Source organism: Carex rostrata, chromosome 3 (assembly GCF_964058835.1).
Source record: "Carex rostrata chromosome 3, lpCarRost1.2, whole genome shotgun sequence".
NCBI classification, from domain to species: Eukaryota; Viridiplantae; Streptophyta; class Magnoliopsida; order Poales; family Cyperaceae; genus Carex; species Carex rostrata.
Window position 1 is genome coordinate 12305468 of NC_135920.1, and position 60948 is coordinate 12366415.

The window sequence follows — 60948 nt, forward strand, 5'->3', positions numbered from 1 at the left end:
TGACTACAAGTTTAGATATGAAAGGAACAAAATCAATATATAATACCATTACCAAAGAGATATCTCTTGATCACCATGAGCTTCCTGAATTTGTATTCTCTGCATTAACTCAAAAGGGAATCTTTTCAGTTAATGAATATTGACCATCCGATTTGTTTTAAGATTCGTGCAGACAAGATCTGCACTAATATTAAAGTACCCCCTATGTCATAAGCAAAGGTCAAATTGGCTTTGTTTAAAATTAGACGGTTGAGATTCATTAACTCAAAAGATTTTTTTTTTAAGTTAATGCAGAGGATACGCATTCTAAGCTTCCATCAATGCAAGTTTTGAGAATATGCATCAATTAATCAAAAGAAATGTGAATAACTTGTGCAGTTTTCTCATGAATGTTTGTATGACCCTTAAGGGTGTGCTCCGCAATTGAGGGTGAAAATCTTCATTAATGGAAGGGGAAGGAAGACGCTCACCTCCGAACAGTAATCTTTACACTTCGTTTTAGGGGTGAGGATTGTCGCTAAAAATCACTATGCGTTCACCTCCGCACAATACGCGTTCATCTCCGCTTCCTCTTTGCTTCTTCAGTTCTGGTGCAGGTGAAACCTTCGGGCAGCTGCGGTCTGAGGCATCGTTCACCTCCGCACAGTATATTTTCCTTCCTCTCCCTCCACGTAACCTCAATTAGAGCACACCCTTAGTGTAAATTGACTAACGACCCACTAGCTAGTACCCATAATGATAACGGTGTCTTTTTTTACATCTGCAATCCTAGATAAAGAAAATTCTTATTGCTAGTACAGCCAAGCAATGTGAAACAAAACTTACTGTAAAATTGAAATAAACATCAGAAATGATGCTTGATTCGGTTGGCGGTGTCGACTTGCCACCATCGCCAGGGACGTATAATTTTGGATGTTTACATTGTTCTGTAATATTGGTAGCTAGTCCTTTCTTTTATCCAGGGACGTATTTAATTTGGATGCTTACAGAATTCTGTAATATTGGTAGCTAGTCTTTTCTTTTATCCAGGGACATATATATTTTGGATGCTTACAGAGTTCTGTAATATTGGTAGCTAGTCCTTTCTTTTATCCCAATCAAGGGAACAGCCATCATCCAACAACCTTCAAATTGTAAAAATGTCATTCTAAATTTCATTAATTTGTAATTTTGTCACTCCAAATAATTAATGACTAAAATATCCTCTTTTCTTCTATTTTTCTTCTCCAGCCTCATCTTCTTCTCCTGCCATGGCAAAAGGCCTATTCGATCTAGAAAACCACTTGAACAGTAAAATAATTAATCACTTGAACAGAAGGTTTACGCCTTTTGAAGCCTCGTCATTCATTCAAGCGCTAAATTAATGAACAAAACAAGTAGCAAAATTAAAAACCTTTCAACCAGGAATGTAGGTCTGAATATTTTTCCAGTCAAATTTTGTATTTTTAATTAGTTTTGACTTAAATTAAAAGAAATAACTTGATTTTCTTAATGACAGTCTACCTCAGCTGGCCATTTAAATATTGGCCCATAAAATTGAAGGCAGAGTATGTACCGAGTAGTTGTATATTGTGTTAAATTGTCCAAAATTAGAGGCCCATGACTTAAAGGGGCCTACTGTCTCCGAAGAATAGCAAAAGAGAAAATTGAAGAACATTTCTATTGGAGAAGCTGACTTAGACTTTAAAGGGAGATATGTTGTTTCGCCGTGGCAAGAGAAGAAGAGAAGGCTGAAGAAGAAAAAAAAGGAGGAGGAGAAGAGGGAGGGTATTTTAGTTATTAATTATTAGGAGTGGTCAAATTATAAATTAATAAAGCTTAAGAGTGGCATTTTTACAATTTAAAGGTTTTGGAGTGGCAAATAATTAATTTTTCCAAAAATATATATATATATATATATATATTTTTTTTTTGAAACCAACATGATTATTTTTTTTTACAAAAGTTATACGAACTGAAATGCCATTTCGGTTCAAAATTTTTTTTTTTTCTGAAACTAAAATAGCAATTCGGTCCGATATATTTTCATAATTTTTCAACGTATTTTTTTCTAAAATCTATGAAAACGACTCGGACTGAATTGTCATTTCGGTCAGAAAAAAAATGAGATCTCGGACCGAACTGGCATCTCGGTTCTTATGGCTTTTGTAAAAAACAAAGCAATCAAGTTGGTTTGGTAAAATTTATTTTTTTTATGTATGGTTTCTAAAAAAAAAAATTCAGAAAAGGGTATAAAGAATCAATAAAGAATAATCAAATGTCATTCAGTCAATAACTGATTTTAGGAAAAACAAGAGTCAAGTCTTCATCTCATTGATGATAAACCGTTACAAGAGTTTTATAACAGAAAAATTACTATTAAAAAAAAGTAGTCTCAAAACAATTGAGACCTAAGTAGAAAAGAAAAGTAGATAAAATATAAATGGAATGTAAACAACAATGAAAGTAAATTTTGTTGCGAACTGCGAATGACAAAGGGTCTGTCTTCCATTTAGTCCTAACAGTGTGCTATCTTCGGAAAATGGTTATATATACTGTATACATAGAGTAAAGCTAGGGTGTGATGTGCTCACCAAGAGGGTTTGGTGAGCACAACTCCAAAAGTATATCGGATCGATTTCAAATATCGAATCAAAACCGTTGAAATCCATATGCTTCATGAGTGATGCATGTATATGCAAAATTTTAAAAGTTTCGAGTTTATTTGCTACAAGGTCAAGCGATCAAATAAATGATAAAAATTGAATATATAAAACAACTTATAAATTAACCTATAAAATGTTCATTCCTTTGACCGCTTGACCTTGTAGCAAATAAACTTAAAACTTTTAAAATTTTGCGTGTACATGCATCACTTATGAAGTACATGGATTTCAACGGTTTAAATTCGATATTTGAAGTCGATCCGATATACTTTTGTAGTTGTGCTCACCAAATCCTTTTGGTGAGCGCATCACACCTTAGCTTTACTCGTATACATATTCTATTCTTGTTTGAATTTTTTCTATATCCATCGATGGTTATTTTATTCAGTTAACAGCGCAAAATAGGCGGTTTTTTTACAGATCCTTTGTCCCTTTATGACAGAATATATATATTGAGCTTGGGCCTTATTTGTTTATAAGGGGGAGTTCACTCAACGGGCCGAGCCCATGTACTTTTGAGAAAAATGACATTGGTGTTATACAGTGACTCCAAAATTCATTAAATAGACTTCAAACAACAAATTCAAATCATTCAAACCAGTCTACCTTACGAATGATGCATTTACACACAAAATTTATAAATTTGGGAATTCATTTTGCATGAAGTCCAGTGGTTATGAGATATGTAAATTTCCCAGTTTTAATGTCAAAGGTTTAATTTTTTTATGTTACAGAAAAAAAAAAAAATTCGGGAACGAAACAGACACCTTTGTGTACATTATGAATTTCATATGAAGATAGAACACTTAAATAAATTTCTGTGAATTAATTATAGCTATCTGGCAAAGATCTAATGGAGATCAGGTTCAGTGTTCAAATCTCAAGACGACCTATTAGTAAGTGTTTCTAATCGTGTAATAATCTGGGCAAACAAAATATAAATCTTAGCATCTATGAGCAAATTGTTGCAATGCAATTGATCCTGCAATTGATCATGCAAAAGGGAGATATACCCAACCCAAGGATGGCAAAAAAGCTCGTGGCTCGATCGTGACTTGCTCGTTACTGAATTGAGCTTTTAACGAGCCAACTTGTCACTAGCTCGGTCCAAAATTAACGAGTTCAAACTGAGGCCTAACTTGCTCACCAGCTCTGCAAGGCATTAATTTGTGAATTTGTATGCATTTTATATTGTCTAGCTTAGTTCAGTTCGATCAAAAAAATTTGTAGAATTTACTTTCTTCTTAAAACAAGATCCAGCCAGACTCAACGAGCCAACTCAGGTTGGCTTGTCACGATTTCAAGCTGAGATTTTAGCTCGAATGTCCTAGGTTAAACTCAGTTCATAATTAACAAGCTGAGTTAGGACCTAACTCCGACTCACCTAACTCCGACCAAGCCAGCTCGTTGACACCCCTATCCCAACCCATTCGACCCACTACAACCAAGTGTCTGCGTGCCTCAAGCTGTAATGCCAGCAGCTAAGGCTATGAATCCGTGAATCCGTTTTACGGCTCTATTAGCTGGAACTTTGTGAAAATTTAGTTAAGTTTACCAGATGTATAGCCACTAAATCATTTGCATTGCTCTCAATCCGCTGACCGATTATGATAACAAAAGAAAAAAAAAGCAAATAAAAAGGCTAGCAATCATAGAAAACAAATATTGCTAGCTGTTGGCAAGAAAAGCTTATTAAGGGAGAAGTATGAATAAAAATGTATTATGGCTGTAGCAAAACAAATCAAGCTTGAATGATGTTCATGCTGAAATCCCATAACTTCTTTGCCAATTCATGATCCAAAGCCTGGGAGCTTGGTGTGCATACATTACTGTCTTTAAAGAACTTTCCAGTTACGCCCTTAACTTCTGGATTCATCGCAACGTAGCATGTCGTCGCAGCACCCTGCAAATACAAATAATAAAGTTACAGATATCACAAGAACATTACTAAAAGAGGAAAAAAAAATCAGACTGACCTCTTTTTTCTTCCTCGACATCTAATTAATGTTTTAGCAAATCATATATCATGGGCTAATAGAGAATTTACCATCAGTTGCAACCCCCCGACCAAAAAAAATAAATAAAAAATCCTAAACAACCACTACCACCACCAAAAATACAGGAAAACTTATGTTATATCAGTACAGGTTGGATCAAGCCCCGATAAAAAAAATTCCTATAATGCAACACATAAGGCTGTTATGCAATCATTATGTGTTGCTATTACAATATTTCTCAAAAGAATCGTAAGTTAGAGATGCCCTACTTGCTGGATTGTCTTAGCAGCCAGCTTTGCAACTGCACCTAAAGCAGCTACAAAAAAAGCAGTTATCGATATTAAAATCATCTTCCTGGATTATATAAACCTGATTACTTCCAAGCCAGGCTTGAAAACACAAGGAGTAATATGTAGTACCTTCAAACAAGAAAATCTCACATTACACGTACTAAAATGGAAAATATCATCACTAGCCACCCTGTCTCAAATTATAAACTTCTTCAAGAGCATCTAAACCAACCTAAAATTCCTGTCTTGTTGTTTTATTTTACCCACAAACAGATAGGACAAACATGTAGTTTATTTATGGAAGAATATAGCTAAAGGTGATCAATAGTGTGTTTTTTGGATTCAATATTTTGAGGTTCTTCAAAGGGCACAGTACTACTTGATAAGGGTGGGTTAATCAGCACCCAATTACTTTTAAGTTGTTTAGTTGAAGTACTAAAAATGAAAAATGAAAAAGTTAAAGCAACAAATTACCATTAATAATAGAAGTTTGGTGGCGGAAAATACTAGTCATAATGAGTCCAGGATGAAGTGAATTAGCTGTTACATTAGCTCCCTCCTCCTGCTTAGTATAGTACTTGTGGGTATCAAATGCATTCTCCAAAATATAATTAAGAACATACTTCCTAGATATTGTGCACAAAGTGCTAAGATCAAAGCTTATCAAACATTTTGTCTGGAATACTCGAAAGATGTACCTTTAAGCGTCTTGCAAGCTCATTAGCATGCAAAATGTTAGCAAGTTTAGACTGCCCATAAGCTAGGTACCTTTGGTACCTGCAAAATTAAAAGCCATTTCAATCACTAAAATTAAAATTGTTTAGATATGATAATAACTTGAGAAAAAATCATTCTTCATCATGCATTACTTAGCTCCGTTGTTTATCTTATTGAAACGAATTCCATCCCAATAAGTCAGCCTATGTCCCTCAGAAGAAACAATGACGATGCGGCCTTCAATACCACTTTTATGAGATGTGGATTTCATTTTTTCCAACAAGAGACTCGTTAAAAGAAAGTGCCCTACAAAAACAGACTTCTCGGAATGTATAAAGCACAAACAAAACAAAAATTAGCTGTACTTTAAATCCTCGATCCAATTTGACCCCAATTAAAGTCAGTGCTGGATTCAGTGCAACTTTTGGAACAACTTGCAATTTGAATCAACAAAAACAGAAAAACAGTATACCTATGTGGTTAGTCCCAAATTGGAGCTCCCATCCATCTTGAGAAAGTGAAAATGTAGTTGCCAGTACTCCTGCATTGTTTCTTGAACAAAAGAAAGAAACATGTTAGTATTATTTTTTAATATCTTCCAATATATTTTGTTAATATTCCTTTCAAACCATATGGAAGCCAGGAAAGAGAATTACCAGATCAGATTTTGATTCATTACCTCTCAAGCCCTCCATGCAGTACATTACCAGGATATACTGCCATGTCTGGCCATGCTGGTATCCTAATTCAATTGTTCTTGGCTCATTTACGGTCCATTTGATGTTTTATGCATGAAACTACAGATTCTAATTCCAACCAAACCAACTCAGATGATAGAATACCCTATGATACTCAAAGGCTTTTATTTATTCAATCTCTTTTTTTCTCAATCTCCGCCTGTGTAATTTCTACACAGCACACCTGTCCCAAGCCAGGAAAAAGGAGGAGGGTTCGAGCCGGCTGTCAAAAAACATCCTCTTTATGGAAATGAAACCCTCATGAATTGGGGGATGGATGACCTCCTGGGAAGTGTTGCTTATTCTGGTTGGGTTTCATTTCTAGCCTATCCAACTTGTTTGGAAATAAAGGGTTTGAAGAAGAAAAAGAAGAAGGTAGCCCAGCTAATCCCAACAATTAAATTATGTTGAACTTTTACCATAAATAAAAGAGAGCTTACATCAGGATATTAAGAGGAAGATTCAATGCATCAAACTCTGAAGCAAATTTTCGTACAGATGCCATTGAGCTAAGATCCAACTCTAGAACATCAATTCTTGCAGTAGGAGTTTCTTTCACTATAGCTTCCTTCACGACATTGCCACTAGAGACATTGCGTACAGCCATCACCACATGTACACCTCTAAGTGCAAGTGCTCGAGCCGTTTCAATGCCAATACCACTTGATGCACCTAAAAAAAGTATCTTGTTGGAATTAGAGGGAAATTTAAATGGTAAAGACAGGCAGGCATAAACTAAGAGTAGAACTAGGGTGTTCTTAAGCTCACCAAGCCCTTTGGTGAGATCAACACCAAAACCTATCGGATTGACTTCATACGATGAATCAAAACTGATGTACTTCACAAGTAATGCATTTACATGTCAAATTTGTAAAAATTCAAATCAATTTAGTATGAAGTCAAGCTCTAGAAAATGATGTTTTTTTTTTACTGCTTGCCTTCATACTAAATTAATTCAAAAATTTATAAATTTGAAATGAAAATGCATCACTCGTGAAGTAGATCGGTTTCAACCGTTTAGAATCTCCTACAAAATAATTTAACTCATTTTTGCAGTTCAAGGTTCTAACTGAGACCACCGATATTTTTCAATTGTCAACACCACAAAAAACCTGGTGGCTGGTGCTACACGTGGCATCGTTGACTAACAAACAAAAGGGTCCAAGCAGGTACTACGATTCACCCCTTTTCAAATTTCGTTTATCGATTAACTAGCAAAAACATAGAAAATGAAAATAATACCTGAATCAGACGAGAGACCTTCAATATAATGATCTAAACCACAGAAGAATACCTGTAATAATGGCAGTGAGGCCTGTCCCATCTATTCCTTGAGTAACTTCCTCGGCTGTGGAAGAAGAGGAGAACCCAGACGGTATTTTCCTAACGAACGGCCACATCTCTGTTACAGCATAACACGAGCTTGTGACTGAGATTGATGAATTTGGAATTTTTGTATGTTTTTGATATAATTTTTAATGTAAATGTATTGAATATGAAAAAGGAATAACTAGAAGGTTCTATTTCCATTCCTTTTCTTCGTAGCTTACGTAAGAAGGAATAGCATATATATAGTTAATCTGGCAATTCTGACATCTCCAGTTGTATCTAACATCTCCATTACTACTACTCTTAAATCACCCATTTAGTCTAAACTAGCAGCCCATGAACACTTAAAACTTAAGCTAAATAAAATTCTAAAATAGGCCCAGCAGCCCAAAATCTATATTTCTTTCACACAGTACGTCTATTCAACTTCTTCTTCTCTTAAAAATCAATCACCTGACAATCTCTCTCTCTCTTTGAAAGTTTGGCAGAGGCTGCCAATTTGTATCACATCCCTCTCTCTCTCACACACACAGTGCGTGCCTTGTCGGAATCCGCTAGCAACTAGTCCGAGAAAGAACCATATCTCGGCCGTTTTTCAGTTAATGTATCTCGGCCGTCTGATTATAAATGGAGTTCATTCGCCTCATGTCTATGATGCAGATGGTTTCTAATATTAGCGCGGATCTATTCTTCACGAATTTTAAAGCTATTTGGATGGTTCAGATACATTAACTCGAACGATTCATTTTTGAGTTAATGCAGAGGATACGAATTCGTGATACAGAAAGATATTTATAACCTCAAAAAAAGGGGGAATTTCACGTATACCCCTCAAATACTTCAAAATTACGTATTCCCCCCTCTAAAGTTCAAAAACTCACATATTTACCCATTTCATTGTCTTTTATATTAAAACTCATTCTAAATATATAAAATACCTATTTTACCCTTCATTAAAAGTATAAAATGCCCCATCGAACTCAAATTTGAATCTGAAAGGTTTCTCTACCGTCCGATCCGCACGCATCGCAATAAGATTATTGCGTGTTCAATTCTATTTATTTTCAGATTTTCAGATTACTACACCACTCTCTCTTGATTAGTCACATTGATTTTCAGATTTATTTTTTTTGCGGGTTCAATTCTATTTATAGGACAAGTTCAAATTCCAAAACCTTTAATCCCAAGAATATCATAACTTATCAAACCTTAACTTCTATCGTGGTTTCCAATTTCATTCACCGTGGTTAGTTTAGAAATGGTTGATCAATATCCCTTGTTACTTTCCCTTATTCCCAAACAAGATCAATTCCATTGAAATTTTTTCTCAAAATTTTTCAGATTTTTCAAAATTATCCACCAAAACATAAAAGAAAATAAAAGAAAACAAATAGAAGTCATGCAAACCCTACGTGCAAATGCAGATACAATCTCAAAAGAAAATAAAAGAAAACAAATAGAAGTCATGCAAACCCTACGTGCAAATGCAGATACAATCTCAATTTCCCTCCCCTAAACTTAAACTGAGCATTGCCCTCAATGCTCCAATTCTAGTCATAAAGAAAAAGAAATGAGACATGATAATCTTACAATGGGTGATGGTAATATTTCGGGGGTTGACTCAATCTGACCCCTCATGTGGGTCCTGCTGTTGAGTGCGGTTACAATGTCGAGGCGGCTGAACGGGCATCTCCTCCTCCTCGTAGTCACCTCGTTCCAAATGCCAAGCATGCATGCGGCAGGTGAGGGACCACGTCTCGTACAAGAGCCGGTCCTGTGTTTCATTGTACTCCTGCATTTGAGTGTAATCATCGTGGAGCTGACACAACTTGGCATAAATCATGGCGTTGCTAGGATCACCCGTTGGTTGGTCGTGTTTGTGTATGGGATGAGGTGTCGGCTGCCACTGGATTTTGTGTTAGGTGGTCTGTCTCGGATGCTACGGCTCCGTGCACGAGCCAGGTGAATAGGTCATTGGGTCGAATTGTGTTGGCAATGGTAATTGTGCCTTGTGGTGTAACCTCAACTCTTGAAGGAGTTCTTCGGTTTGGTCTTAGTCAAGGTTTGCATTGACAATCACAGGATAAGTTTCATTCAGTCTGAGGTATTCGTAGCGGAGAGTATGTGGGAGGGGTTTCAATTTGACCTTTGGTGTTTCGAAATTCGGCTTAGATGGTTTAGTTTTTGCTTGAAAACTCACTTTTTGCGACCCGCAATCTTCAGCGACTGAATGTATGCTCTGTTCCTTTGAAGTGACCTCTTCTTGCATCCCGCAATAATTTAATTATGACTCACAATCTTCATGTTGTGGTTGGTTTTCATCATTTCTTGGAGCCAAAAAGTCCTCCAACAATGCAGCAGTTCTTCCAAGGTAGTGATTTATCTTTCTTCCTCAAGATTAGCTATCGCGTGACACAATAAAAGAAAAATGTCTAGTCTTAATTACTAAAGCTACAATCAATATTTACCATTGTCCCCGGCAACGGCACCAAAAGCTTGTTCGTATTTTTCTATAGCTAATTATGAACCCTAATACACCTAATTTGGTTGCAAGTATACAACCTTGTCTAGTAGTAGTTCGGGTGTCGAATCCACAGGGACAACTCGTAAAGTTCTAGTTCTCGCCAATTCACTAAGCTAGACCGTCGGAGTTTGGGTTGGTTTCTAAATCTAATTAAATCGAAAGAAGCAAATGATAAATGTCTTGGGTCTGATTCAGGTGTAGGAGTTCCAGTGGCTTTGGCATTCCTATCCACTAGAGTCTCAATCTACTCGATTCGCATTTCTAAAGGATGCGTGGGCATCCTATCTAAGGTGATAATAGCGTGCACTTCATGGTTAAGTACTTCGCGGGCTAATATCGTACCTTTAGGTCACCTCGAACTTCTCGGTTAAGTACTTCGTCCTAATAACCTATTCTTTACTCTTTTGTTCGGGGAATTAACACAAGTGATTTTTAGTCATTGAATAAATCCCTAAATCCATGTATTGGAGGAGTAAGGTTAAACCACCCAATCCATGTATAAATCAAGCATTAAAAGAGTAAACCGCTAATAGTCAATAAAAACCACAAATCGAGTAAGATAGAGTGTACCTAGTTTCAAGTTTTACATGTCATCGCCTCTAGAGAGGAGATTAGCCTCTCATATGGGGGCGAATAGTTACAAATGAGATAAATAATTTGTTACCAAAGTCTAGAGAAAGGAAAATAGAGTGGATAACACAAATCTAAGCACAAATCTCTTCTCCCTCAAGCTTCTCCTTCTCCAAATCGCCCTAGATCTGAAACCCTCGCTCTTGAGATCGTTCCCAGCTGGAGAGAAGTGTGTAGTGTCGGCCTCCTCTCCTTTTGGAAGGAGATCCGGGCTATACATATGATTATGGGCCTATAGCAACCCAAAAATCAGAAACTGTGAAGAAATTGCAGGTCGCAATAATGGTGCAAAATTGTGGCAGTGAGCTGCTCCAAGTAGTTTTGTCTTTGCAGGTCGCAATACCATCATTGCAGGTCGCAATTTTCCTCTAATTCTTGTCTCTATGTGCCGTCTAGGTTCCGATCGCGTCCGGACTTGCTCCAAATTGTTTTCATTTGCTTATAATACCTGAAAACACATCAAAATATAGCAGTATCTCGAACTTGGTGCGATATCTAAACAAAATGGCTTTAAACTAATAAAAGGGGATAGTTTTAGAGACCAAATCCTACCAAAAATATATATGAAATTTGGGCTTATCAATTGGTAATGGGAGGTTCCTTCTCTGAGCAGCCCAAAACCGTATCCACTTTACACAGTATTTCTGGTGAGAGATTAAAGGGGACAAAATATCTCTTCTCTCTCTTTTTGAGAACCTCTCTCTCTCTCTCTCTCTCTTTCTCACAACAATTGTCGCACCCCATCCCTATAACTTCACATATATTCAATTTTAACTATTTATAGCAATACATATTTGATGGTTTATATATTGTTGTCTAAAGTTGTCAAAAAGTAAATTGTCAATATATCATTTTCCTTTAAATTTTATAATTCTAATTACTTTTTAAAAAAAATGTAATTCTAATTACAATATAAAAAGAACCAGTTTTTTATCTAGTGACAAAGACAATGTTTTATATATAGAAAGTTGCAAGTTTGAAAAAAAAAATTTATGAATATTAAATAGTTGAGTGATTTGACCTCTAACTTTTATTAAAATAATAATAAGATAAAACTAAAAATTAATTAATAAAAAAATATTTGTCTAAATACAAAAAATATTGTTAAAATATAACATTGTACATTATAAAATTTAAACAGAGTTCAAATATTTTTTGCGTCTGCAATATACCTTCGAATCTAGAACATATATGTCTATGCCCTATGGGCAATTTGAACACAACAACAACAACAACAACAATAAAAAAAACCAGACTCCATATCGACTATTGGAAAGCAACAACTCAATTTTTTTCTCTTAATAGTGTGTTCATTTGTTACGAGATTGTACCTGATAAAATTTTATGGATTTAGAAACAAACTAATTAGTTTATGGGAACTCGTACTCATGAGTGTGTGTGTGTCTATATATATATATATATATATATATAAAATTATATATATAATGATCATGAGAACGTGTTGAAATCAATGTTTGGATATGCTGTGAGATTTAGTTGTAGAAAATCCTAATGTGAAAAAGATATTCATAGAAAATAATATTTTTTTTCCTTTTTAAAGGCTTGTTGTCATTTGTCAATAATAATTTTTTGATTAATATTTTTTGATAAATTCTGATCTATTATAATAATCTCAAGTTTAATAATTAAAATATGATATTATTGAGAAAAATAAAATGAAATTATAAATAAAAGTTCCATTAAAAAATAACAAATTAATGGCGTGAAAATAGTAAAAGTAATGGTGCAAAAAAATATTTATAGTTAAATAATATAAATAAATCAAACAAAATGCACTGTCATAAATATAAATATATTAATAAGATGTAAAAGTTGATAATGAGTGAACAAATAAAAGAGATGAGAGAGCTAACAATGAATGCGCAAATAAAATATTTTGGTTCGACTCGGTGAATTTTTTTTCCATCATTTTATGAAGAGTTGAGATACCATTATATTTTCAAAATTTAGAATCATAACTCAACCGCTGGCAATGCGAGCGGTATCATTTCCTCGCACCGTTAGTATTGTCAGTAATAAGAGATTATTTTAGGAAGTGTAATTTGTATCGATGCTTTATTGATATTTTTTTTTATTACGAAATATCAATGTTTCAAACATTAATAAAATATCGATGCACTGTTGCTGGAAATTAACCGGAGTATTAAACATTTGCGCATCATTGATATTTTTGTCGATGTATTGTTTTCAAATTTTAAATGACCATAATTTTTAGTAGGAAATTTCGATTTGAATGTTCGACCCTAATTCAGAGAACTCGCAAAGAAATAGAGGGGCGTGGTGTTCGAGGCATTAGCCCCGGCAGATCGATAGAATCATAATTGCAAAAAAATGTCATTTAATATCTTAAAACTTCAGTTGAAGTTTCTGATTCTACCGTTCATTAATTATTCATTAGAAAATTTTATTTTACAATAATTAATATTCTAAAATTGAGTATCAATATTACAAAAAATTACAAAGTCAACAAGTTGTTTTCATATAGTATTAAAATTATTAACCATGAATACTTCAATTAGATTTTTAAATATGCTTGAGAAGTTATAAATTTTTTTTTCCTAAAGCTAGCAATGTTAACAGTATGAGAGAAAATGTACCGCTCACATCACCAGCGATAGGAGAGAAATGGTACTTACCAAGGTTCTAAATAGAGCGCTATAGTTCCGTTATAGCGTTTTCAGACCATAAAAGCTATGGCGCTATAGTGCGCTATTCCGCGCTATAGCGGCGCTATTTGAGCATAGCAGTGCTATTTGAGCATAACGCTGTTTTTTTAATTAGTCCGCTATGACACGATAAACGCTATTTAAACCTTTGATACTTGCTAGCAGTTAAAACTTAAAATATGATTCGAAAATTTTAAAATATGATGTTATGTTAGGATTTTTTATTTTTTTATGTGGTATAGATTTCGGTTGTTTCGATCTACAATGTTTTATTGTCGAAAACAAATGAAATTATTAAATGACTAATGACTAACTGATTAAGAATGTGTCACATAATTAATTTATTAATTTTATATGGCATCAATGAGACTATTAACAATATCAAAGGGCAAAAGATTTTAACAAATCAGTTTTAGATTTATGTAGCACACATACTATAAAATCAACAGAACTGTTTCACTTCCTTGTTTTTAAAAAAAGTAAATAAATAACAAACTATGAAGAGTAAATTTTTTTAACAAAACAATTTTGGTTTTACACATTATAAAAATCAAAGCACTGCTGTATCATGTATGTTGATCTGTGTACTGCATGAAGTAAAACCTACTCTATTAAAATCTTTACCCCCTATGAAAAGAAATCTTGATCTAATTGTTTGCATAAATGAGAGTTAATCAATAGATATTCAAGGAACTTGGAGCGCATCTGCGCATGTAATATGAAGCGTCGGATCTTGATCCATACAAATGGACAGTAGCTCAAATAAGTGAATAACCCAACATTCATCCCCGCCTGGACCTATTTAGCCGATCTACTCTGGTTTTCGCACTACAGCCCTAATGGATCCGTGTTATGACCTTGTTAGCTGGCCGACTCTGCGAAAAATTAAGATTACTTTATTTGGGTAGATTTGGTTCACCTTTCTCCGGCCCCACCTGCATTTCGCTTTAATACTATCTGCGGTACCATAATAACTCCCAGCCTGGCTGGTTTGCTTTATGATTCGTGGCAGAATAAAATGGACGATAAAGATCTCACTCTACAGAGTATGGTACCGCATTGGAAAGAACGCCACACCTACAGTGACCCCATTCAGTGACTCATGTCCGTAAGAACAATGAAGACCAGGTTCATTCAAATTGCTTCTGTAGGGCATGGCGCAAGATAGAGAGGAGCTCTCCAGGAGAGCCTCCAATTTCTCCCAAATCTGTTCTCTCTTTCTGACCGTCGCTCTCCCTGCTCTCTCTCGCCTCGCAAAATTAAGATAAACCTCAGTGACTACCTCTGAAACCCCTAGAGATTCTCAGCTGCCCCAATTCGCTGCTCTTAGCTTTCTCCTATTCGCACCTCCTCTGTGTTGCAATCGAGCATTCTAGCTGCTTGAGCGTACCTACCAGGTAACATTTCTGTACCTTGCCACGCATATGTATTTCCTTCTAGCAATTTGTAGAGAAAATAAGCCCGAAATCGGTTTGAAGGAGAGTCCAGATCAGAATCAGATAGTTGCTGGTGGTCTCTTAGTTTCATGTGATTTTCTGAATTGTAGCCCTTTTTATTTATTTACTTATTTATTTGCAAGGGGGGATTCTGTGAATTTCTATTAAATTTTCCGTGTTCTCTTAATTTAATGAGCTCTTGGGGCGACATTCTTGATCCTTAAAAAATACTGTGGAAGTAGCTCAGTTATGGGTAGGTTTTGTCTCATGTTTTAAAAAGATTGCAATTTAGCCACTCTAATTTGTGAATTAATTGAATTTGAGTTGTCCAATTCTTCTTACAGTTCCATCATGTAATGCCTAATTCTTTTATAAGATGTTAAGTTTGCAAATATTTACTATAATTGTAACGTGCTTAAATTCTAGCTACACTGAAAGAAATTCTTTATACCTTTCTCCAAATTAGGTCATAACTCTTACAATTGGAAAATACCCATAGCAATATAGTGTATCAGTAGAAACTAAAGAAGGTTTCTTTTTAGTAATATGTGGGCACCAAAATAGTGGGCAGGGCATAATTAGTCCCAATAAATAATAGATAAAAAGCACCGATGGATGTTATCGACTGTGATGCTAATCAATACTTATTAGTTTTGCGCATTGAATTTTTGTTTGGTGTTAGCTGCCCTCTGTATTGTATTGTTGTGGGATGATAATGTTTATACAGGAAAAAAAATTAGAAACATGCAAGAGATGAACTGAAATTAAATTTCAACAAGAGTGAAGCATTTCCTCAAAGTTCAAATTTATTCGGTTGGCCTTTTTTCTTTTATTTTTTCTGTCAATTTGTATTGCATTTAGATCTTTGTTGTTGGTTATGAAATTGTCTTGTTATCGTACATGCTTCTAATGTTTGTGAATCTAACCTCTTCCAGGAGTGCTGTATTTAGCATTTTGATGATCAAGGAGGTGATCAATCTTTGACAAGAATAAAGAGAGGAACTTTTTCAAGATGTATGTTGGTTTATCTGTTGTTCCTCGAATAAATCTCTTTCAACTTTTCTAGAGTTGTTTTACAGTGGAAAAGAACCCTACTTGATCGAGGTTTTAAATGCCAACTTATTGTTATCACAGATGATCAGAGGTTCTCAGCAAATGCCAGAGAGCGAGACAGCAATCATTAAACCAGAGGTAGTTCCTTCAATATGGGCCTTTAGTTTATATCGCCTCATGATAGTACTGCAAAAAAGTAGTTTATAATAGAATTAATCTGCTTGTTAGGCGATGAAGTCTTACATTTGGCTTCAATGCGCTGATGGTTCAATACAACAAGTGGAGGAAGAAGTGGCAATGTTCTGCCCGACAATATGCCGAGAGATACTCAAGACAGGATCTGGTTCTTCTAAAAACTATGCCATCTCTTTACCTGAGAAAGTCAGCCCAGCTACTTTGAGTTTGATACTTGACTATTGCCGGTTTCATCAAGTTGCTGGCCGCTCAAACAAGGTCAGTAGTTCTTCCTTTCTGACTCGTCCTTTTATATGAAGTTGCTTGTGTATTTAGAAATGAACACCTAATTATACACTGTTGTGTGCTTCTATCTCTCTCTATAAACTATCTCTCTCGGGTGGAGTTATTTTTTGGGGTTTAGTAAGAACTGGGGATCCCTATCTCCTTCTCTGGATATTGCGAAGGCCTAGTCTCTTGTTTATTGGTACGCATCTATGGTAGGAGAACATCTGTAAACTTAACGAAGTCATCTAGGATCACAAAGTATTTGGTTGGATCTTTTTTAACTACATGAAAATGCTTATACTCAGTAAAAGCGCAATAGCTAATTGTTCAAAAGGTATTGAGCTTCTCTCAATGGTGTTAGCATCTTTCTTATACAATTTAATATATGCACTTTTGAAATCAGTTTATATTTGAAAATGTCCTGTATCTTGAGGATTTATCAAATTTACGGTTTTATATGAGATTTTGGATATTTGTTTTTTCTTTTAGGACTAGTTGACTAGTTGCAAGACAATACCTGATAGAAGTCAGATTTAAGATACACGTTAGGTAGAAAGGATCTTACTACTGAGTATGGGGTATATATCAGTATTTTTTACCGGTACTGTTTTCTTATTTCATATTTTAGGACATCACACGAGTTTTATATCCATCTTCTTTATTTGTTTTTGTTGATTTAGTGTGTTGACTTTCCATAGGCTGATTCTTATGCTGTACATGTTGTCCTTGGCTAGATGATATTGGAGTCTGTATTTGCACACTGGTTATCTTTTCCTTTTGCTTATTTTCATTTTTCTTCTTTGTTGTCTAGGAACGGAAGTCATTTGATGAGAAGTTTGTCAAGGTCGACACAGACCAACTATGTGAATTAATCTCAGCCGCTGATAGTCTAGGGTTAAAGCCATTGGTTGATCTGACAAGCAGAGCAATTGCGCGGATGATAGAAGGGAGAACGCCCGAGGAAATTCGTGAGATCTTTCATTTGCCAGATGATCTTACTGAGGTACTAATTTTGTTATTTTTATTTTCTAGGTGTTCTTTTCTTTACATATTACACCCAATGTTATACTGTATCATGGGAACTCTTGTATTGCAACTAATGACCAATATAAAGTTTTGGTTCTTTAAACAACCACCAACTTATTAAGAAGAAATTTAAATTACAGTGACAAATTTGCCCCTGAAAGCCTGGTATTGCCTGTAATTTAGCCAAGGGATCTATCACCCTAATTAATTTTAGTTCCAGTCTGGATCACATATGTAAATAAGAAAGAATTAGGAGCACATTCAATTTTTGATGAGGGTATAATTTTCCATCACCTTTACTGAATGGCTCATTGTTGTTCCAAATATGAGAATCTTGAATATTTGCTGCCGTGAGCTAATATGTTGGCTGTCATTGTGCCAAAAACAAAAAAAATTCTCTTGAACTTCAAATTCCTTGCTAATACCGTGTTTTATATGAATCAAGGAAGAAAAATTGGAGCCCTTGAAGAATGTAAATGACGATCCAAGAATACGCCTGTTGAACAGATTATATGCTAGAAAAAGAAAAGAGCTAAAGGAGCGGCAGAAGCAAAAGGTAGTGAAAAGCTTTCTTTATCTGGTTGCAGTCTCCTTGCTTTTGAACTTTACATCTAAATAGAGGCCTGTTTGCTTACACATTATTGTACTTTGAATTATCCTAGGAAGCTAAGGTGATTGAAGAAAGGAAGGATGAGCGGTCGGTAGATGAGCTTCTGTCTTATATAAATGGAGAAGGTATTTCCTTAGCGGAAAATATAACCAATTGCAAGTGTGCTGTAGATGATGATGTAGACAATGAAATTTTAAGGAGCTCGAAATAGATAGTATTTTGACTCAATAATACTTAAGGAAGCCTGGTGTGTCTTAAATTTTTGGCCAGTTGCTCTAGATCATAAAGGGCTTCGTTTTATACAAACAGACTGGCTGCTTTGCAAAATTATTTTTTAAGCCTTGAACTTCTCAAAAACCAATGTATTCATTGGATTTGAAATATCCAACAATACTTTCTTAACTCCTCTATTCAACTGATTGCAGGTTCGGGAAACAACAAAGCAACAAAAGGCAAGAAAAAGAACAGACGACGAAAAGAACAGAACAAAGACTCTAGTACAGCAGATGCATACCAAACAGAACGGAAGGTTATTATCCAATGATCTTTTAAATGCCGTGGAGAATTATTTTCACCTTATGAATTTGTAAATGATTGTGAAGTGACTCTTTTAATAAAACCGTAGTATGAATTCAGACTCTATTTAATGGGCAGCAATGTGACTCTTTTAGGTCACTCCTTTTTGTTTGATAGCTTAATATAAATATGAACACCTTTTTTGTGTAGTATTTGTTTGATAACTTAATATAAATTATGAAAACTTTTTGTGTAGTATTTGTTTGACAGCTTAATATAAATATGGGACCTTTTTTGCTTGTCAGATCTATACATACTTAATACATGTTGTTATACTTTTTAGGAAAGAGCAAGTATGTCATCTGCATGCACCTCTAGTGGCAATGTATCTTCTTCACCCAGGCGAAATCAAGGTTTGCGGGAAGGTGCACAAGATCCATTTTCTATGAAGCTTGGCGAAGATGATTACACTGATGATGAGTTAGACCCTGCCATGCAAGAAGAACTTGATAGGTGACATTTCAAACATAATTGTTTCAATTTACTTTTGCAAATAATTATCTGATTTTTACTGTCTTTGCAAAGGGCTACGAAAGCAATCTGAATTGTGACACAGTTTAAATTTGTATTTAGCTTAACTCAGTTTAGAGAAAATAAACCTGCTATAGTATGACAGATGTCAAACATTGAAGAGAGATGGACCTTTACCTTTTCCATCACTCTGACATTAATGTCCTTGCTCTTTCCATGTATCTGAACAGTGGGGTCTTTCTAAATACCACAGGGTGTTTCTAAATAATCTGATAAACCTTACAGTGCTATTTGTCGGTTAGCCTGAATCAGGTTTCACTTGTGATTTGTCAGAATATCTGTGATGCAACCTGCCTACTTTAGATTCATTTTTGAAATGTTTCATCTGGAAAATCTGCATCTGCGATGCATCTAGGATTTTTTTTTTTTTATACTATCTTCCCTTTCGGATGCATACATGAAGTACAAATATCTGGATTGGTCACACTTAGATTTCTCACCTTCTTTCTGTTGGTTTTGGTAAATCTCTCTTGTAAGTACTAAGTAGATCTTTTTGGTTATATTCAGAGAAGTTGAGGATTTTGCCCGAAGACTGAACTCAATGTGGCCAGATAGAGTACAGGAGATATTATCATTAGGCCAAGAGAGAAGGCGAAATTCTAGTTTTGTGGGGCACTTCTGAAGGTTAGTGTTTCTTCTTTCATGATGCTTCAAAATAATTTCAAGGTTGCATGCTCACTTTTTCAGCCTGGTACTAAAAACCATATAGAGAAAGTTGTTTGCATGCACACTGCATGACATAGAGATGACTATTTCTTTTTGCATTCAATTTACTTTTGAATAGAGAGGACTTCACTTTATTGTTCTTTACCTTTTGAGTTCTGAGAAGCATTTCAGTTGTTATGTGTACTAACTTTCTGATATTTCATTATTATCTCATATATTATTCAGGGTAGGAAGATAACTGAAGGGTCTTAATGTCTGTAATGTTAAAAGAGGAGCGTTTCTGATTTTTTATTCTTCTGAGAAGCTCAACTCATAAAGGGGAGTTCTAAATTAGCGGCGTGCCCATTTTTCATAGTAGAGCTCGTCAAGTGGATAATATCTAGCCCCAACAAAAATGTTAGTAATGTTGGTACTGTAACTCTATTTTGATGATGCGATGCTTAATGACAGTTTGTCATGTGGTTTTTTTGGGTTCATGTCATTGGCTTGTTTAAACTGTTTATTCGTTAGTATCCAACTGTTGTGAAAAGTAGCTGTTTTTCTGATATCAGGAGATGGTAGAGGTAGTATAAATGCGAACTCTCATTGTTTTCATTACAAACAGAAAACAAATCGTCTCAGATTAACAACTTGTAGCTCTACATTCTCCATGGTGTTTTTTTGCGTGACATGAGAGCAGTAAAAGTACATATATAAACGTAAAGCGGCATCAGTTGATTTTTTTTTTTTTGTTTAAATAGAACGAGGCAACGAGGAAAATAATTATTAATGTCTTTGAATCTTTTAAAGTTAATTTTTCATTGCATTGAGCTGTGATACACAAGATGAGTGTTATATTCGGCGTTTTAGAATGGGAAGTAGGGCTAAGAGTTCTCTATCTTTTACTTATGATCCAACATGATACAATCTGTATTAAGAATTCTTAAAGTCGGGCAAACCGGGCCCCACAATTTGCCAAGATTCTAGTGGGCTGAAACGGGACTGCGCCTCTGAGATATCTCAACTTTCGCGTGACCGACGTGTCCGGTGCCTATTCGTTGTGCTCTGATATTCGTGCTGAACGTATTTGAATGGTTGAAATTTTCCAAAATAACAACTCGAAGTTTGAGATATCTCAGAGAATGCGAATTCCTGAAAAAGGTGGTTTGTCTGATATTAGTCAGCAAATTGATTAATATTCATTAGAGATCTTTAATTAGGTCCGATAGGCATCAGAGCTAGTGTATTGAGAAAACCCAGGGGTCCAGGTCCGAACCGGCCGAATTGTGGACCGGATTAACTCAAGGGATGAGTCTAGAAAGAATTTGGGCTGAACTTTTTCATTAGACCTGTCCAAACCCGACCCGCACTAATTTGAGACCCACATAGATCCGGATTGGACCAAACCCGACCAGACCTTGAAGAATCGGACCCGGACCAAACTAAACCCGCACAATCCAGTTTTAGCTAAAATTAGTCCACTGTTTTAAAAAATAAAATAAAAACAGATTCGGTCCGAATCCGACCCAAACCGGACTCTGGACCGGATCGGACTGTGAATTTGGGCCATGGGTATAGCATGGGTTTGGGGCTTTGGGCCAACTCCTCCAAATTAAACCTACCGAACTCGAACCGTGCTAACCCATAGACCTGTTGGACCGCTGGACCGGACCTACTCGACCCGACCCGTTTGCAATTCACTAATCGGAGCCAAGCTGCTCACATGAATAATATTGTTTCTTTCCCACTAAATTATAAACTAGCTTTTACTTCAGTAACAGATTGTTAATGTTGGAGGGATGTGTTACGATTCAAATCATCGGTCCAGACGGAGGTGATATTCTCAATCGATTATCAAATATTATTTATTTTGTTGTTTCATTTTCAATGAACTACATTTCGGAGAATTATTTTCAAATTTTTGCTATCCTAATTTAACACATTTTACTCAAATTGCTCTAATACTACGCCGTGACTTGCTCGATTCCCCCTTTCTTACATAGAAGTGACCATTATTCGAACCCACGTACTTTCAAGGAAAACTATTTGTAAAAAGAAGCTTTTTTGATATAGTTGCAAAGTTAATATCCTTTATTAAATGGCTGTTACTCCAACTTCACTGAAACCAAAGAAAGCTACTTGCGTATTAAACTTGTTTGATGATTTTGATACAAGAAACTATGTTCATGTGAGTGAACGCACAGATACCTGCAATTTAAGTAATGCTTTAATACTGTAGAAAGGAGTATTATAATAATTACCAGTACACATGTCTAAATTGTTTAGGAAGTACTAGTCTCCTACACAAAATCTCAGCAAATTTAATATACATAATAGATAATACCATTATATTTGAGTTTCTTAAAAAATATTTGGATATGATTACAATATAGTTGAGCTTAATAGAAAAGATTACAGCATAGTTGATGTAAACTAAATTTTACTGTTTGTCACTCAAACATTAGTTCAAAGCTAGATAGAGGGAAAGAAATAGCAAGCGTGCACACCAAGTCTTAACAAACTTCAGTACAACTTGAACCGTATCATAGATTAAGATTGTGGGTGCTGCTGAAGCCATTCCTGAATGGCAGATCGAAGCACATGATTTTGAATCAGATTGCGATGTGGAAGAGGCAAGTTGGTCATTGGAGATGTGTTGTGCCCTCCAGTGAGCCACTGTCTTATTGCGTCTGATTCATATGTGAACCCGTCTGCTGCAATACAGGGATTCTGCATCACTTCCTGAAACCAAAGTAACAAATTAGATTTAATTACAAATTCTATATTTTAAGTAAAAGCTATTGAGATAAAAAACTACAAACTGGAGAGGGGGAGGGATGTGGTTGAGTTAGGGCTTGCTCCAGAAGGAGGGATGCGGAGGGAAGGAACGGCAGCAGAGGTGAAAACCCTGAAAATCTGGTCAGCCCATATCAAGTCCCCTGCTCCAGAAGAGGAGAATCGGAGAGGGAGCGAAGGGGAATGAGAGGGATCGCACACTGTTCGGAGGGGAGAGACAACACAGTTTTGGACAAAATCTATCACCCTGATTCGGGGTAAGATTTCACTGTTACGAGGGTAGCCTCCTCCTTTGTCCCCTTCCCTCCCTTCCCTTTAATGAGGCAATACTGGAGCACAGCCTTAGTGAATGGACTGGAATTTACTGGGTGGAAGGACTCGAGAATTGTTGACACTAAAAAACAAAAGCTGCACGGGATGGTTTACATCGAGAATAAACTTATTTGATAACCACAAAAATCTATCAAATGTTTATCAAAATGGAAAAAGAGTACAAAATAGATATTTTTTATATAATTCAGGTAATCGGGTATCAAATATGGTGCAATTTGAAAAATCATTGGAAAATCCTAGGTGGCTTGAAAAATTAATGGTTTAGATTTATTGACGTGTGACAATGACCAAATGAATTCCAAACTGAATTAAATTTGTTTTGGAGGAAAAAAAAAAGAACTGTAGCACCCAAGCAAAGCCATAACGAACTCTTTGTTCAAATTTATACACAACATATATAAAATTATAGAAAACATCACTACAATTTTACCTTATATATTGTGATAATCCTTTTAAGGTTGTTGTGGTTAAATAATTGATATGACCGTCAATATACCGCTTCCCATATATAAGTTGAGGAGGGATCCAAGAACATCAACTTTTGGAGCTCCATCATGACCACAACATTTTTTTTTTCATTAATAAATCAAAATTTAAATTTCAAATGCAAATGTGAACCTTTGAATTTGTAATTTCTTAAGAGTAATGCATTTAAGTTGAAAATATATTGAGTTCATTTTGCACAAAATGAACACGTGGAAAAATCAATGCTGCAAAATGATCACAATAGATCCGTCTTTCAAAATTTCTTGTTTGGAATTAAAATTTTAAATTATTGATGCAAATATGAGTTGTGGTCATGATAGGGCATCAAAGTTGGGGTAATATAAATTAACTTAAACAGACTCTTATTTCTTCATTAAACACCTAACGAGCTTCTAAAAAATAAAAACATAATAATTATGGTATACACATACTATTGTGATTGGGTGCCAATTATATATTTCAAAACTATTACCTGATTTATTGGACAGATGAAGTGTGATGGTATGCTCTCTTCTCCAAGCTCAGATCCACGACTCTGTGGTTCCATGTAAGTAGAAGCAGCCTTCATTAAGGGTTCTACAACTGCCCACACCTCATTAACAAGATCAGGCCGTATGCTTCTAGACAACTCCGCACATCTTAGGGATATCTTTGCCAACTCCTTAGCTTGCTCAAAGGGCCATGTCCCAGCTGACTCATCAATTACTGACAAAAGGATCCCGTTTCTCATAGCATTTTCAACTTGTCCGGCAATATTCGTTGGAGGCTTTCCTGTTAGAAGACGAAGAATAATGATGCCCAAAGAATAAATGTCTGATTTTGGTGTCAGAATCCCAGTTGATAAATACTCAGGGTCCATGTATGAAAATGTTCCAGCTGGATTCATTGTTTGGAAGAAAGCCGTGGCATTGGTATCCGGTTGTTTCAGGAGGCGAGAAATGCCAAAGTCGCTGAGTTTACTCACCAAATTGGTGTCAAGGAGAATGTTTTCGGGCTTGAGATCTCCATGGACTACTAGGTGGGGCTTGTTTGAGTGGAGGAAAATGAGAGCAAGACAGATCTCACCAATGATGCGGGTGCGGGCCTGCCATGTCAAAGGTGGGGTGTTGTTGGCACAGGTCAGACGGTCCTCAAGGCTGCCATTAGATAAGTACTCATATACAAGTGCCGATACTTCTGAGCAGGATCCCATGAGGGTAACTAGGTTTGGGTGCCTCACTTTAGTGAGGATGGTAATCTGTAATTAATTAAGGAAAAAATCTTAAAAATATTTTAACTAAAATTAACAAGGTTATAATTTAATATATAATTAGGGTATATCAAGGATCACCATTGTAGATGCTACCCTAGAATAGCATCCCATGTATTTTTCTGCACTTAAGTGGATAACTTAATTCAGCCATACTCAGTGACAGGTTCTCTCTGAACCTTAATTTCTATTTCTGTACATAAAATTTACCTCTTGTTGGAATTGTGATTTGCCTTGTATGCTTTGGGAACGCAACAACTTAATTGCTACTGTGGTTCGACGAAGAGAACCTTTGTAAACAGGTCCAAATGCACCTTCTCCGATCTTCAATGATTCGCTAAAATTCTGGGTTCCTTGCCGCAGTTCTTGCAAGGAAAACTCAGAGTTCACTGACGTGGAGGAGGAGCCATAATGCATATTTTCTTTTTGTATGCATAATTCTTCGACTTTTCTTATCAAATTATCATTTTCTTGTTGCAGATTGTATAAATCATCCTGTAAAGAGTCAATGCGGTCCCCACCTGATCCTGAAATAACTTTCAAATCCTTGATAACGAGTTCAAAATTAGAAACTTGTTCTTCCAATGCAAGCCTCCTTACATTTGCCACCTGAATCTGGTTGAAATATTCATCTCTCTGGCTTCTGAGGAGGTCATTCTCTTCCATGATTTGTTCAATTGTTTCGCGTAGGAGTTCATCATGCCCGTTCTCTTCAATTTCTCGTCTTAATTGATCCTTTTCTTGCTTTTCCCTCTTAAAAATATCCTTAAGCTCTCTCATTTCTTGCTCTTTTTGCTGCAAATTCTTTGCTAGCTTGTTCTGTAAAGTTCAAGTCTTATATTAAGCAGTAATTTACAATTAAAAGTAGAAATATTAGGAGGAAAGTCTTGAGGTCATTACTACTAGGTGGGCCATTTCCTTGTGGGCCCCAAAAATGTCTTCAGCTATCTTTTCAAAGTTTTCAGCTTTTATGGTTGCCTCCTGCAGCATCTAAATGAAAGAAGCATCTACATCAATATCTCACAAAGAAAGGAAACCTCAATCAAAATAGCAAAAAACATATCTTAATGAGAACGTTTTATAACAAAAACATACAGAAAGATCAGGTTTATTTCAGGTAGTTCAATGCTTGGTGTGAAACTCAAGAAGGGCACCATGCTCGTGATCTTATTCTTAACATTTTACTGTCTATATTTTCAGAAAATACAAATAAAAAGGTTCCCTCTTATGGTTCAGAATACTGTCACAGTTGGATTGCAAAGGTGAGACCTCAAATGAATCGACAGACATTTTCTAAACAATGAGTAATATGAAACATAAAAAATGATAGTATCACCTCTTCAGTTGTGGACTCACTATTTGATCTGGTAGATCTGCTTGATGATGCCTCAGCTCCTCCATTCCTATGGAACCTCACTTCAGATGTTGGAGCTGGTGTCAAGTTATGTGAGTTCATCTCCCTATAAGAAAGCCAATTCAAAATTCAGATAAAAACAAATTTAGTCTGCAAAAGAGTATAAAGAGCAGAAGCAGATTGAAAAGATACTAAGAACTAAATGATTAACAAAACAACAAGTTATACCATACCGCCCATGTATTTGAACATACTGACCGATATAGAATATGTAGATGTTTGGTGAAACTAGCACCAGATCCAAGCTGGCGAACTTTTCTATTTCCTTCTTGGCTGCTGGTGGTGGACTTTTCCTTTCATTTTTATTGAGACGAAAGGGGAGGGTGTGGGAGGCTATATGTTTAAACCTTAAATAAGCTTGATTGATGCATAAATCCTCATTTTGATTTGAATTGCACAGTAAAGCATCATCTTGAGCATGTTGATTTGAATCAAACAATTTACAACTATCAAATCAAAATACAGAAGAAATTAATTTAAAGGTTAATTATACCTAGTGAATATAAGCTTTCTGCCCGAGACAAACCAAAGCTTGCATGAAAGATTTGCTTCTTGCATCACTCTGTTTGCTGTCTCAGATGCAAGATTCATCATATCACTACAATTTTAGACGACATTTGTAGTTCAGATTATTTTACGGGTCAACTCAATACTACCTAACTCATCCCCTTTACTAACAGAGATATATATCTTCAATTTCGTGTCAGTACCTATCTGCAGCTGATCTCATGACAAGGTTCTTGGTTCCATGCTGCGCAATGACTTGTACAATTCCTTCAGCAATATCGTCTGCCATGTGGACCAATTTCTCAGCTCGAAACTGTAAACAAAAGGAAAAACAAAATGTCTATTGCTATTATTCTGCTTCTCAAATCTCTCTTTTGATGAAAAACAAAAGAGGACAAAAAGTTGTACACGAGTTGAAATGAAAGCAATTTCGTCTAGTAGAGGACAGAATTTAAAAAGAAAAATCATGGAAAACAAAGTAAAAAGGTACAATGCACCTTGTATGCAGCACAGTGTGAAAGGTACTTGTTCAGAACTGATTCTACCTTGTCCCTCTCATTTATCCAAGACCTAGGGTCATATAATCCTGTTTGACGTAGTTTCGTACACAATCAGCATTGGAAGTATACAACAATTTGAAATCTCTTTGCCTCTGATATGATTACTTCAAATGAAAATAGTCTATACAGGGCAAAGTTTAACGAATATAACTTCGTTACTAAAGTTACAATTGGAAAACACTAAAACAATTATGAAAAGATAATTAAAGTAAATTATAATGCTCAGCAGGGAGATCCAAGGTACTAACCTTCTTTGAAAGGTGAAACCATGACATTAGTGATGATGATTTTTGTTTTATCCTGAGGAAAATAACTTATAACCCAAGACAAAGCAGATAACCCATCCTCATATGTCTCAGGCAATGCAACAAACACCTTATCTGCACTACTCTGTACTGCCATCAAAACTCAACTAGCTGCAACCTGATCAGAAGCATTAAAAAGGACAAGAAATTGTTACGTTCATAGAGCCAATTCTTTTCAATTTTTTTTTCTCAAACATATAAATGCCAGAGTATATAACTGGAGGTTCAATTTTTTAAATTTTTTTTTTTTCATTGTTGAGAAAAACGTTATAAATCTGTTAAGTTCAATAAATTTAATTGATCAACCTGTTCTAATTTTGCTATTAGGCATTTATCCCTTGTCACAAGGAGTCTCAGACTGACAAACGACTAATAGAATAGCATACTGAGAAAAAGAAAACTGGTTCTAAACAGATCGCACAAATCAACTCACCTTAATCTCTAATTCTCTATAACATCTCTACGTGGTCAACGGAGCTTCTGGTGAGGTCAACTGCTGCCAATGCTAACTCTTATGGATAGACACCTCTTATTATAGCTCTCAGACCTTGACAAACCTCTTAGTGGGTAATAATTGGAGCGAGAGAGGGGGCAAGAAAAGGTTCCATTCATCATTGGGTACTAACCTTCTTTGAAAAAAGGTGAAACCCGATAATAGTGCGCTGTTCTTTGATTTGATTGGGGCCTCTTCTATTTGATAATTGATTAGAATCTTTTAAAGTGGAAGGAAAAGATCTACAATAATAAGTAGTCTGTCAGAAAGGTAACCCGATCATGCCCGTTTACATTAGATCTAACGGGTCACATTTAATAGTAGAAGTGTATTATTACTGAGGAATAACAGAAGAAATGGACTATAAAAGAGAGAGGGTCGGAGGAGGAAAGACGAGACGACGACTCGAGTCTCCCCAAAGTCAAGCAGAAGTCGTCATGGAGACGCTATCGTTGGCACCCAAAATTCCAAAAGCCGAGGTAACATTCTCATTCTTTGGTACAGGCCTAGAATGTATTCATCTACATTTGGGCCTCCATAAATTTTAGTTTGGGTTAATCGCTACTGTACCCATCAAATTAACTTTTTTTTTTTTTTTTTTGGATTGTATCATATCTCCTTTGTCGTTCTCAAAGACTTGCCTCATTTTCGACTGTAGATCTTCAACCCTCGCAAAACTGAGTCCGCATCGTTGAATTCACATTCTCTCCAAATCTTTTATAATTATTAGATCTGGACCGTTCTTTTTAACCTGGCACGAATCTCAAAACCCAATATACTGCCCCCGGCTGCAAATGAATCGAACCGAATCGAACTTATCCTAATTTGAGTTTGGTTTGATCTAATTTCGAACAAAGTTTGGTTTAAATTAATTTCGAATCGATTTTTTTACAAACTCAATTTAGAATATTTTACGAATTTTTTTACAACAAGGAAGAGTGATCGTAGTTACGACTTACAAGTTATGACTTACGGCTGGACGGCCTTATATTTTAACTTTTAAGTCATCAACGAATATAAGTTGCAAATCAACGGTTCATGCTACTTTGAGATTCGAACTAGAATAGTTCGTGAACCTATTTCGAACTAACCAGGTTCAGTTTGAATTTTGTTTGAATTAATTTCGAGCTATTTCGAATCAATTTTTTTACGAACTTTTTCGAATCAAACGCAATCGAATCACGAACTACGAATTTTTTGTGCAGCCCTACAATGCCCCTATGGTGATCCGAATTCCAAACCGGTTAACATTTAATCTCAAACCGTAAAATGAGGGTAATCCTCCGTAATATCTGAGAGGATACGAACTACGATCGTCTGCCTTAACTCAAAAGAACATCTTTTGAGTTAACGCATTCATAAGTTCTTTAATATTAATGTGAATCTAATTCACACGAATTTTAAAATAAATCAGATGGTGAATGCATTAACTCAAAAAATTATTTTTTGAATTAATGCAATTCCGCAAAACTACCCTCCGTCAAACAAAAAAAAATCGTTCTACAGTCTCTTTTGAGCATTTTGAGTTTTTGACGACGATCAAGAGGGTACAGAGGAGTAATTGACGGCGCTGTTGTTTATTTCTACTAAAGTTGTTCATTTTGAAAAGTGTTTAGGTATCTAAATTTTTTAATGAATCGAGAGATTTTGTTCAACCAACTTTTGTGATTTTGTAGAAAGAGAGGTAGTTTTCTTTAGATTTTGTTAAGCTAGTGTTAGATCAGCGATTTTACGATTTTTGAAGTGATTTAATAAATAGTAAAAAAATTCAAAAAATATAAAATTTGATATTCAAGCACATTTTAATATAGATATCACATTTAATGTTTGTGTCAACTTTTTAAACTTTAAAAATTGAAAAATGACTTAGTTGTACAGTATATCAGAAATAATCAATTTGTTATTAGCCAACTATATATATTGTGAAACGTCTAAATTGTTTATGAATGCTGCACAAAATCTCACCATAATATGCATGACACACATATATAAAGTCTAAATTGTTTATGCTAAATGCTGCACAAAAACTTACCATAATATGCATGATACACATGTATAATAACATTTTGGAGCGGTTATTTACAAAAAATGCCAAAATTATCATGTCAAATATTGTTACTTCAAATCTTTGAATAAAATTACAATATAGTTGAGCTTAATAGAAAGATTACAGTATAGTTGATTGAAATTGAATTTTCTTGTTTGCAAGTAATAATACTTGCATACTTGGCTTTATTTATCAAAAATTGTCACACAAACACAAGTTCAAAACAAGATCCACTGGCATAATTAACAAGTGTGCGCCAAATCTTAACAAACTTCAAAAACTAGAAACCGTATGAAAGATTGATTGTGGGTGCTTCTGAAGCCATTCCTGAATGGCAGAATGAAGCACACGATTTGGAATCAGATCATGATGTGGAAGAGGCAAGTTGGTCATTGGAGATGTGTTGTGCCCCCTACTGAGCCATTTTTTTATTGCGTCTGCTTCATATGTGAACCCGTCTGCTGCAATATGAGGATTCTTCATCACTTCCTGAAACCAAAGTAACAAATTAATATAGTTAATTATATATACCTACCATATTTTTCAACAGTCAACTAATTTCATAAAGTATAAGCTATATTACATTGAGGTCAGAAACGCCATAAATTGGAGAAGGGAAGGGAAGCAGTACATGAGTTAGTGAATGGAAGTACAGGAATTTACTGGGTATATGGATTCAAGAATTGTTGACCATAAAAAACAAAGGTTGGGTTATCAAATGGAGGAGTGCAAATTAATATAGATATTTTAACTTATAATTCGGATAAGTTGTGTCTCAATATGGTGCAATTTGAAAAAAAAAATATCATTGGGCATCCTAAGTGGCTTTAAAAAATTAACGGTTTAGATTATCGACACACGACAATGACCAAATGATTCAGCAAATGAGCTTTTATATAAAAAAGAAAAAAAATATTATAATTATGGTTTAGATATACTATTGTGATTGGGTGCCAATAAAATATTTTAAAACTACTAATTACCTGATTTATTGGACAGATAAAGTGTGATGGTATGCACTCTTCTCCAAGCTCAGATCCACGACTCTGTGGTTCCACGCAAGTAGAAGCAGCCTTCATCAAGGGTTCGACCACTGCCCACACCTCATTAACAAGATCAGGCCGCAAGCTTCTAGACAACTCAGCACATCGTAGTGCTATCTTTGCCAACTCCGTAGCTTGCTCAAAGGGCCATGTCCCAGCTTTCTCATCAATCACCGACAAAAGGATCCCATTTCTCATTGCATCTTGCACTTGTTTTGCTATGTACATTGGAGACTTTCCTGTTAGGAGTTGAAGGATAATGATGCCGAAGGAGTAGATGTCTGATTTGGGTGTCAGCATCCCAGTTTGTAAATACTCAGGGTCAATGTATGCAAATGTTCCAGCTGGATGGTAAGTCTGGAAGAAAGCAGTTGAGTTGGTGTCCGGTTGTTTCAGGAGGCGGGAAATGCCAAAGTCGCTGAGTTTACTCACCAAATTGGTGTCAAGGAGAATGTTTCCAGGCTTGAGATCTCCATGGACTACTAGTTCAGGCTTGTTTGAGTGGAGGAAAATGAGAGCAAGGCAAATCTCACCGATGATGCGGGTGCGCACCTGCCATGTCAGAGGTGGGGTGTTGTTGGCACAGGTTAAACGGTCCTCAAGGCTTCCATTAGATAAGTACTCGTATACAAGTGCCGATACATCTGAGCAGGCTCCGATAAGGGTTACTAGGTTTGGGTGCCTCACTTTAGTGAGGATGGTAATCTGTAATTAATAAAGGACAATCTTTAAAACATTTTCACTAAAATTAATTAGCAAGTTTATAATGTGATATAAGGTTAAACAAATCACCACCACAGGTTCCACGCTAGAATGCATCCAACGTACTTTGTTGCACTTAATTGTACAACTTCATTTGGTCATACACTCATACTCTGGTTCTCTCTGAACCATATTTTTTATTAGGAGACATTAAATTTACCTCCCGTTTAAATTGTGCTATGCCCTGTAGGCTCTGGGAATTCAACAACTTAATTGCTACTGTGGTTTGACGAAGAGAACCTTTGAATACACGTCCAAATCCACCTTCTCCAATCTTCAATGTTTCACTAAAATTCCGGGTTCCTTGCTGCAGTTCTTGCAAGGAAAACTCAGAATTCAATGAAATAGATGAGGAGCTGCTTAGTGCTTCAACTTTCCTCACTAAATTATCTTTTTCCTTCTGTAAATAGTCGTTGTGTTCCACGTTTAATGCTGAGAATTTTTTCAAATCCTTGATAACGATTTCTGAATTAGAAACTTGTTTTTCCAATGCAAGCCTCCTCTCATTTGACACCTGAATCTGGTTTAAATATTCATCTCTTTGCCGTTTGAGGATGTCATTCTCTTCCTTTACTTGTTGAATTTCTCATTTTAATTTATCCTTTTCTTGCTTTTCCATCTGCAAATTCTTTGATAGTTTTTTCTGCAATGTTTAATTAAGTCTTAAATTTAGCACTAATATACAATTACAGGACAAATGGATTAATATCGTAAAAGTTAAAATTGTTTTTTTTGAAAGCAATATGAGGAGATCAGAAGTCTTGGATGAAAGTCATTACTACTAGGTTGGCCATTTTCTTGTGGGCCGCAACAATTTCTGGAGCCATCTTCTCGAAGTTGTCAGCTTCTTTTGATGCCTCCTGAAGCATCTAAATTAAAGAAGCATCTACATCAATATCTAACTAGAGAATGCTTAAAGAAAGCTTATATTTATTTTAGTTCAATGCTCCGTGTGAGACTCAAGCTGGGCACCATGCATGTGATATTATTGTCAACTCTTTATTGTCGATCTTTTCACAGAACACAGAAAAAACTTATCTTATGGCGTCAGAATATCATTGTGGTTGGATTGCAAAAGTGAAATCTCAAGTGAACTAACAGTCATTTTCTAAAAAAATTGATAATATCACCTCTTCTGTTGTGGGCTCATTATTTGATCTGGCAGATGTGCTTGATGATGCTTCAGTTGGTCGTCCATTCCTATTGGACCTCGCTTCAGATGCTGGAGCTGGTGTTAAGTTACCCGAGTTCACCTCTCTATAAAGTCATTCAAAATTCCGAGCAAAACAAATTTAGTTTGCAAAATAGAATAAAGATCAGAGACAGATAGACTGTTTTGTATAAAATACAAGAACTAAATGATAACAAATCAACAAGTTATATCATACCACCCATGTATTTGTATATACTGCCCGATATAGTATACGTAGATGCTTGATGAAACCAGTGTCAAATCCTAGCTTGGACTGTTTCGAATGCTTGTATTGGTGAACTTATTAATTTCTCAGCTTTTTTGGGTGCTGATGGTGTACCTTTTTTTTATTGAAACAGTAGGGGGGACACAGGGCGTATGTTTAAACCTTAAATAAGCTCTGATAGATGCATAAATCAAAATTTGTTTTTAATTGAATTAAAGACCTTGACCATGTTGATTTAATTTGAATTACACAATTTACAACTATCAAATCAAAGTACATAAAGAAATTAAAATGATGGACGTTAAAAAAATTAATATACCTTGTGAATACAAGTTTTCCGGCAGAATCAAACCAAAGCTTGCATGACCGATTTGCTTTTTGCATCACTTTGTTTGCAGTCTCATCCATCATATCACTGCAATTTTAGATGACATTTGTTGTTCAGATTTTTTTTTTTTGGATCAATCTCAATACTAGCTAATTCATCCCCTTTTCCTATATACATATTGAGGTATATCTATGGTTTCATGTCAGTACCGATCTGCAGCTGATCTCATTACTAAATTGTTGGCTCCATGCTGCGCAATGACTTGCACAATTCCTTCAGCAATATTGTCGGCCATGTGGACCAATTTCTCAACTTGAAACTGTGAACCAAGAAGAAAAACAAAATATGTATATTATTATTTTGCTTCTCAAATCCCTTTTATCATGGAAAACAAAATAGCTTACAGAAGTTGTACATAAGTTAAGCAATATGTCTAGTAGAGGACATAAGTTGAAAAGAAAAATCATGGAAAATACAAGTAAAAATGTACAGTGCACCTTGTATGTAGCACAGTGTGAAATGTACTTGTTGAGAACCAAATATATCAAAACCCTCTCAAATAGCAAAAATTTGGGGTCAAACGCTCCTGTTGGACATAAAAAGCACAATCAGAATGGCAAAGTTCAATCAATTTAGCTACTTTACTAAAGTCCAAATGGGAAAAACTAAAACAATTATAAAAAGATAATTAATTACCCCCTCCAATATTTCGATTTGATCCAATCTGAACTGAACAGGAGGAGTTTGTGAATCTGGTCACTAAATGGTGGCTTGAAACACCAATTAAATTATCTGATATAGCCAAAAGTTGGTCCAATAAGTTGAAAAAACTTAGGAAAAAAATAAAAGGGTGGGCAAAAAATTTTTATGGACAAAGAAAAAGAGAAAAAAGCCTCCTTCAACATAGATTACATGATCTCCAAAAAATAAAAGAAAAAAGAGAATACACCCCTCAAGAGGAAGAAATTTGGGTTCACAGTAATAATAGACTAGAGGAACTGTTACAAGAAGAGGAGGACCATTGGAGATTGAGATCTAAACAGTTATGGTTGGAAGGGGGTGATGCCAATACTAAATACTTTCATAAAATTGCATCCCATAGATCTAAAAAAAACCAAATCAGTAGTTTAATGATAGACAATACTCTTACTCATAATATGGTTGAAATTAGAAAGCATATAGTTGAGTACTATAAAGATTTATTAGGGTCTTCTGGTCTTAAGTATGGATATTTAGAGGCAAACTTTTGGGACGAGAGAGACAAACTTACTAATTTAGAACAATGGGAGTTAGAACAGCCTTTTAGCGAATCTGATCTTAAAAATGCTGTATTTGCATCTGATCCTAATGGGGCACCTGGCCCTGATGGTTTCACATTTAAATTCTATCAATTTTTTTGGACCTTAGTTAAGAATGATCTTATGACTCTCACTCATTTTTTCTATGAAAACAAATTAAATCTGCATAGCATTAATAAGTCCTGTATATGTCTCATACCTAAGGAAAAAGATGCCAATAATGTTAAGAAATTTAGACCCATTAGTCTAGTTAATTGTAGTTTTAAGATTCTATCTAAATTACTCACAAATAGGCTAGAAATAGTTATGGATAGATTAATAGATCATAGTCAATCTGCCTTTATTAAGAATAGATACATCCTAGACAATGTCATCCTGAGTCAGGAAATCTTGCATTCTTGTCATACTAATAAGCAAGCTGTGGTAGTTATTAAAATAGACTTTGAAAAAGCTTATGATAAGATCAATTGGGAATATCTGTTAGAAATACTATATGGTAGGAATTTTGGTAATAGATGGATCCAATGGATTACCCAATGGCTTCATAGCTCTCAATCATGTCTGACTATTAATGGGGAACTTAGTCAATATTTCTATTGCAAAAGAGGAGTTAGACAAGGGGATCATTTATCTCCCTTTTTATATATCTTAGCTGCAGATACATTGAGTAAAATATTCTCTAAAGGTAGAATTGCTAATGTTATACAAGGTTTAGGACCCCAATGTATAGAAGGTAGAGCCATTACTAACTGCCACTATGCAGATGACACAATTCTCTTTCTGACAGCTCAAGAAGCTAATGTGGAAGCTGCATGGTGGGCCATGCTAGCCTTTGAATCCTTATCTGGGATCAAAGTTAACTATGATAAAACAGAAATGTTCTCATTAAATATAGACCGTAATTCAGCTCTTAATCACAAGTTTAGATGTTCCTGGGGGGAATTTCCAATGAAGTATTTAGGACTTCCATTACATTATAAAAAACTACAAATTTCCGATTGGTCTTTCCTAGTTGATAAGGTAGAAAGTAGGCTTCAATTGTGGAAAAGTACTATGCTATCTATAGGTGGTAGACTTACATTGTTAAATTCAGTACTTACTGCTATTCCACTTTATGCTATTTCGGTGTATAAGATACCTCTCACTGTTATTAAAATGATAGACAAAATTAGGCGAAGGTTTTTGTGGCAAGGTAACTCTAGGAAAAAAAAATACATCCTTTTAGACTGGTATACATCTAGGTTAGCTAAAACTTTTGGAGGATTAGGCATACTAGACCTTAGACAAATGAACATTTCCCTTATGCTTAAATGGTGGTGGAAACTTAAAAATAATGAATATTTTGGCCTTTGGAAAACACTTATTATAAACAAATATATGAGTAATCATTCACATTTTCTTTCTCCATTCTGGTCTACTATGAACAAAATTAGTCATATTGGGGATATGAGTTCTACTTATACTCCTGGTATACAAACTCAAGTTAGGTTCTGGTTAGATCAGTGGTACCAAAATTGTTCCCTTTCTATTAAATACTATTCCTTGTTCTCTAAATGCACTAATAAAACAGTAATGTTAGCTGATGTCATACACACTCAAGGTCAAGTTTTGAAATTTAGAGTAGAATTGTTAGGTGTAGACTATAGAGAATGGTTAGAATTGCTTGCTATTGTTAGCTCTACTTCATTCACCTTGCCGCATGACAAGATAGGTTGGAGATGGGAAAATTCAGGGAAGTTCTCAACTCACTCTATTTACACTATTCTGAATTTTGGTGGGTACCAACCAACAAATGCTATGATTTGGTGGCACTTACCAGTTCCTCCTAAAATAAGAATATTCATGTGGTTAGTGACACACAATCTCATTCTGACCAAAGATAACCTTTCTAAAAAAGGCTGGATAGGTAACATCCAATGTCACATTTGTGGTCAACATGAAACAGTAGATCATTTGTTCCTAATGTGTAACTTAGCTCAACAGGTTTGGTTTTGGTTAGGGAAAAGTTAAGAAGTAATGCATCTTTGGCATAATTGGGATAGTTTGGTTCAGTTTGCTTACTCTCTTAAAAATGAAGATCGAACAGGTTTTCTAATTGTTCTAAGTGTTGTCACTTGGACACTTTGGAAAAATCGAAATGACATGTGCTTTAATAACGCTCAAATTAAAACAGCTAGAACTTTGATTGTTATGATAAAATCTCTTTGTTTGTATTGGATAGATGTGTTGAAAAAGAAGACCAAGGACTCTATTGGAGAGTGGATGCCAGTAGTGGAGGATGCGATTCCTATTAGCCAGTTCATGCCTTTACCTATGGTGATACACCAGAGTACTGACGGAGATGAGGACTCTGTGGACTTTTGATGCTGATGAAGAAAGCCTTACCATTTTGCTCTAACTATATAGTATACCCTAGCCCCATTAGGAGTGGCTTAGTTCTAGCTAATATGGATTACTTTTGGAACTTAGCTCTAGTTTTATTATGGCTGATGTATGAACTTATTGCTATTTTTGTGGTTTGAGACTTTATGACTCCTAGCTAGTCAAGGTGTTTGCTACACTGAGACTAGTTTTTTGTAATTATCCAATTTCAGTAATATGAAATGGACTTATGCCTCTTTTAAAAAAAAAAAAAAAAAGATAATTAATTTAATTTACATGGTTCAACATGGAGATAATAGGTACTTAACTTCTTTGAAAGGTGAAGCCACAATTTGAGTGATGATGATTTTTGTTTTATCCTTGGAGAAATAACTAAGAACCCATGACAAAACAGATAACCCATCCTCATATATCTCAGGCACTACAACAAACACCTTATGTGGATTACTCTGTGCTGCCATCAAAACCAAACTAAGAGAGTACCAGTAACCTGAACAGAAGAATAGAAATCAACTAGAAATTTGTTAAGTTAATAAAGTCAATTCATAGGTTATTTCTCAAACAATTGAAATCCCATTACTTGTTGTGTGAAGCCTTAGTTAAGCGATGATACTCTAGCATATAACTTGAGGTACAAATTTGTTATTTTGGGGATAAAGGTATAAAGCTGTTAAGTTCAACGCAATAGTGAAGGAAATCAGTTACGTTTACTGGTTTCGTCACATACATCACGGGTACGGTACTTCATGTATGTCAGTCAAATGGTGTAATTAACTCACGTGTCATGTGACATTTCTCCTTTCCATAGAAAGTTATATGACATGGCATGTCATACAAAATGACATGCATGGTCATGTCACATGACAATCTTTTCCAACATTATTGCATTATTTTAATTTATTTTGCAATTTTAGAAAAAATTTAGCATTTTTGTTCAGATTTTTTTTCCAATAAACTATCTTAAAATAAAAATAAAAATACTTAAAAATGAGATCATTCACAATGTGACCACATATGACATGACTATCTTTTACCATTTTAATCACGTCCGCGTCACATAAACAAAATTAATTATATGATGTAACATGACATTATCACATCACGACGTATTAGTTATCTCAGATCATCACAAGTTTTTTTTTCGCTAGCCCTGGCCTATTAGGCATTGCCACTTGTGACAAGAAGTCTCAAACTAACAAACTACAAAATAGAACAGCACTAAAACAAAATTTCTCTGCTGGTTTAAACTAAGAATATAGACTAACAAAATAAACTAACAAACTAGAAAAAGAAAGCTGCTGGTTTAAAACAGTATTTCGCAGAAATCAACTTACCTTAAGTTCTATAGCATGTCTCTACCTGGTCAACAGAACTTTCTGGTGAGATCAACTACTGCCAATTAATGCTAAATCTAATGGATAAACACCCTCTTATAATAGCTCTCAGGCCTTGACAAACCTCTTAGTGGGCAACAACTGGAGCGAGAGAGGGGGCAAGTAAAGGTCCGTTCATATTCCTTTTTTTTTTCTTCTTCCAGTTTTTATTTATTTTTTTAGTATAGCCACCTAAAAATTGAAAGGCCCCATTGGCCATATTGGGGAATGCGACGAGTGGGGAGGTCACAAGTCATCACTCTCTGCAAGTCGGGCCCCAGAGAACAGTGCGCTATATATTGTTTAATTTCATTAGGGGCTGTTCGATTGGATAGAAAGATCAAAGATCAGTGGAATTTTCGAACAATATGGAAAAAAGGAAGTAATTTGTCAGAAAGGGCATCCGATCACTCCCGTTTACATTAGATCGAACGGGTCACGTTCAATAATAGAAGAGCATTATAAATGAGCAATAACAGATGATATGTGGACTAAAAGAGGGAGGGGGGTTAGGAAGACGACGACTCGAGTATAAGGGTAATGATTTTAACAGTTAAGTTTTGGCTTCATGCAGCGCACGGACTAATAGAATTAAAACATCACTGCATATGGTTAGTGCGCTGCATGAAGTTAAAACTAATCTGTTATAATCTTTACCTTGTTGTTTACGAGAAGACAACGGTCGTCGCAACACTGCCGTATGCACAATTGGTTATTATGACGTATATAAGCTATTTCTAAATTCTAATTATTATTTTTTTGACATTTTCAAAAGAATAATTTTGTTTTTTTCTTCTTTTTGTTGAACTTTTGCGTAAGAATTTTAAATTTGTTTTTGGAACCATTATTTTAATGTCGGTTCTTTGTTTATTTTGAACACGAAATTGTAACAACAAGGTAGATGTGTACTATAGGTCGGATATGTCCTTGATCAAAATCTTGATCTTATGATCTTATGACAGAGGAATTCATATCTCTACATTAACTCAAAAGAGAATCTTTTTGAGTTAATGCATCTGGACCATTTTATCCGCTTTAAAATTTATGCGGATTAGATCCGCACTAATATTTAAGAGGTCATGTGTTAAAATCAAACAGTCAAATTGATTATGTTTAAAATCAGACCGTCAAAATGTATTAACTCAAAAGATTTCATTTTGAGTTAATGCAGAGAATAATGTGTTCATGACAGAGAGCACCATTAAATATACAAGAAATAAACCTTCAAAAAATATATACGAGAAACAAAACTACGAAATTTATAGCACATGATTTATGATATATAAATAATGAAATATGAGTAGATTAAAATGTATTATTGATTTTGTGCTATAATTATGTTCCTTATCTTTGTTTTTAAAGTCTGAAATGTTGATTCGAACTATTTAACACGATTTTCATATTAAAATGTGCTTGAGACCAAATTTTATATTTGTAAGAACTCTTTTACTATTTTTCTAGATAGGTACAAAATTACTGTTTTGAATGGTTCATAATCTTCCGAAAATAATCATTTTATACCTATCTAAAAATATAATAAATAAATTCCAAAAAAAAATATATAATTTGATCACCAAGTACATTTTAATATAAAAATCATGTTGAATGGTTCGAATCAACAGTTTAGACTTTAAAAACAAAACAAAGCATGATTAAATTACAAAACTATTAATACATTTTAACTCTACTGATCATGAAACATATGATATAATAAAGATTGTGAGCCCGGCCGTACATAATATTAAGACAAGTAATATCATATGCTGGCAATAGATGTCGAATTATCAGACATATCGCTTCTTTAAAACAGTGTTGTAAATAACAGTATGAGGTCATCGGACGGATTGAGTACCGCCAAGTGATTAATCGGGAATAATAAAGAATAATCGGTCATAATCGGAAATAATCGGTCAATTAGTCGGAAAAATCCATGACAGTTTGATTACCGCCAACGACTAATCAGCTGATTAATGGGCCTAATCGGACTTTTTTACAACACTGGTATCAAATAAGACATAATGTAAATCATATACTATTTAGTAATTAGTTACATATACCGAACACAGACCTGTTCGCGGAAGAATGGACCTTCTCTAGCATACTAAAATAATATGAGATAGTTGTCTAAATTATCATTTTTTTTCTCAATATTGAACAAATATTTGTATTGTTGAATGAGAGAATAAAACTCTATGTTGGTCATGAGAGAAAATTACAATCTGATTACCATGCATCGAAAAAATGATTAAAAAAAATATTTATCATATTTTTTTTGTATAAAAGAATTAAAATTGTACTTATTTTTTTAACTTATTCTTTCAATTATAACAAAACATGTAAATTACGTACCACACCCCTCCCCTCATTTGACTTGACTATTTATTTTAGAAACATTCATCGATGAGTAAAATATATAGCTCCCATTTTCTTTATTATTTTTTATTTGTCCCTCAATATATAGGTAATTCGTATTCTGCGAGGAAAGCACGATCTAGTCAATAACAGTCCCATATGAAATTTGGTATTTATTTTCTTTAATTGCTTATGCTCTCCATTGTCAGTCTTTGTGTTCTCCTTTTTTTTTTTCCGTTATCTAATCAAATAGATATATTAACAAGAATAAAAAATAGATGTAGTATTTTGTATCTGTTATCTACACTTGTAGAATTTTTAATTCATACTTAATAGTTAATCAAGAATGGATTTTAAGAGAATCCAGATTGATCAAGTCATCCCTATAAATGCAAATTAGAAATTTTATTCTTTATGGCATATTTGATTGTGTAGTTAAGTTATTAAGAATTAAATTGTTTACTTCATTTATTATTTATTTTTTACATCTTGTTTGGTAGTATAACCCATTATTTAAATTAATCTATCTAGAAGAGTAAGATGTTGGAAAATAAAGTTTTGCAGACTCTACAAGTAAATAAGTATGGAATAAATTAATATATATCTAGAGAAGTAAAGTATCTTACTCCGGATTAACTCATGTTATACTCATATTTTACTTCTCATTTGACGAGTAAGAAGTTTACTTCACCTCTTACTTCACAATCAAATATGACCTATATTTATAATTTTTGAAGAGTATGGCTAATATAACATCAGTGTCATTTCAGTCTATATAACACCAACTCCAAAACCTATCAAATCGAGTTCAAATGGTGAATCCAAACTGTTTAAACCAATCTACTTCATTAGTTGTGCGTTTACATGTAAAATTTATAAGTTTTTGAGTTTATTTGGTATCAAGTCAAGCGGTCAAATGTGTGAGTTTTTAAGTTAATTTTAATACATTCATTTTTTAATTTTTTTTGCCGCTTGATTTGATACTAAAATAACTCAAAAATATAAAAAGTTTGCATCTAAACGCATCACTCATAAAATAAATTGGTTTGAACGGTTTGGATTCACCATTTGAACTCAATTTGATAAGTTTTGAAGTTGGTGTTATATAGACTGAAATGACACTGATGTTATATTAGCCATACTCATTTTTGAAAGTGTTTATATAATTCAATCTTCCTCGTAAAATGTTTTTTTTTTTTTGAAAAACTGATAGTGGTTATCAGTATGTACATCAACAAATGAATAAAGTACAATTACTTTCTTGAGTTATAGCGGTCAAAACTCCAATTTCTTATTGTCGTAGAGACTTGAGTTCGAATCTTGATTACCACACATATTATATTTTATATTACATTTCGCCCCTGTAATATAATTCTTTTTTATTTCGCCCCTGAGGTTAAAAAGTTTTCATATCTGAATTTAGAAGAGTTATTATTTTACATTGCGAACGACAACTTCCATAAGATAAATATATTGTATATTGTTGATCTCACTTAAATTAAACCTGATTTTATTTTGATCGTTTCAAAAATTGAGAATGATTTGTGCAAGCAATGATAATTAAAGGGCAGACATTCAATGAAGCCCAAAGAGTAAGTCAACCCGTTATTAACGACTTTCTTCTCTTCTCCTATACATAACTATACCATTTTAACTGTTCATTTTGCTTATAAGACGGTCTCATCCGAAGCTCTATTTCTGCAATTAGTGAATCATATCAATGGCAACGACAGAGGTAAAGGAAGAACAACAGGTGTATGTTTGTTTGCCTCCGAACTATGATGAAGGGAAAGATATTCTTTCATGGGCACTCAACCATTTTTCAAAGGATGAAACTAAAATCGTCGCTACTCTCATCTCCACTGAAGAAGCTATGAATTTTCCACAAAATAGTAAGTTTGTACAATGTCTACCAAAAATGATGCAATTAATCACTTTAATTTTGAAATCTTCAGTTGAAGTAATTTGATCTAAGAGTACTGTGGATCATATTGTTTTATCTTTTATGATCTCAATGGTTTAAAATGGTGTAACTTATACTATGATTGCATTTGTGCACTTCGCTACCTACACAAAATCCCTCAATTCTGAAATTGTGTAACTTCTAAAAGTTTGATTCTGAATTTTGGAAATCTAAATCCCCATTTCCCCATAAAAGATTAATGTCAATTGGCTCCAATTCTTATCTTGATTCCTTTTCTGGTAGTAAATGAAAGGTTATCTCTTTGATAACCAATTTTATGTACCACAAGAGTCCAAAAATTAAAATCAAACAAGTTCTGCTGCATTTCAATGTCATACTCATGCAATTATTTCTATTCTGAAACAGATATATTACTTGGTATGATGAGGGAGTTAATAAATGAAACTCTAGACAAACATCTGACCCAGTGTGCAATACAAAAGGTGAAATTTAGTTTTCAACTATTTAATTTTAATATTAACAAATGTCTATTTTTTCTTCTTCCCTTGCTTGGTGAACCCGAAACATGATATAGTTGAAAATAGCAAAAAATTCCTCAGTCAATAAAGATCATTAGGATATCTCCTGATGAAAATTCAGAAAGTTAATTACCGGTTTTGTTTTTTTAGTGAACCTCAATGTGCTACTAAATATACACTAACACACTGTGTCCACTGTTTCACTTGGATGCAGTTTAAAGCTGAGAAACTGGTGCAAACGAATGATGATCCAGTAAAAGGGATTTTAGAGCTAATTGACTTAAGGGCGATCAAGAATCTTGTAATGGGAGCTGCTCCAAATGGGTAATAAGATAATATAGTCATGTACATCTTGATTTTTTTTTCTTTTACATAATTAGAACTGCAAAAAATGACAATTAAGTACTCAGTCTGTTCTGCCGGTGATGCAACAATTTTTGAAACCTTTGTTGGCATAATGGATATCTGAAAGATAGGCTAAGTCTAATATAAGAAATTGAATTGATTGGATCCTCCATTTAGATCTGGCAACACAGCTGAGGAGAATTGTGGTATTATTCATCATGGCATAATTAGTTAGGCTTAATCTGCAGTCACTTGCAAATTTGGAGATCTTTGTACCAGTACCAGACCATACCAACACCATTGAGGATTGATATTGGTAGGCAACAGGTATAATTTCACCTATGACAATTGAAAATCCCTATGCAGTAAACTGATGTTTGGCACCTTTTCAAATGCAGTAAAATGTCAAAACTTGTGAAAGAGAAGGCAAACCCATCATGCAAGATATGGTTTATTCGAAAAGGAAATCTGATATTCACTAGGTACTATTAAGCTTTTGTATGTCTCCCATGTTATTACAGTGCCTTGGGTACTGACAACTGAACAAAACATTTGCGATTTCGCTATTAGCTATACTAGGTTGGATGATACAGACAGGTGCTTTGAGTACAATTAGGGTTGAGTAATTTTAGATTCAGGTCAACTTTTCTGATACAGGCTCAAACCATATCTATATTAGCTTATATGAAATTTCTGATCTTTTTGGGTTGGGTTTAATTTTATCTTGGTGTTTTTTAGATAGGATCTGGCTAGTCCTTCGGTTAACCAAGCTTTGGGGTTTGTACTCCCTACTCAGGTCATTTTGTACAAATTATCAAAAAATAGATGCATACTGATTTGAAGAAATAGAGCTTTAATTCTTTTGGTTCAGGTTGAGTTCTCTATATTTCGGGTTAGTTTAACTATTGGTTACTGGAGCTCTGGTTGGTTCAGTTTGGGTTTTATTATGGATTGCTGGTTTGTTATATCTAAATTTTAATAAGTATTGATGAAATATGTATTTTTTTCCTTCATTAGGGATCCCAAATCAGATTTAACTGAGGCCACATCTGAAAAGGTGCATCATTTCACTTATTATTGATCATAATATATTAATTAATTTTCTATTTCTATTTTTAATTTTATTTTTCCTTCTTTCTTATTAAAATTGACTTCAATTTCTTTTCTTTCAATTGAATTTCTATGTTTTTTCTCTACTACCTAAGAAAATTAATGAATAACATATCCCTGGACTTTTGATCTACCAAAAGTCTAATATATCAAAGGGAATGATCTTGGCCCTATGTCTATTATTTGATGCTTTGTTTATTTTATTATGAACTATCATTCTTTAAATATACTGAAAATGTGCAGAAGAATAAATATTTGATGTCTTAACCGAAAAAAGTTAGCATGATCAATACTTTACCAGAATATTAGCATGGTCATGAAGCATGATTTCAACTTAATTACAAGTAATTACTACTAATCAGAATTGACTTTAAAACTAAGAAACAAATAAAAAGAAACAAATGATCCAGAAAACATTTTAGAAGACAAATTTAATTACAAAATAGCAATTAAAAATTTAAAACACTACAAAAATGTTATCAGTTTTTTTTTTGAGTAATTTTTAATTTCTTTTCTTCAAAGTAAATGATAATGATAACAGTATGGTGCTAAATTGGTATATATTCAATATAAACTAATTCAACATTCTGATTTTTAGATTGATTCAACGTTAAATATGGCTCTTCATCTCAGCGTAGAAATGGAGTTCCAGAGAAGGGATAAACTACATCAGAAAGAAATTGAGGAAATCCAAACGAGAGAAAATAACAAGAATGATCTTCTAAAAAGGGAAATCGAACAACTTAAATTGGAGAACCAACTACTCAGAAACCAACAAAATGACAATCTTATTCAACTCGAAGATTTGGATAAGAAGAAGCTGGAACTGGAAAAACACATTTCTGACTTAGAATTAGATTATAACAAGCTACAGCAAGAGCGTGATAATCTAAAACAAGAGCGTGATAATGCTATTAAAGACGCTCAAGAATTGAGAACAAAGAAAGGGCACCGTTTTGCAAATTCCGATATGTTACCGAGCTCCAAGTTTTCCTTGAGTGAGCTGGAACAAGCAACTCAAAATTTTAGTGATCTGTTAAAGATTGGAGAAGGTGGCTTTGGATGCGTCTACAGAGGCTCTCTTCGTAATACCACAGTGGCAATAAAGAAGTTGAATCCTGAGAGCTTACAAGGGTCATCAGAGTTCCAGCAAGAGGTAACATATTATGCTAAAGATAGTAATACTAGATTTTGCTACAACTCAAATTTAATACATGTACTGGGCAAACTACGAATTAAATAGTTCATATGTTTGATCTCAATCTAATTTTATTTTAAACATTTTTTAGAATAATTGAGTCTATTTGAAGGGTCAACCAAGCCAAATTATTGTCAATGATATTTCTTTAATCATTTTAATTCTCATCAGATGTGCTGGTACACAATTTATTATCTTTATTATATGAACTCTATTTCATAAAAAATAAATTCAAAGTTCAAAATAGCAAATTATGTTTTGTTCTTACAGGTTGATATTCTTACTAGAGTTCGACACCCAAACATTGTCAACCTAATAGGATCATGCTCAGAAATCTCGGCACTCATCTATGAGTTCTTGCCTAATGGAAGCCTTGAAGATCATTTGACCTGTGCAGATAACACCTCATCTCTCACATGGCAAGCTCGGACTCGTATTATCAGTGAGATTTGTTTAGGCCTTGTATTCCTCCACTCAAATAAACCACACCTTGTGATCCACGGTGACCTCAAGCCAGAAAATATTCTTCTCGATGCAAACTTTGTTAGTAAACTCAGCGACTTTGGCATTTCCCGGATGATAAAGCAATCTGAAACAAACACAACTGCCTTCTATCGTACCATTCATCCTGTTGGAACATTAGGATATTTTGACCCTCAATTTCTTCAAACTGGGAAACTGACAACAAAATCCGATGTTTACTCCTTTGGTATAATAGTGCTTCGCCTTCTGACAGGAAAGCCTGCAATGAACATTACAAGTCTAGTGGAGGAAGGCATGCAACCTGGTAGGTTGCAGTCTATAGTCGACAAATCTGCTGGAAAATGGCCATTTGACCTAGCCGAAAAGTTAGCTAAGCTTGGTCTAAAATGTGCTAATTTAGACAGAAGAAGACGCCCTGATATAATTCAAGTTTGGGCCACAATTGAACCCGTGATAAAGGCTGCTTCACAATTGAAAGCACACTCATCTGTTGGATCTTCAAGTTTTAATAAAGAACATGTACCATCACTTTTCATATGTCCAATATCACAGGTATATATATATATAGTTTCTCACTTCTCTTTTCATGATATTGCAACCAAGTGTAATCCAAATAAATGCAACAGATTTTTCTTTTCTTTTTCTTGTTTATGGCCGGATAAAGTAAAGTCCCATTAGAAAAAAGAGAAAAAATGAAAGAAAAAGAGAGAGAACACAATCCTGTTTCACAAGCTCTTAGTGTCGTCCTAAAAAGGCATGCGAATTGTGAACTGGTATGTTGCACACCTGTTAAACTGCCTCATTTTACCCTTTATTTTTGAAAATAATCACAATTATATAGACTATTGCTTTTATTATCGGTAGCTTGTTTGCAGTATATAAATGCTAAGTCACCTCTTTTTTTTTTCTTTTTCTTGGGGGCGCCTTCACACCTTACAGGAAATCATGAAGGATCCATGCATTGCAGCAGATGGGTTTACATATGAAGCCGAGGCAATCAAGACATGGTTGAACAGAGGACATGACACATCGCCTATGACCAATTTGGTGCTTCCTCATCACAATCTGATTCCAAATCATGATCTTCGTTCGGCCATCCAGGAATGGCTAGAACACTAGAACTCATGATAACTCTAGCTTGATACCTGTTGATACCTGTCATGAGCTCATTTTTTTTTATCTTTGTTCTTTCCATTTCGTGAAATTATTTTATTTTAAAAAATAATTATCGTATAAAAATTGATGAGCTATTCATATTTTTTTTTTTTTTTTGAAAAGAAAGTTTCCGAAATATCACAAAAAAAAGTTGCTACAACTAGCCCCTTTCAATTTTTTTGTTATACTATTGGGCCGTGTTTAGAGGTTTGAAATTTTTTTGTCAGTTTTTTTTTTTTTTCATTAGAATCTCACATACAGCTCATAAGTCATAATCATGGGACTAAATTATTTATTTTGCCATGGGACAAAACTAGGTTGGTTTATGAATACATGCATCTGTACGCTCCAGTGAAGAACAAATACGCCATACGTACACCTATACGCATGAACCATAATGTATCTCTAGAATGTTAATTTGTTGTGATTTTTTTTCTTTAAATTCTTATTTTTTAATATTATTTTTTTTTCTAATTTTGTCCCCTTTATTTAAAAATTAATATTGAATATATATCAGTATTAATAGACGTTAAATGATTATCTTTTATTCTAGTTAATTGATAACTTTATATTAGATAAAAAAATAAATTGACATATTTAATTAATTTTCCATCACAATTTGCATATTACATGTCGAAACATTTTTTTCTTATACTTTTCCATAAAATCCGGTGACAATAAGATCTCACAAATTGTATCGTAAAATTATATACACCCGTAAATTCTCATTCTACACAATAATAAAATACATTAGATGATTATATATTATTCTATTTATTTGAAAATTTAATGTTATATTAAAAATTTGATAACTTTTAAGTAATTTTCCATCACAATTTTTATATTACATCGGAATACTTCATTTGAATACTTTTCCACATATTCTCATATTTTATTCACATCCCTATTGGTTTTTTCCGAATTTTTTATTAATAGAAAATAAATAAATAAAATATCGAAATACAACATAACTTTTGGATTTTGTCGAAAACTGAGTAGAACGGGTTGTGTAAACCCGTCCCACCGGACGGGTCTAATTATCCCGTCCGGGTTATATTCTTAATTAACCGCAGTTAATCGGTTAAAACGACTTCGCGGTTAAAAAAAAAAAAAAATACCCGGACGGGTTGTGTAATCCCGTCCCGACGCAAAAAAAAATTAAAAAAAAACTTACCCGGACGGGTTGTGTAATCCCGTCCCGACACAAAAAAAAAAAAAAAAAAAAAAAAAAAAAAGCAAAGGCCGGACGGGAAAATAAAACCCGTCCGGATTTATTTACATATAATATTATTATATTATATAATATAATATTATTATAGTATATTATATTATATTATTTTTTGTTTTTTATATTATATTATTATATTATATTATATTATATTATGATTTTATATATATTATATTAGATTATATTTTTATTTTTTATATTATATTATTATATTAATATATTAAAATTTTAAACTTTCGAATTAATTTAGAATAAAGTCAAGCGGTAAAAAAAACGTTCAAAAAATAAATGCTCTAAAATTAATTTATTAATCTTTTAATTTTGACCGATTGACTTTATACTAAATTAATTCAAATGTTTAAAATTTTCACATGTAGATGCATTACTCGTAAGGTAGGCGGGTTTCAACGGTTCGAATTCGTCATTTGAAACCGATTTGATGGATTTTGGAGTTAAGTTCACCAAACACTTTGATGAGCTTAAGAACACCCTAGTTCTACTCTTATATGAGTTATTATATTATATTATATTATACTAGAGCAAAGTTAGGGTGTGATGTGCTCACCAAGAAGGTTTGATGAGTGATGCATGCACAACTCCAAAAGTATATCATATCGACTTCAAACATCGAATCCAAACCGTTGAAATCCATATATTTCATGAGTGATGCATGAGCATACAAAATTTTGAAAGTTTCGAGTCTCTTTGCTACAAGGTCAAGTGGTCAATGCGGACGGGTTTTATTTTATAATATAATAATATTATAATATATGGATTTCAACAGTTTTATTTTATAATATATGGTTTATAATAATATTATAATATATGGATTTTATAATATAATAAAAATATTATATTATATTATAATATAATAATATTATATGGAGTGAGTCTATGGTACTATGCATATCACGGGTTGTTACCGTGCTACGGCTCTATATTCGAGTTTTCAAATTCTAACGGTCGATCCAAACCGTTCATCTTGTTCTCCATATTAATATGTGTTTGGAGACCAAATTTTACATTTTTTGAAAATTTTTTACTATTTTTTTAGATATTTAGAAAATCACTTGATCTGAAAATTATGGACCATTCAAAAACAGTGATTTTCAATAAATCTAAAAAAATAGTAAAAAAATTTCAAAAAATGTAAAATTTGGTCTCCAAAGAAATATTAATATGGAGAACAAGATGAACGGTTCGGATCGACCGTTAGAATTTGAAAACTAGAATATAGAGCCGTAGCACGGTAACAAATCGTAATATGCATAGTACCATAGACTCACTCTATTATATGTATATAAATCCGGACGGGTTTTATTTTCCCGTCCGGCCTTTCCTCTCTTTTTTTCTTTTTTTTGGTTTTTGGGTCGGGACAGGATTACACAATCCGTCCAGGTAAAAAAAAAAATTTGTTTGCGTCGGGACGGGATTACACAACCCGTCCGGGTATTTTTTTTTTTTTTTAACCGCGAAGTCATTTTAACCGATTAACTGCGGGTAATTAAAGATATAATCCGGACGGGATAATTAAATCCGTCTGGTGGGACGGGTTTACACAACCCGTTCTACTCAGTTTTCGACAAAATCCAAAAGTTATACTGTATTTCGATATTTTATTTATTTATTTTCTATTAATAAAAAATTCGGTGGTTTTTTAGAACCTTCATTTGACTTGACTATTTAGTTTAGAAATTAGAACCAGTCACCCATGTGTAAATATATAGTTCCTTCTTTTTTTTTTGCCGATTTTTTTATTTATATCCAAAAATTAAATCAAATTACAAATAATAACCGAAACACTGTTGAATTTCGAAAACTACCCAATCCGGTTATCCAATAACCGGATTTGGGATAAATGTCCGGTTATCCAATAACCGAACTCAACAAATATAACTGGTTATTCACTAACCGGAAAGTTATGTTTTTTTTTTTTTTTTTTAAAACCGGTTAATCACTAACCGGAAAGTAAGTTTTTTTTTTTTTTTTTTTAAAACAGAAATTTCGAATTTTTTTTTATATTAAAATATTAGAAATGTTGAATATATTTCTTTGAAAATAGATGAAATACAATATAATTTGATTTATTAGAAAGACTGCAACAAATAACCGGGATCAATATTTTTCGCGGTTGTAAGAAAAATTAATATATTTCTTTATGTGCTATTGGAAAAAAATAAAAATGCTTAGATTCTGAGTTATTGATCCCGGTTCAAAAGTCACTTCTAGGTAATCTAGAAAATATTGTGATCCATCTAGTAAATTTAATTAATAAAAAGTTGTTTCTATTTTGAAATTTCTTTTTGAAAAACAATTATTAAATAAATTAAAGTTTTTATTTTTTTTTAAAATAGAAACAAATTTTTATTAATTAAATGTACTAGATGGATCACAATATTTTTTAGATTACCTAGAAGTGACTTTTGAACCGGGATCAGTAACTCAGAATCTGAGCAGTTTTATTTTTTTCCAATAGCACATAAAGAAATATATTAATTTTTCTTACAGCTGCGAAAAATTCGGCCTGAAAAATATTGATCCGGGTTATTTGTTGCAGTCTTTCTAATAAATCAAATTATATTGTGTTTCATCTATTTTCAAAGAAATATATTCAACATTTCTAATATTTTAATATAAAAAATAAAAAAAATTCGAAATTTCTGTTTTTAAAAAATAAAAAAAAATAAAAAACATAACTTTCCGGTCAGTGAATAACCGGTTATATTTGTTGAGTTCGGTTATTGGATAACCGGACATTTATCCCAAATCCGGTTATTGGATAACCGGATTGGGTAGTTTTCGAAATTCAACAGTGTTTCGATTATTATTTGTAATTTGATTTAATTTTTGGATATAAATAAAAAAAACGGTTTTTTTTGCCTTATTCTCGTTTGGTCGTAATTCGATCGTATTCTGTGAGGAAAGCACGATCATATGAAATTTGGCCAATTTTTTTATTTATATCCAAAATAAAATATAAATTTAAAATACTAACCAACTAGCTAATGAAATTGCAAAACTATCCAAACCGGTTAACCATTAACCGGACTCAAATCAAATTTTTGGTTATTGGTTTCCCGGATCCATTGAAATAGTCCGGTTAACCATTAACCGGAAATTTGATTTGAGTCCGGTTAATGGTTAACCGGATTTGTGAATTTTCCTTTTTTTTTTTTTTTTTTGTATTAAAATATTAGAAATGTTGAATATATTTCTTTGAAAATAAATGGAATACAATATAATTTGATTTATTAGAAAGACTGCAACTAATAACCCGGATCAATATTTTTCAGGCCGGATTTTTTGCGGCTGTACGAAAAATTAATATATTTCTTTATGTGCTATTGGAAAAAAATAAAAATGCTTAGATTCTGAGTTATTGATCCCGGTTCAAAAGTCACTTCTATGCAATCTAGAAAATATTGTGATCCTTCTAGGACATTTAATTTATAAAAAGTTGTATCTATTTTGAGAATTCTTTTTAAAAACAATTATTAAATAAATTAAAGTTTTTGTTTTTTTTTCAAAAATAGAAACAACTTTTCATAAATTAAATGTCCTAGAAGGATCACAATATTTTCTAGATTGCATAGAAGTGACTTTTGAACCGGGATCAATAACTCAGAATCTAAGCATTTTTATTTTTTTCCAATAGCACATAAAGAAATATATTAATTTTTCGTACAGCCGCGAAAAATCCGGCCTAAAAAAATATTGATCCGGGTTATTAGTTGCAGTCTTTCTAATAAATCAAATTATATTGTATTCCATTTATTTTCAAAGAAATATATTCAACATTTCTAATATTTTAATACAAAAATAAAATAAAATAAAAAATTTCTGTTTTCAAAAAAAAGAAAAGAAAAAAAAAACAAGAAAAAAAAAAGAAAAAAAAAAAAGGAAAATTCACAAATCCGGTTAACCATTAACCGGACTCAAATCAAATTTCTGGTTAATGGTTAACCGGACTATTTCAATGGATCCGGGAAACCAATAACCGGAAATTTGATTTGAGTCCGGTTAATGGTTAACCGGTTTGGATAGTTTTGCAATTTCATTAGCTAGTTGGTTAGTTTTTTAAATTTATATTTTATTTTGGATATAAATAAAAAAATCGGGAAATTTGGTATTCATTTATTTGTATTGCTGAATGGTTCTCCATTGTCAGTCTTTGCGTTCTCCTCTTTTTTTCTAGGCAATCAAATAGATAAATAATTAATCAGAAAAAAATTCCTTACACGTCGTCATATTCAGTATCTCTTATCTACACTCTATAGTAGATTTCATAACTAAGGATTAGCATAAAAAAATTTCACATCTGAATTTACAAGATTTATTATATTACATCGCAAAGGACAACTTCCATACAATATATTGTTCATCTTATTTAGATCTGATTTTATTTTGTCTTTTTTCTTAAAAAAAAAAAAAGGCAAATAGCTCGTTTTATTAAAGAAACTGAAGAGCTATATAGTATCCTTAATGTACTTATCGTTAGCTAGTTATGATCAGTTTCTGCATTAATGAAGCCTGACAATATCAAAATGAGCATATAGGCTTCCAGTCATCCTTATAGTCATAGACCACATATCATTAGATCATCTACTTGTGCTTGTTTAACTATAAGCAGGGACGGATCCACACACATTAAGAGGTGGGCAATTGCCCCGCTCTGGATTTTGAAATTTAGTAGAAAAATACAGGCTCGGTACCACTTTGCTCCTTGGAAATTGTTTTTCCCCTCTTTGGAACTGAAAAACCCGTCAGACCAGTTCAAAAACACGGTTAATGAGAAACTTTGTTGTTTTATAAAAAAAATTATAGATAAGGCCAACTTCTTGTTTTTTTAATATGTAAAATGATTTTATTTTGTTATTTTTTATTATGTAAGACTACTATTTTTATTGTTTCTTATTATGTTGATTGTTTTCTTTCTTTAATTAGTACCTGATTAGTTAATGAGTTGGAACCCGATAAACTATTTTAATCTGATTCATGCCCCTCTCTAGCAGAAATCCTATGACCTCCCCTGACTATAAGGCTAGTTTAAGATTATCTATACTATCCCCATGTTTGGTTGTGGCCTAAAACTAAGGAGGCCCGGTCTAAATTATTCATGTTTGGTTGAGGTCTAAAGTTAAATCATAGCTTAAACTATTCCTTGTTTGGTTAAAGTTGGTGGAGGACTAAAGTTTTGAAAGCATTGGTTAATTATTTATAATAAGATACTAATTATATAATATTAATATATTAATAATAACTGTAATATATTATATATTATTATAAGAGGTGGGCTATGATGAGTTGTGAAGTAAAACGCGTTTCTACTTCACGCCGTATTTTTATTTTGAAAGTCCAAACGATTGATCCGAACCGTTAGATGTTTAATCCATATTGAAATGTGCTTGTAGACCAAATTTTACATTTTTTGGAAATTATTTACTATTTATTAAGCATTTTTTAAAATTGCTGTTTTGCTGTGAACAGTAAAAAAACAGTAAAATTTTCTGGACCATCAGATCAGCGACTTTCAAAATTGCTTAATAAATAGTAAAAAAATTCGAAAAAATGTAAAATTTGGTCTCCAAAACATTTCAATATGGAGAACAAGATGAACGGTTCGGATCGACGTTTTGAACTTTAAAATCGCAAAATATGAGCGTGAAGTAAAATAGTCGCTTTACTTCGCAACTCACCGTAGCCCATCTCTTATTATAAAATTTATTTAATATATTAATAATATAAAATATTTATTATATATTAATAATAAAATACGAATTATATAATTATAAATTAATAATAATTATTAATAATAAGATATTAATTATATAATATTAATATATTAATAACAACTATAATATATTGTAATATTATTATAATAATTATTTAATATATTCACAATATAACATATTAATCATATAATTACATATAAATAATAATTATGAATAAGAAAATATTAATTATATAATATTAATATATTATAATATTATTATAATAATTATTTAATATATTAACAATATAGGATATTAATTATATAATTATATATTAATAATAATTATTAATAATAAGATACTAATTATACAATATTAATATATTAATAATAACTATAATATATTACAATATTATATAATAATATTTAATATATTAACAATATAACATAATAATTATATAATTATTTATTAATAATAATTATTAATAAAAGGATATTCATTATATATTATTATTATAATAATTATTTAATATATTAACAATATAAGATATTAATTATATAATTATATACTAATAATAATTATTAAAAGAAAGGAAAAAAAATGCATACTTATTTGAAGAAGTAATGCTTTAAACCGTTTGGTTTAGGTTGAGTTCCCTGAATCTAGGTTTGGTTTAATTATTGGGTTATTAGGGTTCTGGTTTGATCATTTTGGGCTTTCTTCTGGATTACTGGTTGGTCATATCTAATTTTTAATAATCACATAAGCTTTTGTGACATATATGTTTTCGGCTTCATTAGGTATCCCAAATCAGATTTGACAGAGGCCACATCTGAAGAGGTGAATCATTATTTATTGATTTTGGTTCTATTTTTCAAATTTTTTTCATTCTTACTTATTCCAATTGACTTCAATTTCTTTTCTTTCAACTGAATTTCTAAGTTTTTGATCTAACACCCAAGAAACATCACAAGTAAGATCTTCCTGGATTTTTGTTCTACATAAAGTAAACGAGTGAGTCTATGGTACTATGCATATCACGGGTTGTTACCGTGCTACGGCTCTATATTCGAGTTTTCAAATCCTAACGGTCAATCCGAACCGTTCATCTTGTTCTCCATATTAATATGTGTTTGGAGACCAAATTTTACATTTTTTGAAATTTATTTACTATTTTTTTAGATATTTAGAAAATCACTTGATCTGAAAATTTTGGACCATCCAAAAACAGTGATTTTCAATAAATTTAAAAAATAGTAAAAAAATTTCAAAAAATGTAAAATTTGGTCTCCAAATACATATTAATATGGAGAACAAGATGAACGGTTTGGATCGACTGTTAGGATTTGAAAACTCGAATATAGAGCCGTAGCACGGTAACAAATCGTAATATGCATAGTACCATAGACTCACTCTAAACTAATATATAAAAGGGAATGATCTCGGCCCCTCTCTATCTCTCTGATTTGTAGTTTTGGTTATTTTCTAAACTGTCATTCTTTAAATATACCAAAAATGTGCAGAAGAATAAGTACCTTGATGACGTAGTCAAAAAAGGTTATCATGATTTATGATCAATACAATATAATTACTTTACCGGGAGCAACCGGAGTTCATGAAGCATGTTTAATTTCAACTTAATTACAAATATTTACTACTAATCAAAATTGTCATTAGAACTAATAAACAAATAAAAATTGACAAATGACACAGACTTTTAGAAGACAAATTGAATTAGAATGGTTGTATTTAAAAAAACTTTAAATCCTAAAAAGATGTTAACAGTATTGAAGAATTTTAATTTCTTTTCTTTAATGTATATGATAATCATAACAGTATGGTGCTAAATTGGTATATATTCAATAAAAAAAACTAATATAACATTCTGATTTTTATAGATTGATTCGGGGTTAAATACGGCTCTTCGTCTCATGCTTCAAGATGGGTATAAAGAAGCTAATAAACTTAGGAAGATGGCTAGTGAAGAGTCCAAGAGGCGTGCGGAGGTAGAAAAAGAAATGTTAGGGACCTACGAGAAAGTTATGCTTCTAATGGTTAGATTGTCAAAGAACATAGAAATATCAAATTAAAATTTTATAGTAGACAGCAGAATTTATTTTAGTAAATATAAGTTTCAGAAAAAAAACTATAAGCAAAAACGTATTGACAATTGCAGAATAACGTAGAAACGGATTTCCAGCGAAGGAAGAAACTACATCAGAAAGAAATTGAGGAAATTCAAATGAGAGAATACGACAAGAATGATCTTCTTAGAAGGAAAATCGGAGAAGCAGGAATTGGAAAAACAAATTTCTGATTTCAAAATAGATTATAACAAGCTACAGCAAGAGCGCAATAATGCCATTAAAGAGGCTTAAGAATTGAGAAAACAGAAAGAGCACTCTTTTTCTAATTCTGAAATGGTGCTGAGCTCCCAATTTTCCTTGAGTGAGCTGGAACAAGCAACTCAAAATTTTAGTGATATGTTAAAGATTGGAGAAGGTGGCTTTGGATGCGTCTACAGGGGCTCTCTTCGTAAAACCACGGTGGCAATAAAGAAGTTGAACCCTGAGAGCTTACAAGGGTTATTGGAGTTCCAACAAGAGGTAACATATTATGCTAAAGATAGTAATACTACATTTTTCTATAACTCATAACATTTAATGTAATATATGCACTAGACAAAGTACGAATTAAATAGTCCATATGTTTGATCTCAATCTAAGTTTTGTTTTTAACATTTTTTAGAATAATCGAGGTTATGTGAGGGGTCAATCAAGCCAAATTATTAATCATATTAATTCATGCTCGTACACAATTTATTATCTTTATTAAGACCTTATTTAAGTTTTCATCAGCAAACTCTGTTTTGTTCTTACAGGTTGATATTCTCACTAGAGTTAGACATCCAAACATTGTCAACCTAATAGGATCGTGCTCAAAAATCTGGACACTTGTCTATGAGTTCTTGCCTAATGGAAGCCTTGAAGACCGGTTGGTCTGTGCAGATAACACCGCATCTCTCACATGGCAAGCCCGGACTCGCGTCATCAGTGAGATTTGCTTAGGTCTTGTATTCCTCCACTCAAATAAACCACACCTTCTGATCCACGGTGATCTCAAGCCAGAAAATATTCTTCTCGATGCAAATTTCATCAGTAAACTCAGCGACTTTGGCATTTCCCGGTTCATAAAGCAATCTAATACAAACACAACTGTCTTCTATCGTACCATTCATCCTGCAGGAACATTTGGATATTTTGATCCTGAATTTCTTTCAACTGGGGAACTAACACCAAAATCTGATGTTTACTCCTTTGGTATAATAGTGCTTCGTCTTCTGACCGGAAAGCCTGCAATGAACATTGCAAGTTTAGTGCGGGAAAGCATGCGAACTGGTACGTTGCAATCTATAGTCGACAAATCTGCTGGAAAATGGCCGTTTGACCTAGCCAAAAAGTTAGCTAAGCTTGGCCTGAAATGTGTTGATCTAAACAGAAAAAGACGCCTTGATATGAGTCAGGTTTGGGCCACAATTGAACCCTTGGTAAATGATGCTTCACAATTGAAAGCACTCTCATCTGTTGGATTTTCAAGTTTTAATGAAGAACATATACCATCACTTTTCATATGTCCAATATCGCAGGTATATATATATATATATAGCTTCCCCTTTCTATTTTCATAGGATTGCAAATAAGTGCAATCCAAATAAATGAAACAGAAATTTTCTTTTCTTTTATAGTTATTGCCTGGTGAATTAAAGGAAAAAAAAAAAAAAAAAAAACAGAACAAGTTCCTGATTCACAAGCACGTACTCCTAAAATGTCTTTGTGCGTTGCACACCTGTTAAACTGCCTCATTTTGCCCTTTATTTTTCAAAATAATCACAATTACATAGACTATTGGTTTGATTATCGGTAACTTGTTTGCAGCATATAAATGCTAAGGCATCTCTTCTTCTTCTTGTTTTTATATCTTTGGTCATTCACCCATTACAGGAAATCATGAAGGATCCATGCATCGCAGCAGATGGGTTTACATATGAAGCCGAGGCAATCAAGACATGGTTGAACAGAGGATATAACACATCGCCTATGACCAATTTGGTGCTTCCTCATCACGATCTGATTCCAAATCATGTTCTTCGTTCGGCCATCAAGGAATGGCTAGAACATAATTAGAAACACATGATAACTGTACCTTGATACCTGTCATTAATTCATTTTTATCTTTCTTCTTTCCTTTTTGTTTTTTAAAAAGCTCATGGTAACTTCAATATATATTTCAAGGAGGAAACTGTAGTACGATATCCAAAAAAAAAAAAAGGGGGTGTGGAGAGAGGGAGAAAAGAAAAGGAAAAAATGTTTTTAAATGGTATAATGTTCTAAGAAAAAATTTATTCCGCTTCAGATCTACACATATGCTGTGTTATAACATCTGTAGTTTCATATCAGCAAACAGCACTGTCATTTTTAGGTAGAAAGCTGAATTAGTAATCAGTATTCCCAAGAATCCCAACAGGCTCAATTTATCCAAAATATTGGATGATTCAGGGATTATCGTGATGTTGATGGTTCATTTTACCATTTTTCTTGTTCATTTTACACAGCCGTATATTACAACATAAACAGTTTAGAAACTATTGAAATCGGGCACGTCAGTGCTGATAGCTATCGGTCTTTGCTGGTTAAATAGTTACATGTTTTGTTGCCAGTGTGTGTGTGTGTGTGTGTGTGTATCTTGGACATATTGATCCAAATTTTAAATGTTTAATGATTTGCATTTCTTTGTCAGCGACATATTCTGATCTAGATAACCATATCACAAGCAACATAAAAAAACGAATTCAAAAAAAGAGGGATCCATTTATGGCTTTTGATTACTCTTCAGTGTAAACTTAGGGCTGACGACAAACCTTGACTAGATTAATCTTGGGGTTTGCATATAAATACCAATTACCAAGGATCCTTGGATCCGATAAGCCATCAAACTAAGGTTAATAAACCAAGCAGAAATAGATAGTCAATTGGATACTATGAATCATTTGATAACATGTTCTAGTGAACAAGCAACAAACACATCAATTGTATTGAGAATGTCAAACTGCCTAAACCAGTATAAACACCCATTTATATAATCAAATATGATACAGAATTATCTAAATTAGCATAAAATCTTACTTAGCTGGACTTGTTATTCTTCTCATTACAGTAATACAACTTCAAGGCCCTGGGCAGATATATCGGCAGCAAGAACCCCAACAAATTAAATCCCCAGAACACCATATTTGCCAGAGCAATTCCACACCCCACAGTCATACCTCCACCAACCTCATGCCGAACCCAATCAGCAATTGTAAACAGCCTCTTTGTGTTGTAGATGATAGGCACTGCAGCACGGGCAGGGAGAGAGAAGTCGTACCCGAACGAGACACCCTCGAGGAAAATCTGAGCAGAGAGGAGAAAAAGATGAGGTGCCGTTACGGAGATGCTGTCAGTGTCTCTGACAACGAGGCTGTGCAGGATTTGAAGGAGTGGAAGGAGGAGACCGACAAGGCCTCCGATGGAGACATAGAACGCCAGTAATCGTTTTTCCTGTGCGGAGAAGATAGGGGGTGGGGGAGAGGGGGAAGGAGGGAATGTGATGGTGGAGAGGAGAAGAAGGTAGGGGATTGAGAGGAGCACGAAAGCAATATCGGGTAAGGAGACGGTGGAGGTGGCGGCGAGGATAAGTACGATGGCTAGAGAGATGAGGTGCTGGAAGGAGAGGGAACGGTAACCGCCGGGCATCTTTGGAGTGAAGGGGCGGGTGCCAGGTGGCCAGTGGGGGCAGATAACTTTCTTTCTTTCTTTTTTTTTTTTTTTTTTGAGGAGATAACTGATCCAAGGTCTTTGAAGTCAGGATTTATTAGAAGTTTTTATAACACAGGAGGATCAAATGTTTCTACCTTTCTATATCTATATTACGTCTCTATTTTTCAAATTTTAATAACTTTAAATTTAAAATTAAAATATAAAATAATATGAGTTTTTTAAATACATAAAAAATTATGATATTTTAACTTTATTTTTTTATTTTGATTGTTATTAAGAACTTGTAAAAATACACTGATGTAAATAATTTTTCAATTTTTTGAGTCATATAAAAAAAATCGAGAAGTGGTAAATTTTTATGTGCATAAGAGAAAATAATATAGATCACACCAAACAATTTTATTTTGATCTATAAGTTT

At 33.6% G+C, this 60948-nt stretch overlaps 8 protein-coding genes across 12 annotated transcripts; 4 read left to right on the forward strand and 4 right to left on the reverse strand.

The window, feature by feature from the left end:
- Positions 1 to 4211: 4211 nt before the first annotated feature.
- On the reverse strand, positions 4212 to 7808 carry LOC144551547 (short-chain dehydrogenase TIC 32, chloroplastic-like). The gene is made up of 8 exons (XM_078299550.1): positions 7681 to 7808; positions 6827 to 7058; positions 6122 to 6201; positions 5802 to 5955; positions 5631 to 5709; positions 5407 to 5494; positions 4912 to 4958; positions 4212 to 4548 (listed from the first exon to the last, which is right to left on the reverse strand). The coding sequence occupies exons 1-8, from the start codon at positions 7784 to 7786 to the stop codon at positions 4387 to 4389; spliced, it is 948 nt and encodes a 315-aa protein (XP_078155676.1). The 5' UTR covers positions 7787 to 7808; the 3' UTR covers positions 4212 to 4386.
- Positions 7809 to 14725: 6917 nt separating this feature from the next.
- On the forward strand, positions 14726 to 20463 carry SK21 (SKP1-like 21). 2 transcript variants are annotated; one of them, XM_078299553.1, is made up of 11 exons: positions 14726 to 14953; positions 15928 to 16006; positions 16127 to 16183; positions 16274 to 16498; positions 17319 to 17510; positions 17979 to 18089; positions 18196 to 18268; positions 18569 to 18672; positions 19003 to 19172; positions 19758 to 19874; positions 20142 to 20463. In XM_078299553.1, the coding sequence occupies exons 3-10, from the start codon at positions 16127 to 16129 to the stop codon at positions 19870 to 19872; spliced, it is 1047 nt and encodes a 348-aa protein (XP_078155679.1). In that variant the 5' UTR covers positions 14726 to 14953; positions 15928 to 16006; the 3' UTR covers positions 19873 to 19874; positions 20142 to 20463. The 2 variants fall into 2 exon arrangements, with proteins under 2 accessions (XP_078155679.1, XP_078155678.1); XM_078299552.1 differs by having other exon boundaries at positions 19758 to 19880; positions 20147 to 20185.
- A 1770-nt stretch (positions 20464 to 22233) lies between these two features.
- LOC144551550 (U-box domain-containing protein 70-like) lies at positions 22234 to 38752 on the reverse strand. Of its 4 annotated transcripts, none has more exons than XM_078299556.1 (10): positions 38651 to 38752; positions 27489 to 27663; positions 27178 to 27266; positions 26884 to 26993; positions 26667 to 26771; positions 26096 to 26219; positions 25660 to 25749; positions 24970 to 25578; positions 23983 to 24747; positions 22234 to 22637 (listed from the first exon to the last, which is right to left on the reverse strand). In XM_078299556.1, exons 2-10 carry the CDS (start codon positions 27640 to 27642, stop codon positions 22446 to 22448), a joined length of 2238 nt encoding a protein of 745 aa, XP_078155682.1. In that variant the 5' UTR covers positions 27643 to 27663; positions 38651 to 38752; the 3' UTR covers positions 22234 to 22445. The 4 variants fall into 4 exon arrangements, with proteins under 4 accessions (XP_078155682.1, XP_078155683.1, XP_078155681.1 ...); XM_078299557.1 differs by lacking the exon at positions 38651 to 38752 and adding an exon at positions 27979 to 28133 and having other exon boundaries at positions 27489 to 27652; XM_078299555.1 differs by lacking the exon at positions 38651 to 38752 and adding an exon at positions 27979 to 28133.
- LOC144551862 (U-box domain-containing protein 70-like) lies at positions 30256 to 34176 on the reverse strand. The gene is made up of 8 exons (XM_078299961.1): positions 34134 to 34176; positions 33846 to 33955; positions 33628 to 33723; positions 33021 to 33147; positions 32670 to 32759; positions 32051 to 32458; positions 31069 to 31833; positions 30256 to 30574 (listed from the first exon to the last, which is right to left on the reverse strand). Exons 2-8 carry the CDS (start codon positions 33929 to 33931, stop codon positions 30359 to 30361), a joined length of 1788 nt encoding a protein of 595 aa, XP_078156087.1. The 5' UTR covers positions 33932 to 33955; positions 34134 to 34176; the 3' UTR covers positions 30256 to 30358.
- A 4009-nt stretch (positions 38753 to 42761) lies between the features above and the next one.
- On the forward strand, positions 42762 to 56803 carry LOC144551863 (U-box domain-containing protein 36-like). Its single transcript, XM_078299962.1, has 6 exons — positions 42762 to 42933; positions 43371 to 43447; positions 43698 to 43807; positions 44227 to 44310; positions 55514 to 55553; positions 56612 to 56803. The coding sequence occupies exons 1-6, from the start codon at positions 42762 to 42764 to the stop codon at positions 56801 to 56803; spliced, it is 675 nt and encodes a 224-aa protein (XP_078156088.1).
- On the forward strand, positions 45579 to 47750 carry LOC144551551 (U-box domain-containing protein 70-like). The gene is made up of 3 exons (XM_078299559.1): positions 45579 to 46094; positions 46407 to 47171; positions 47559 to 47750. The coding sequence occupies exons 1-3, from the start codon at positions 45579 to 45581 to the stop codon at positions 47736 to 47738; spliced, it is 1461 nt and encodes a 486-aa protein (XP_078155685.1). The 3' UTR covers positions 47739 to 47750.
- Positions 56804 to 56998: 195 nt separating the features above from the next.
- Positions 56999 to 58897, forward strand: LOC144551552 (U-box domain-containing protein 70-like). The gene is made up of 3 exons (XM_078299560.1): positions 56999 to 57319; positions 57595 to 58359; positions 58715 to 58897. Exons 1-3 carry the CDS (start codon positions 57134 to 57136, stop codon positions 58895 to 58897), a joined length of 1134 nt encoding a protein of 377 aa, XP_078155686.1. The 5' UTR covers positions 56999 to 57133.
- An 845-nt stretch (positions 58898 to 59742) lies between these two features.
- LOC144551553 (uncharacterized) lies at positions 59743 to 60587 on the reverse strand. The gene has a single exon (XM_078299561.1). It carries the CDS (start codon positions 60503 to 60505, stop codon positions 59897 to 59899), a length of 609 nt encoding a protein of 202 aa, XP_078155687.1. The 5' UTR covers positions 60506 to 60587; the 3' UTR covers positions 59743 to 59896.
- Between the last annotated feature and the right edge of the window lie 361 nt (positions 60588 to 60948).

What these genes read in the sequence shown, in the direction of transcription:
- SK21 (XM_078299553.1), top strand. Translation starts at nt 16,127, where the DNA reads ATGATCAGAGGTTCTCAGCAAATGCCAGAGAGCGAGACAGCAATCATT. An exon ending in CAGCAATCATTAAACCAGAG is followed by an intron (nt 16,184 to 16,273) that starts GTAGTTCCTTCA and finishes TCTGCTTGTTAG; the next exon opens with GCGATGAAGTCTTACATTTG. An exon ending in ATGCAAGAAGAACTTGATAG is followed by an intron (nt 19,173 to 19,757) that starts GTGACATTTCAA and finishes GGTTATATTCAG; the next exon opens with AGAAGTTGAGGATTTTGCCC.
- LOC144551551 (XM_078299559.1), top strand. Translation starts at nt 45,579, where the DNA reads ATGGAGTTCCAGAGAAGGGATAAACTACATCAGAAAGAAATTGAGGAA. An exon ending in CATCAGAGTTCCAGCAAGAG is followed by an intron (nt 46,095 to 46,406) that starts GTAACATATTAT and finishes TTGTTCTTACAG; the next exon opens with GTTGATATTCTTACTAGAGT. An exon ending in TCATATGTCCAATATCACAG is followed by an intron (nt 47,172 to 47,558) that starts GTATATATATAT and finishes CACACCTTACAG; the next exon opens with GAAATCATGAAGGATCCATG.
- LOC144551547 (XM_078299550.1), bottom strand. Translation starts at nt 7,786, where the DNA reads ATGTGGCCGTTCGTTAGGAAAATACCGTCTGGGTTCTCCTCTTCTTCC. An exon ending in CCAAACTTCTATTATTAATG is followed by an intron (nt 4,959 to 5,406) that starts GTAATTTGTTGC and finishes CTTTTTTTGTAG; the next exon opens with CTGCTTTAGGTGCAGTTGCA. An exon ending in CTGCTAAGACAATCCAGCAA is followed by an intron (nt 4,549 to 4,911) that starts GTAGGGCATCTC and finishes TTGTATTTGCAG; the next exon opens with GGTGCTGCGACGACATGCTA.
- LOC144551550 (XM_078299556.1), bottom strand. Translation starts at nt 27,642, where the DNA reads ATGGCAGTACAGAGTAGTGCAGATAAGGTGTTTGTTGCATTGCCTGAG. An exon ending in AGGAAATGGCCCACCTAGTA is followed by an intron (nt 25,579 to 25,659) that starts GTAATGACCTCA and finishes TGAACTTTACAG; the next exon opens with AACAAGCTAGCAAAGAATTT. An exon ending in AATCACAATTCCAACAAGAG is followed by an intron (nt 24,748 to 24,969) that starts GTAAATTTTATG and finishes AATTAATTACAG; the next exon opens with ATTACCATCCTCACTAAAGT.
- LOC144551863 (XM_078299962.1), top strand. Translation starts at nt 42,762, where the DNA reads ATGGCAACGACAGAGGTAAAGGAAGAACAACAGGTGTATGTTTGTTTG. An exon ending in TATGAATTTTCCACAAAATA is followed by an intron (nt 42,934 to 43,370) that starts GTAAGTTTGTAC and finishes ATTCTGAAACAG; the next exon opens with ATATATTACTTGGTATGATG. An exon ending in GGAAATCTGATATTCACTAG is followed by an intron (nt 44,311 to 55,513) that starts GTACTATTAAGC and finishes CGGCTTCATTAG; the next exon opens with GTATCCCAAATCAGATTTGA.
- LOC144551552 (XM_078299560.1), top strand. Translation starts at nt 57,134, where the DNA reads ATGGTGCTGAGCTCCCAATTTTCCTTGAGTGAGCTGGAACAAGCAACT. An exon ending in TATTGGAGTTCCAACAAGAG is followed by an intron (nt 57,320 to 57,594) that starts GTAACATATTAT and finishes TTGTTCTTACAG; the next exon opens with GTTGATATTCTCACTAGAGT. An exon ending in TCATATGTCCAATATCGCAG is followed by an intron (nt 58,360 to 58,714) that starts GTATATATATAT and finishes CACCCATTACAG; the next exon opens with GAAATCATGAAGGATCCATG.
- LOC144551862 (XM_078299961.1), bottom strand. Translation starts at nt 33,931, where the DNA reads ATGGCCGACAATATTGCTGAAGGAATTGTGCAAGTCATTGCGCAGCAT. An exon ending in ATGAGCCCACAACAGAAGAG is followed by an intron (nt 32,760 to 33,020) that starts GTGATATTATCA and finishes TCTTTAATTTAG; the next exon opens with ATGCTTCAGGAGGCATCAAA. An exon ending in AGAAAATGGCCAACCTAGTA is followed by an intron (nt 32,459 to 32,669) that starts GTAATGACTTTC and finishes CAACAAGTAAAG; the next exon opens with GAAGAGAATGACATCCTCAA.
- LOC144551553 (XM_078299561.1), bottom strand. Translation starts at nt 60,505, where the DNA reads ATGCCCGGCGGTTACCGTTCCCTCTCCTTCCAGCACCTCATCTCTCTA.